General features: G+C 35.7%; 3 protein-coding genes and 1 pseudogene across 3 annotated transcripts; all 4 read left to right on the forward strand.

The window, feature by feature from the left end:
- The first annotated feature begins 22,374 nt into the window (after nt 1-22,374).
- LOC113769148 (cytosolic sulfotransferase 12-like) lies at nt 22,375-23,436 on the forward strand. The gene has a single exon (XM_027313622.1). It carries the CDS (start codon nt 22,375-22,377, stop codon nt 23,434-23,436), a length of 1,062 nt encoding a protein of 353 aa, XP_027169423.1.
- A 6,523-nt stretch (nt 23,437-29,959) lies between these two features.
- LOC113769149 lies at nt 29,960-32,252 on the forward strand (annotated as a pseudogene).
- A 14,693-nt stretch (nt 32,253-46,945) lies between these two features.
- On the forward strand, nt 46,946-48,831 carry LOC113769150. The gene is made up of 2 exons (XM_027313623.1): nt 46,946-48,110; nt 48,206-48,831. The coding sequence occupies exons 1-2, from the start codon at nt 46,946-46,948 to the stop codon at nt 48,829-48,831; spliced, it is 1,791 nt and encodes a 596-aa protein (XP_027169424.1).
- A 4,669-nt stretch (nt 48,832-53,500) lies between these two features.
- Nucleotides 53,501-55,840, forward strand: LOC113769151. The gene is made up of 8 exons (XM_027313624.1): nt 53,501-53,891; nt 53,971-54,233; nt 54,320-54,523; nt 54,838-54,939; nt 55,028-55,105; nt 55,226-55,405; nt 55,493-55,729; nt 55,820-55,840. Exons 1-8 carry the CDS (start codon nt 53,501-53,503, stop codon nt 55,838-55,840), a joined length of 1,476 nt encoding a protein of 491 aa, XP_027169425.1.
- Nucleotides 55,841-60,948: the final 5,108 nt, after the last annotated feature.

Here is a 60,948-nt window from a genome sequence, read left to right on the forward strand (position 1 = left end):
AAACAGATATTCTCCGGAGGTATCCATTGCATTCATGTTCAGGAATATGTTCACAATAGTTCAACACCTCGTTATGATAGCTAAAATTGCGTCTGATCATATGCACAGAGCAAGAAAAAAAGGAAAATTTGAAAGCATGAGGAAGATCAGTTTATGGACCGTTCACTGTACGGAGGCTTCTCCAAACCATTGGAAGGAGAGAACCTCTCTTCTGATGGGACACACAAGCAAAACTGTTGTGCTTTAGTGAGACACTGGGCCTGTCTAATTCATATATGTTGGTACTACTTTCTTCCCCTACTTCTGTTTTTGTTTGCAAAGGATACAAGCTGAGTTTTTTTTATGCAAATTCTAACACTGCCGGCAGTTGGAAATCACCCTATTGTCTGCAGGTTATTGCATTTGGATGAGCAAAAATTATCAGATAATGGCTGTAATTGCTGTCAAATGCAGGATGCGTCAGCCATATACTCCTGCTACAAACGTTGGCATGTAGTAACTTTAGCCTGTTAGTATTGTAATTGTTTGTTGGCAACTTCTCGTCTAAACATTAAGGATCTAAATGTCACACACTAAATCTGTCCGTCTGCTTAACCTCTCGGATACGTGCAATACTAACAGTTGGTCAGGGAGCAATGGTTCACATTAATTGAGCTAGGCTCCTTGCTTTGCGTCTGTACCAAAATAAAGTCCAGCAATGGAATCTGTTAACCAACACGAAGTCTGTATGAGTTGGAGAGATGTGGAAAGACAGAATTTTATGAGAATGCAACTTTACATATTTGCCCTTTCAATTTTTAAATCAAAGTCCAAAGATTAGTTTTCTTGTTCCAATAAATAGAATATTTGAGCAAGACAAATTTCTAAAACGATTGCATATGCATTCCTACAAGGTGAATAATAATAAGTTGCGTTTCCAAATAATAAGTTGCTATTTTTTTCTTGCATCTTGACCTATTTGCCCAATTTTACTCAAAATGTTAACCTTCAGCTCATTGACATTCCACATATATACTTATAAATGTATATTATATGTGCATATATTTATAATATATATGTGTATGTGGTAATAATATATTATATAATTATACTTATATTTGTTATTATAAATATACTAAAAATTATACTACTTAATATATAATATTCTCTATAATTATAAAAAATATTAGTACAATTACATAATGTATTATATAAATATATATTATAATTATTTAAATAAATAAATAAACTAATTCTAAATATTTTGGGATAATTTCATAACACAACAATCCCGGTCACTTTCGTAATGTATCACTTTCCCATAAAAGACCAGCTCTTTATGACCTTCCTCCATTATAAGAACAAAGCACCCCTTTTTCCATTAATAGATTTATTTATCGGATAAAATATATTAAAACTCGTTTTCCAATAAAAACCCAGCTCTTTATGGCTTTTGTCCATTATAAGAACAGAGTACCCTTTTCCATAAAAGAATTTATTTATCGAATAAAAATAAATCAGTTGTCTAATAAAACACCAGCTCTTTATGGCTTTCGTTCATAAATTATCCAGTTTCCCATTTTTCCATACGCTAATTCAGGGGAGGTTTGTGAAATTATCCCGTATAATGTATATGTGTATATAATATTAATAAATTATATAATTTTAATTATATAAAATATTAGTTATGGGTGAAGAACGGAACAAGAGAATTACGGGTGAATTATAGGTGAAGAACGTTAAAATTTTAGTTATTGGTGAATTATGGGTGACGAACGGAACAAAGCCCAGTTTTGTGATTCCTCGACTTGCTCGAATTTGAGAAAGTACATGACACAGTGACAGCGCCACCGAGAAAGCTTTGCAGTGCATTTAGAAATTTATTTTAGGATATAGTGGGAAATTTAGGAAATTTCCGAATTTATTAAAGGCGTTGTGTTATAAAAGTCAACCTCTTTATGCCTTTCTTCCTTCATACAGTCACCTAATTACCCAAGTTCCTCAGCTACAAATTCATTTATCGAAAAGCAAAAAAATAGACCCGTTGTTGATTAAAGAATAGCTCTTTAAGGCTTTCTTCCGTTAAACTGACACAGTCCCCGACGTGCATCAAATACAAATGTATTTATCGGACGAAATTGCTGTTAAACCCGTTGTTGAAAACTCTCGATCAGCTCTTTATGGCTTGCGACCCTGTTACACTGACAGAGTAGTATCCAGGTGCCTTAAACACAAATGTATTTACCGGATGAAATATAGTTAAAGCCGTTGTTGAATAAAGATCAGCTCTTTGTAAAAGAGCAGCTCTTTATGGCTTTCTCCGTACTAGGTTACCATTTTCCGTAAAAAAAAATTCATTTATCGGCTAAATGTAAATTAAACCCCTTTTCCAATAAGCTCTTTAAACAATTTCCTCCGCTATGACAACAGAGTACCAATATCCCATACTTACAATTTTACTTATCGGATAAACTTTAATTCAACACGGTTTGCAATAAAACACCAGCTATGTATGGCCTAATTTATTTGTTCGATAAATCGGATCGATATTATACTTGACTTCCGTTTACCCGTTAGCATAGAATGCAAAGCAAGAAACTAACCTATTGCAGGTTTAAACTCCGTTTTAAGACAAATTGTTTCGGATACGTCAACACACCTAATTCATAAACTCTCGCGAAACATATATTTAAACGCGTTAATTATTAATTACCACAAATCAAATATTTCAATCTTTTTCCATTTCTTTCTAATGAGTGCATACCATGGATCACTGTGCGGTTGTCATAACCAACCACGAATCTTCTCTTAACTCTCCACCACATGAACATTGTGGTACTCGTTATCCCCATTGCAGGGTCTCCCCACACCACCGCCGGCGAGTTTGCTCGGTTGAACTTTGCTTTCCCTTCCTCTAATGAAACTCATACATACACACCAACCGCTTGCCTTACTATGCCAGCTTTTGCACTGTCTCCGTCTTCTACATTTTGGGCTACGACGACGTGCATCCGAGTATGACAGCCCCTATTACATGCCCCTTTCCACAAAATGCCGCTACTTTGTCTCTCTATCTTGCCACCTTCATCCAACCTCAACTTTATTCATCTCCAACCTCCTGTGCATGTTCGCTTTCCGCATAATTTGATGACGGACAACGTTGGCATCATCCAGAACCAAAGACAGTGCTACTTTGCGCCGCTCCTGCTCCGAATTGTACTGCACCGATAAATTTGTTACTATCTCCATCGTTCGCAACCAAAGCAAGCAAACACTACTGTTACACCACAGGGCGCCATTCCTTTTTGCTTACCTCATTCCATTTCCAGCTTCCAATTCCACTTGATAACATATCCATGTACTTCAGCATGAATAACCCACAATCCCACCTGCATTACAAACCATAACCACAAATTTAGACACAACCGTTGCTGAACCATGTCAAAAACTTCCAAACCTATGCACGTGCAACTTACGCATTCCGTTGCTGTGGACATGTGGCTGCAGCTTTTATTTTGTACAGCCAAAGGCATGACGAATACTGCCCCTCCAAACCATAAGTCAGCGCTGCTTCCAACCTTTCAATCTTAGGGCCATACAACAAAAACATATGCGATTTTAAGTATACTGCCACCAATTGTAAAGGTGATGGTCGTGTTCATGAAATGTTTGACAAACCAACTTAGTTTACCATTGTCTCCACGGAGCTGCGCCTATTAATTTCCGTTTGCTCGTGTCCTCTCATTGAATCATAAATTAATACTTCTTCGCTTGCCATGTCCACCACACACATATACCAATGCTCATTGTGCCACATTGGCACGAATATCTGAAGCATAACGGCGGTTAGTTGGTCATCGTCATGGGAATCTGTATCTATTCCATTATGCTACATAACAGGGCAGCTTCTCGTACCTTCTCACACTTTTTTATATTACCTCCTACTTTACATTCCTGTAGATATGTACAGTAGAGCTCGTCTGCTGATTTGTTGAACTCCAAAATCTCTTGCTACAACACGACAGTAAAATATGACATTTTAATATGAATGTACGTACTCACACCCCCCAACTTTGGCCGAACACTTGTACCTGAAACCAAGTTGGCATGAACCACCATCGAATAGACTGATCTACAGCACGCCTTTGCTGCCTTGCTGTTTTCATCGCACAATAGCAATTATTTATCTGCACCAAACTCAAGTCACATCACTTCGTCCTCCATGAAACAGTCCATATAACACCACCCAATTTCAATCCCTCGATTTACTCACATCGCATGCCATGGGTTTTTCAGGAAGCAAGGACCCCATTGCATCCCGGCTTGCTGTCTGCCCCTTAATTGACACCAGTACTTCCCTGTCATTACAACAGGGTACATTAATCTTTTCCCTATGTGTATTATGGTTTCATAATCTACAAACTTGATATCATCATTTTCAATGATGAGAGTTAAAACGGCCAGAGTAGGTTCGCTCTTCCTCACTAATACAACCAGCAATCATGGTTTCAATGACTCAATCAGTCCTTAGGGTCATTGAGTTAGCCTAAGGCGGTTATGTACTAACCATAAGGGTCATTAAGTTATCATTGTAGTTCCATTCTCAAACTTCTTGAATACTCACCTTTTTTTCTATATGCAAGCATGTTACCTACCCTTGCTTTTTATATAAGCAGGCATGATTAACAGCACACAAATTGTAAGTTTTATGCTCACTTGTAAACCAATTTTAACTGCTTCCAACATTTTCGTTGCTATGCCCTCTCCCCTATGGGGATAATTATACTACATATTTAGTCAACCTTATAATTGCAAATACTTTTCTGTCCCCTTTGCCATTGCAATTTCAAATAAAGGATAAAACAAAATAGAACTGTTGATTTAACAAATCCATGATCCAGTACATACGCTTGCGACAGTTGAGTGTCAAACTAGAACTTCAGTATTTTTGCTCGTCCCTCACTCAATTTTTCGCCGATAGATGCCAGCCTCGTTTCCTGCTACCACAAAAATATGTCATCTTTCATTGTCTATATTTTCCCATACTTTAGTAATTCTGGAACGTTGGAATACTCACCTTTGCCAATAAAGCAACCATCTTCGTTTGAGGCTCGTTCATCCCACTGCTATCCATCTGTACATAAAACTACAATTTATACTTTACTTTTCTAATGCTACGAAATACCTTGCCACAAACCGATGCATACCTTTATTCTTTTACCTTGCCTTCTGTTTTGTTTGTCTTCCCACACAGGCTTCTCCGTATTGTCCATCCTTAGTCTCTTTCTACTCCTCCACTTTGTAATTTTTGATGCACTCTTTTCACCCATTACAGTACTATTCGTAGTTACTCTATCATTTTCACTCCTGCTTTTGGACCTAACATCTGGCGTTGTAGGACTAATTTTATGTAACTCACTCCCTCTTTTAACATTACCACGCCAATCGTCCTTCTGCCCACCCTCCACACCAAGTGCCCGATTTGTTTTGCACACCCTTCCACTTTCATACATGCTCCTCAGCCTTTCAAAACGACATTCAATCATTGCTTCCATTCTACCAATACTATCATTCACATCTTTATTACCACATTCAATTTCAATCAGTTTTCTATCAATGTCTTCTCTACAGCTTATGTTATTGTAAAACTGCACATTGCCCTGTCACTACAAGCCTTCAGTTTTGTACTACTAGTAACGTCACAAAATGCAGCTTGCAATTTCAACAACAATTCACACGAAAGGATTTTACATTACCTGTTCTCCCTCAAATGTGTGATTCCTCCTCAATATTCGCACGCTTTCATTAATCTCGTACCTTCCCCAAAACCTTAGCCTCGGCCCTCTCGGCTGGAACTTGCGAAACTCGTCCTCACCCTCGATATAGAATCGTTCCAGATAGTAAATCTGCATGGACAAACACGCCTACCATCATTTACAGGTCCTTTATATCAAACTATAATTTCATTATTCCAGCAATTCCTTTCTCTAATACAAAATGGTGCGTATTTCTTATACCATCAAGAAAAGTGCACATCCCGCTATTCCGTTGCCGTCTCTATCACGGATGCTCTTCACCAAATTGTCTAATATGAATTTCGACCAGTTCAAATTTTCCATATTCTCCTCTGTAGCCACTACAGCCACCAGATCCCGGCTCACTGTGTCATCCAAACTTGGTGCTAACAACCTACCAACAACAAACAGTACGAACTTCACTTTGAATTCTAAGCCTTCGTTATGCAAACTACATATACTGTGCCTCAATTCCTCCACTACAATTTCACCGCTATTTATTCTGATATTCAATTCTCTTTCCAACTCTGTATCCATCTCTTGCCTTCGCTTTTCGCTTTCAATATCTTTCCCACGGCTGCTCAAGCCAAGTACACATTCCACATCCTCGGCTGTCACCTGTAGACAGTACCCATGAACGTTCAGTGTCCTCCGATCTACATCAAAGTTATCCACCAGCCAGTTCAACATCTCTTCGTCAACCTCTACTCCCTTCACATTCAAAATTGGACCGAATCCAAAGTCTCTGACAGCCTGCCGCTGCTCATCCGAGAGCCAATCCACCATATTCTTCACGGAATGAGTTGAGTGGCTTACCATTGTTTCCGCCGTCCGACGAATGCCCTTCCTTTCACTGCTGCAACTTTTATAATTCGAAGGTGTTCCACTCTCATGCATCAGCGATACTACATTTTCGCTTTCTCCTTCGCTATCCCACTGCATATCCGAAGCATCTATTTCGGCCGCCAGCTCCATAACAAATCCCTATCTTCTGCTATTCCTCCTGCTCCGGTTTTGGCGCTTCTTCCTTTCTAATACGCCTGCTCTTGTTAGCTTATCCAGTAAGCTTCGCGCCTTCTTTCCCTCCCGTACTTTCGCGTACAAACCCTCACTTTGCCAGTTGCTTAATTTCGCCCCCTCCACATTTCACGTGCGCACATGGAGTCCCCTTCAACGCCCAATAGCTCTTCCGGTTACAAGTCACAAAAGCCCTTTCCACGTGCCCAGCCAACACACTTCCCCTGCCGTTTGTGGCCACAAATGCTTGAATGTCTTTTCCCTTAACTTTCCACACCTCTGTTTTGACATCTAAACATACTGCCGCAACATCCCAAGTCTGGCTTTTTTTCTTTTTTTCTTTTTTTATAAGCAATGAAATAAGATATAGGATACAATTTCACAATACCTTCTCATGAACTGTGCATACAATCCATTTAAAGTTCACTCGTACAATACTTGTATATTATTGGAAAAAAATTTAATGTATTAGTCACACAGGAGTTTCTGGTTACTTTAGCAATTATTAGATGATAGATGCATATATGAATGTTAACTGTGGTTTTCTAATGTACAGACAAATTATAAATGAGAAAAAAATTTGATTTGTAATGACATGTGTCGAATTTGGTCAATGATAAAAAAACCTACTCGAGAAAATATTAATTGTATGTAGCGGTGAGCAGGGTCGTCTCCATAAGGATTCAGAAAATCTATTTCTTTTAGATCAAGAGTTAATGGAGGGTTTTTGAAAAGTTAAAATAAACAATTAATTCACATATAAGTAATTAAATGGAATTAAACTAAAATTAAATCTATAATAAGCATAGCTCTAGTCAAAGGAGTAACTTTTAGAAATGCTTCACTCAACTGATCCTTGATGCATGAATAAATTCAAACATTCATTGATAAACTAGTTATAGCTATCAACAAGCTCTGACAGTGAACTTTCCTTACTGTATCAGTAATCAAGGTATGATTGTTAACTAATTTCCTAATCAAAAGATAACCCTAGGTATGATCATAGGATTCAATCTTCCAATTGCATTAAAAATTAGAAAAGTCTAGTTCTAACCAACAAAAATATTACGAGAGTTTATTTAGATTATATTGTATGTCTCCTTGATACAAATCTAATAATGCCAGTCATCACAAGGATTAAAATAGTCAAACGATTATGGATTCAACTATTTTAATTGGTAGTAGATTATTAGGTTAATTTAAATATCAGACCCTTGATATTCAAAACAATACAATAATCATAAGGAGTGAAATCAGAAACATACAAGTACAAATGAATTGAAACACACAATTAAAATAAAAGTTCTAGTCAAAGGAGAAACAATTGATGCACGACTAAATTCAATCATTCATTGATAAAATAGGCCCTGACAGCCAAATTTTCCTTACTATATTAGTAGTCAAGGTACAATTGTGAACTACTTCCCTAATCAAAAGATAACCCTAGGTATGACCATAGGATTCAATCTCTCAATTGCATTAAAGATTAAAAAAGCCCAGTTTTAACCAACAAAAATGTTATGAGGGTTTATTTAGATTTGATCGTATGTCTTCCGAACACAGACCTAATCATGCCAGTCATCACAAGGTTTAAAATAGTCAAAAAATTATGGATTCAACTATTTTAATTGGTAGTAGATTATTAGGTTAATTTAAATATCGAGCCCTTGATATTCAAACAATACAATAATGATAAGCAGTGAAGTTAGGAAGCATACAAATACCAATGAATTGGAAGAAACAATTAAAATAAATTCGAGAGATCACGTTTGAAGACAGAGATGCTATTGACAGCCTTCTCCTCACTGTGCGGCGCAAGAAATACCGCAGCTTTCTCAGGGTAGCTACCACGGTTGCCTCCTTAAACCCTATGTTTGGTCTTATTGTGGAGCGTTTCGAGTGAACGTTCGCAGTTACAGCGGTGTGCTTTTAATTTTTTTGGTTGAACATCATATTTGGAGGTTGGGCGGTTTTTTGTAATTGACCTTGCTGTTGTTGGGTGTACCATGCATGGTTTTGATTGTAAGCGTATGAAGGGTAGGGGTTAGGGGATGATAATATGCAAGGCCTGAAAATGTAAGCCGTGCACCCTATTGTCGGATATGTAAGCAGTAAGCGGATGTACTTAAATCCAAATATATAAGTAAGAACTTGTTTTCGTCGTTCAACTCCACAAATTTCGCAGTGGTAAACCTAACAATGCTGTGCCACATCCCAATTGGTTGTACGTAAGCTTCAGCTTGTTCAGTTGGCTGGCTAAGCTGAAGTTCATATTTAACAACGCAGCGGTTGCCATCGCAGTGACTAATGACGTTCATCGATCCATCTACGATCCGTAGTACCTCATCCGCACACACATTTCGGGGGACAAAGGGAACAGGCATTTCGGAAAACCACATCACGCACAATGTAAACAAAAACCAAATACGGAAACCTAGTATGTTATATAACGGATAATCTTAAATTACACAGTAACACACCGCCGGTTGGGCCAACTCAGTCGCATATGCGGCAACCACCGGTTGACAACGGATGGACAAAAGGCAATGCCACAGCAGTAGCAACCACAAAAATACAAGAGGCTGTAAACGAGCCTAAATGCCCATTCTATCCTTATTGAGACCATAGAAACAGTACTGTACGGGGGGGGGAGGTTGGAGGGGATGCAATCAACGGCAACACATTAATTCACGGTTTCAGAACCAGAACAAGGACTACCGCCACCACAGCTACCACAGCAATGTTAAGGATCGTCACGTTCCTTTGCATGCTTCTCAGTTCAGCTATGATGGCAGACACCTCCGCCGCGGGTCTATTGCTGACGGGGGCGGTATTTGACGGGGCGGGATCGGGAACTTCAAACCCCGTTGCTCGAGCAAACTCATCACACCAGCCAATGAACGTTCGACAGGGCCTCTGCAATACAACTACGTTAGCAATCTGAAATATTTGTTCGGAACAGTTCTGCCGTGGAACTTACCAGGGCGTTAGCGCAGCGATAGTAGTGGCGCCCCCTGTTTGCTTCAGACTTCCAGACAACACGAACTGCACAGCTTCGACCACAATTGCAATATAATGTAGGCCAGACCGTGCTATTGGCCGACCCGGCTGAAGACGAAGAAGCCATTCGCAAACGTTAATCTCCTCCGGTACACCGCCTAACTTTATCCCTGCCAAACACAAGGACACGCCGCTCCCACGGTGTCCGCGGACAGCGCCTTTAACAAGAATTTGGGGGTTGGAAGGAAGGAATAGGTTTTACTCTAAAGTAGTCAACACATTTGTTTGCTTGTTTAGTTGACGTTTCGGAACGAATACAATAAATATGAATAATCTCACAAATTTGTCCCTGAGGTTTCTGACACTTTCACTGGCATCCCCCGACCTTCTCAAAATTTCACTGACCTCCCTTAATTTTCAATTTTTTGTAACAATGCAGTCCAAATCTGATTACAATATTATTTTCATCTGTGAGAAGGTATTTTTATATATTTTGTATGCCCTGTTTGGTCCTTGTATTGGTAGAAGATTGAAAGAAGAATAAATTATTGGAATGATTACTAAAGTTGAGGGGTTATAAGTACAATACAAAAAATTGTAAGCACCAGATGTGGCAGGAAAAATGCCGAATTTCATCAATTTTAAGTCAACTTGTAGGTTATCTATTTAACATAAAATAAGTAACTAATTAGACTAATTAAATGGTAGAAACTCGTAATAGTGGAAACCTATACAAAATGGATATATTACTGGGCAATCACTTTTTTTTTTACTTTCACGTATTTAAATCATGTTAAATACAAAATCTATTACTTTTCCTTTCGTAAAAATATTAGTATGCATCTTTTAAATTTTACTTACGCTAAGTAATTGCCAAATGTATATGGTGGTTGGTAATTACATTTAACTAGAATAACAGAAATTTAATATTTCTCACATCGCATGCCATGGGTTTTTCAGGAAGCAAGGACCCCATTGCATCCCGGCTTGTTGTCTGCCCCTTAATTGACACCAGTACTTCCCTGTCATTACAACAGGGTACATTAATCTTTTCCCTATGTGTATTACGGTTTCATAATCTACAAACTTGATATCATCATTTTCAATGATGAGAGTTAAAACGGCCAGATAGGTTCGCTCTTCCTCACTAATACAACCAGCAATCACGGTTTCAATGACTCAATCAGTCCTTAGGGTCATTGAGTTAGCCTAAGGCGGTTATGTACTAACCATAAGGGTCATTGAGTTATCATTGTAGTTCCATTCTCAAACTTCTTGAATACTCACCTTTTTTTCTATATGCAAGCATGTTACCTACCCTTGCTTTTTATATAAGCAGGCATGATTGACAGCACACAAATTGTAAGTTTTATGCTCACTTGTAAACCAATTTTAACTGCTTCCAACATTTTCGTTGCTATGCCCTCTCCCCTATGGGGATAATCATACTACATATTTAGTCAACCTTATAATTGCAAATACTTTTCTGTCCCCTTTGCCATTGCAATTTCAAATAAAGGATAAAACAAAATAGAACTGTTGATTTAACAAATCCATGATCCAGTACATACCCTTGCGACAGCTGAGTGTCAAACAAGAACTTCAGTATTTTTGCTCGTCCCTCACTCAATTTTTCGCCGATAGATGCCAGCCTCGTTTCCTGCTACCACAAAAATATGTCATCTTTCATTGTCTATATTTTCCCATACTTTAGTAATTCTGGAACGTTGGAATACTCACATTTGCCAATAAAGCAACCATCTTCGTTTGAGGCTCGTTCATCCCACTGCTATCCATCTGTACATAAAACTACAATTTATACTTTACTTTTCTAATGCTACGAAATACCTTGCCACAAACCGATGCATACCTTTATTCTTTTACCTTGCCTTCTGTTTTGTTTGTCTTCCCACACAGGCTTCTCCGTATTGTCCATCCTTAGTCTCTTTCTACTCCTCCACTTTGTAATTTTTGATGCACTCTTTTCACCCATTACAGTACTATTCGTAGTTACTCTATCATTTTCACTCCTGCTTTTGGACCTAACATCTGGCGTTGTAGGACTAATTTTATGTAACTCACTCCCTCTTTTAACATTACCACGCCAATCGTCCTTCTGCCCACCCTCCACACCAAGTGCCCGGTTTGTTTTGCACACCCTTCCACTTTCATACATGCTCCTCAGCCTTTCAAAACGACATTCAATCATTGCTTCCATTCTACCAATACTATCCTTCACATCTTTATTACCACATTCAATTTCAATCAGTCTTCTATCAATGTCTTCTCTACAGCTTATGTTATTGTAAAACTGCACATTGCCCTGTCACTACAAGCCTTCAGTTTTGTACTACTAGTAACGTCACAAAATGCAGCTTGCAATTTCAACAACAATTCACACGAAAGGATTTTACATTACCTGTTCCCCCTCAAATATGTGATTCCTCCTCAATATTCGCACGCTTTCATTAATCTCGTACCTTCCCCAAAACCTTAGCCTCGGCCCTCTCGGCTGGAACTTGCGAAACTCGTCCTCACCCTCGATATAGAATCGTTCCAGATAGTAAATCTGCATGGACAAACACGCCTACCATCATTTACAGGTCCTTTATATCAAACTTTAATTTCATTATTCCAGCAATTCCTGTCTCTAATACAAAATGGTGCGTATTTCTTATACCATCAAGAAAAGTGCACATCCCGCTATTCCGTTGCCGTCTCTATCACGGATGCTCTTCACCAAATTGTCTAGTATGAATTTCGACCAGTTCAAATTTTCCATATTCTCCTCTGTAGCCACTACAGCCACCAGATCCCGGCTCACTGTGTCATCCAAACTTGGTGCTAACAACCTACCAACAACAAACAGTACGAACTTCACTTTGAATTCTAAGCCTTCGTTATGCAAACTACATATACTGTGCCTCAATTCCTCCACTACAATTTCACCGCTATTTATTCTGATATTCAATTCTCTTTCCAACTCTGTATCCATCTCTTGCCTTCGCTTTTCGCTTTCAATATCTTTCCCACGGCTGCTCAAGCCAAGTACACATTCCACATCCTCGGCTGTCACCTGTAGACAGTACCCATGAACGTTCAGTGTCCTCCGATCTACATCAAAGTTATCCACCAGCCAGTTCAACATCTCTTCGTCAACCTCTACTCCCTTCACATTCAAAATTGGACCGAATCCAAAGTCTCTGACAGCCTGCCGCTGCTCATCCGAGAGCCAATCCACCATATTCTTCACGGAATGAGTTGAGTGGCTTACCATTGTTTCCGCCGTCCGACGAATGCCCTTCCTTTCACTGCTGCAACTTTTATAATTCGAAGGTGTTCCACTCTCATGCATCAGCGATACTACATTTTCGCTTTCTCCTTCGCTATCCCACTGCATATCCGAAGCATCTATTTCGGCCGCCAGCTCCATAACAAATCCCTATCTTCTGCTATTCCTCCTGCTCCGGTTTTGGCGCTTCTTCCTTTCTAATACGCCTACACTGTTTAGCTTATCCAGTAAGCTTCGCGCCTTCTTTCCCTCCCGTACTTTCGCGTACAAACCCTCACTTGCTTAATTTCGCCCCCTCCACATTTCACATGCGCACATAGAGTCCCCTTCAACACCCAATAGCTCTTCCGGTTACAAGTCACAAAAGCCCTTTCCACGTGCCCAGCCAACACACTTCCCCTACCATTTGTGGCCACAAATGCTTGAATGTCTTTTCCCTTAACTTTCCACACCTCTGTTTTGACATCTAAACATACTGCCGCAACATCCCAAGTCTGGCTTTTTTTCTTTTTTTCTTTTTTTATAAGCAATGAAATAAGATATAGGATACAATTTCACAATACCTTCTCATGAACTGTGCATACAATCCATTTAAAGTTCACTCGTACAATACTTGTATATTATTGGAAAAAAATTTAATGTATTAGTCACACAGGAGTTCCTGGTTACTTTAGCAATTATTAGATGATAGATGCATATATGAATGTTAACTGTGGTTTTCTAATGTATAGACAAATTATAAATGAGAAAAAAATTTGATTTGTAATGACATGTGTCGAATTTGATCAATGATAAAAAAACCTACTCGAGAAAATATTAATTGTATGTAGCGATGAGCAGGGTCGTCTCCATACGGATTCAGAAAATCTATTTCTTTTAGATCATGAGTTAATGGAGGGTTTTTGAAAAGTTAAAATAAACAATTAATTCACATATAAGTAATTAAATGGAATTAAACTAAAATTAAATCTATAATAAGCATAGCTCTAGTCAAAGGAGTAACTTTTAGAAATGCTTCACTCAACTGATCCTTGATGCATGAATAAATTCAAACATTCATTGATAAACTAGTTATAGCTATCAACAAGCTTTGACAGTGACCTTTCCTTACTGTATCAGTAATCAAGGTATGATTGTTAACTAATTTCCTAATCAAAAGATAACCCTAGGTATGATCATAGGATTCAATCTTCCAATTGCATTAAAAATTAGAAAAGTCTAGTTCTAACCAACAAAAATATTACGAGAGTTTATTTAGATTATATTGTATGTCTCCTTGATACAAATCTAATAATGCCAGTCATCACAAGGATTAAAATAGTCAAACGATTATGGATTCAACTATTTTAATTGGTAGTAGATTATTAGGTTAATTTAAATATCAGACCCTTGATATTCAAAACAATACAATAATCATAAGGAGTGAAATCAGAAACATACAAGTACAAATGAATTGAAACACACAATTAAAATAAAAGTTCTAGTCAAAGGAGAAACAATTGATGCACGACTAAATTCAATCATTCATTGATAAAATAGGCCCTGACAGCCAAATTTTCCTTACTATATTAGTAGTCAAGGTACAATTGTGAACTACTTCCCTAATCAAAAGATAACCCTAGGTATGACCATAGGATTCAATCTCTCAATTGCATTAAAGATTAAAAAAAGCCCAGTTTTAACCAACAAAAATGTTATGAGGGTTTATTTAGATTTGATCGTATGTCTTCCGAACACAGACCGAATCATGCCAGTCATCACAAGGTTTAAAATAGTCAAAAAATTATGGATTCAACTATTTTAATTGGTAGTAGATTATTAGGTTAATTTAAATATCGAGCCCTTGATATTCAAACAATACAATAATGATAAGCAGTGAAGTTAGGAAGCATACAAATACCAATGAATTGGAAGAAACAATTAAAATAAATTCGATCTCATAGTTATATGTAAAACCAAATTCTCAAGTTATCCTTTGACTGGAAAAGGGCTCTAATTGCTCCTGATGCAGATGACCCCAGCAAAAAGATGAAAATTGCAAAAGTCACGTTCCGAGAGAGAAACAGAGAGTCGAAGGATAGCTAGAGAAAAAAGAGAATTAGCCAAACCCTACTTCTAATTTGTTCCCTACTTTTATAGCAATAAAAAATAATAGCCAAATTCTGATAGGAAAAGAAATTCTAGAAAAAGGAAAACTAGACTAGTATGTTTCATAATGTGAGTTGGAAGCTCGCGTCTGAAAAGCAATCTCAAATTGTATCCGATGTTTGAGTACTCTAACTCTTCAAAAAAAAAATCACACTTCAAAATCTTGTTAGCATCTCCTTGTTATTCTAACTTGACGAACACCTAACATAAAAACCTATGAATCTGATACTACTTATTGGTATAAAAAAATTTCACACAGCAGAAGCGATTTTTAACACATAAAGAAATATGTGAAAAGAGAAAAATAATTAAATTCAACAAATACTTAAAAATTTTATTAATCAAATCTCAACAATAAGACCAAGCCATAGTTTTTTCTCTAACGCCCGGCAACTAACAAATCTCACTAGGCTCTCAAATTTCTTGGAGCTTCCCCTTCAATCAAACAATGATGCATGCAATGTATAAAGGCATCCTGCAGACTCAAATTATAAAGAAAAGGAAACTCGCTAAACCAATTATCACTAGGACTAGACTTACCAAGACTTGACTGTTCAACCCACTAGGACATATAAAAGAAACCAATAAGTGTAAGGACTCTAATCGACCAAAAAAAAAAGTAAACTCCTTGAAGATTTAGGGTGCATTTGATGATGTTTGAAAATTGAAATCTGAAATATGAATTTGTTAAATTATTAAATTGTTAAGTACTAAATTTGATGTATTTGAGTGTTTATCATATTAAATGATAGGTGAATAGTTTTTCACTTATTTTTCAAAGCAAGTTTTTTTAAAAAAATTTAGTGCCACTTAATTAATTTGAATGTTCTATTTTTTATTATTAAATACATTTGAACATGTTAAGATCTAAACCTATTAATTTTAAGTGTTGAATTGAATTATCAAACAAAGCTTTAATCTAGTAACGCCAAAACAAGAAACTAAAATAATTAGGATATAAAATAGCTTAGTTTGATTTTCATCATGGCCTCTCTATTGTCATTACTTCCAATACTATCAATGATGTATAAATGATGTATCAATGATGAATCTCCATGAATAATTCGATTGATGTATAAATGATGCAAACACTAACTTGCAAATGACTCTAAGTTTCATCTTCACACAAGGTATTGTATGGAACTCGTACTTGTCAAATAATTTCTTGGCATCATCTCCTTTGTTGAAAAACTCAAATATGTTCACGCACTCTTCATCAAATATTCCATAATTTAATTTTTCCATCACCAAAAAAATTTTCTAAAAGCACAAAATCATAATTATTAGCACCAAAATTTCTAGCATAACTATACTTTCGTTTTGATTGGTTCATGCCATCAATCCAACTAATTAAAGTAGAGATACAACTTTCACTTAATCTCACAACTTCATAATTGGTATTAACCAACTTCATTAATTAATTTTTCTCCTTAAATAATTTATCAATAGCAAAAATCAACAATTTCTGTCTCACCAATGTCTTCAATGACCTCTTCAATTCCACCAATGACTTCATTTCATCTTTGTGCGCATCCATAATTTATGCAATTTTTTTTATCTGCCTCATTCAAAAATTCTTGTTAATAATTGCACCAAACAATGCATGCAACCTAGAATCATTAACTAATTCAAAATTTTCATAAATTTCTCTATCTTCTTTTTTATAGTGTAAATTACAGGGTTCGAATTTGGAATCTCTCACTTACAATCCCTCCCCCGAACCACCCAACCCATCCCTCTATTTACTTCCAAATTTCTCCATTATCTGTATACCAGTCTTAATCAAAATCTACTTTCCATGTATTACCAAATTTTGAAACATAACCATAATAAGGATCCATATCTATCACAAAGTCCAAAATATCTTGCTAAAAGATATGAGGCACATGAGAATAACAAATAAGCTTTTTGAAAAGCATCTCAAAAATTGATTTTCTCACAATTTGAAAAAAAAAAAATTCTATCTTCTTTTTCTTTCTTTTTTTGTCATCTAATTTGCACGATATCATAAATAGTCTGTCCTAAATCGCATTAGTAAAGATATCTTTACATTGGTTATCTCCGACATATGTGACCAGAACAATATCTAATATAAGTTGTCATCACACCAAATTTTTCGTCAGTAACCAATCTATACACAATGGATAAATAGGATCAAATGCCAACTAACCTGTTTGACGAAAGTATTCATCAGTAATATATCTCGGTTAATTTTTTGGACTCCACAAATTGCAACAAGTTCAACTTCAACGAGGAACTTAAGTTTGTTTGATTGTTGTTGTCAATTCCAATCACCAAAATTAACAACCCTGGTAGGGTATCCTTTTAAATCTCTACCAAACTACCAATTTTCCATCCTAATTGTCAATAACAAATCTTCTAACTTTGTTCCCTAATTTCGTGAACAAGCTCCATGATCAAAGCGCAGAGCTTTGAAACCACTTATTGGGACAAAAAAAAAGCACACAACGGAAACAATTTTGATACATATAAAAATATATGGGAGAAGTGGAGTTTATTATTAATCACACAAACAACAAGTACACCCGACTTTCATATTAAGGTTGGCATAAATCTAGGCAAAATTGCCTTTACAAACACCTGTCCTCTCATTTTTCTCAACCGATTACAATACTAAAACACCTTGTATGTAGTACATAAGACTTTGGAAATTAAAAAACTACTAAAACACCAAACTACCAAACAGTTACTCTTACGTTAACCAAGTAAACTACTAAAATATCACTAGACTCGAACATCTAATTTAGAAATAGGAAACAATAACTATTAAGAAGACCCTCTTTTGGATGGCTTTATCTACAAACGACCACCATACCAATCTTAACATAACAAAATTCAGGTTTTAGAAATACTGTTCCTTTTCTTCTCCTTCTCTCTTCCTTCTCTTTGAAGAAAACTCTTTAACTAAAACTTCCTTCAACTCTCCCATAGAAAAGATTAGATTTTTCTGATCTTTTCTCATGGGAGGAGCCCTCTCTATAGTTTTTTTTTTTATTTGTGTGAATAAAATTTCTCTTAAGATTTTCTAGTGCTTCCCTCCTTAGGATTGTCTATGCGAGTTTTCTTCTCTCCTAAATTTTGTAGTGAGAGTTTTATTCTCTCTTAGGGATTCTTAGTGAGAGTTTTTGATAATCTTTTCATTTATCTTTTATTAGATTTGAGTTTTTTCAGATTTTGATTATCAGATTTGGAATTTTTTTGATCTATTCAGCAGATCTCACCATAATATCTGGGCTTGAAGCACTTAATCAGCAAATTTGCGCGAGTGGAAGCATGCACAAATGTTCGCGGAGTTACAATTTTTTTATCTTATTTTTTAAATTTGGAGCTTTACAATATAATTTTTATTGTTCTTCAGATTTGGAATATCCTTTCTTCATATATGTCTTTTGATATCTGTAGATGTTTGATGATGTAATTTCTGTCATTAGTGTGGATTTTAATGAAATTATGATATTTTATCAAAAAAAAACCTTAAAGTAGATTCAATTCTTTTGATGTAGATTACAAATCAAAACAATGTGACTTTATCCACCAATATTCCAACTATAAAATAAAGTCGTCCTTCCTTTAATTAGAGCTTGTCTGGATGTCGTTGTTTGTCACCCTCATTTGATTCCACCAACTTGGCCAATGCAATAGACATTACATAAATCATCAACCGCTATTAATTGATAGGCGTATTGCTCTTTCTACCCCTTGGTGGTTTTTGCCAGCCACATGATTCCGCCACATTAGCCCCCAATTTTTTTTTCTTTTTTTCCAAATAATTAGTAGTCAGTGATGTTTAGGGCTGTTCATATACACCTCAGATTAATCTACGTGCTTAATTCATCAAGCCTTGCCATATTGCTATGATCAATTATATAACATGCTTCAATTTAGATTAGCAAAAGGAACTTATCTTTGCATAATATGCATTGCAATCATTCATGACCTGAATGTGAATGATTCGAATTATTCATCCCAAGTCTTTTTTGTGAATCATTTCTAGGGATTGCCAAAAGATATTTGACTAGAAATATTCTTGTCGTTACTTTCACTCATATTCGACAAAAAAGTGGATTCTAGTTCCAAGTAAATTAAGTGTGTGCATTATTTTTTCACTTTACTCCTTGCGAGTTGAGCAATTCCCTAACACAATTAGCCAACAATTTAAAAGGTACATGAAAGAAAATTATTTTCATAGGAGATGGTGGGTGGTGAATCCAATAAAATAAAATTTCTCACTCAACAAAAATACAAATTTATAAATAGCAGTGAGTAAGGTCGTATTTACAGGGACTAGTGAATTTATTTTCTTCACAAAATCAGGAATTAAGAGGGAAGTTTTGAGAAACTACACCACACAATAATATAAAAGAAATTAATAATGAACAATGAAGTAAAACTAAATCAATGAAAACAATCCTTGTAGCCAAAGGAGTAATTTCACCTTTTGATTTAATCAATTGATTGTTGATGCAAAAATCAATTTATATATTCACAAATAAATTGGTTATGATAGTCAATATGGTCTGATTCTTTGCCTTTCTTTACTTTCTCAATAATTAAAACAAACTCTTTAATTACTTCTCTTGCCAACAGACAATTATAAACAAGCTCTTAGGATTTAATCTACCGACAACATTAAGGTTAGAAAAGTCATCGATTCTATCCAACAAACTCATGATTTTGTTCATTTAGATTGGATTGTACATTTTCCCGACACAAAACCAACTATGCCAATTGTCACAAATATTAAAATTATCAAACAATTATGGAATTGACATTTTAATTGGCATTAGATCATCTAGTTAATTAAATATCGAACCATTGATATTAAACAACATAACCATGAGCAGTTAATTTAGGAAATATAAAAATATTCATGAATACACAAAATAGTAAGAATAAATTCTTTCTCACAATTTTTTCTGAACCAAAGCATTAATTATCCTTCAACTAGAAACCAGTCAAGAAAAATAAAAATAGAGCTAGAGTTTTTGTTCTCGAGAGGAGAGAGAAAGTAGATAAGATAGTTGTTGAAGAAGTTTTATCAAAAACATAAGAACATGTTTAAAACTCCTAAACATTATACTTCACATAAACAGAATCAATCGTGGCCTCCATGATTCTTCAAGAGATAACTTCTCATAACCTTGAAATTTCCTTACCAAACGTGCCACGTTCTTTTTCAACAAATCTTCTGAAATTTTCTCTTTTAAACATAGTTTAATCATGAATCCTGAATTCAACACAAAAAAAAAAAAACAAATTATGAGAAGAATCAGTGAATTAGCATCTTGCCAAAATTAAGAACCCTAAATTCAACACAAAAGACAAAGTATGAGAAGGATCAGTGAATTAGCATAATAATTTTCCAAAAAATTAAGAAAAGAAAAGTCCAAATAAAGCACCTATTAAATTCACTGTCAGGAGAAGAGGACAGTCTTCCAGTCGTCTTAAAATTTCCTGAATATTGAAAACAACCACTGAGAATGCAGTAACATTTAGCAGCTGGACGAGCCAGCAGTTTATCTCTAAAGCCAGAAGACATTTGTCATGTGACAGAAGCAAGCATGTGCAATTTATATTCTCTGTTTCTTCAAAGTTCCAAAACTATTAAAATTGTCTCCTACTGATTATATTATCCCTTTGGCCAAACGCCCTTTCATACGCAACACTTGTTTTAGGCATTTCACTGTTCTCAACTTCGTGATTTGACCATCTCTTTTTCATTAGTCTAATTTGTCTCAACTTTTTTGCGCACGTCATGTTGACATCACCTTTCTTCTTACCTATCAACTAGGAGCACTAAATATTTTTCTAGAATGTTAACAAAACATGCTAGAAGGCCAGTCGTCACTATGGTATATTTCTTTTTAGCAAGACTAATAGATTTCATAAGTACACACAAGAGAGGGGGTGTGGGGGTGGGTAAGGGGATTAGAAGGCAATAAGTCAATATCAATAGCTGTAAGGAAGCACCAAAACTGGCCATGAAAACACTCTATATGGTACTGGTTTAAGAAGAGGGCAGAGTGCATTTATAAAGTTGGAGAGGAGAGCCACGAGGGATTTCAGGCACAACCTCAACTTAAATGCTCCCAAAACACAAAAAACCCTATCGGAAAGCATCAATAAGCGCAATGGAAGTATGTTGTATACACTGAACTCTAATCCCTTATGTGCCATCAAGCCATCTTGTTCTTAGCTGGTATAGGTAATAATTAATGTCAGAAACTCAAACTTTGTCCTTGTCTTTTCACCACCTTTATTTCTTGCCTCAAAATAATATGAACCGTGGTCCTGCGTCCATTTTCTTTACTTTTTAGCCTTACATATTCCAGCAAAACTTTCTGAACTTTAGTGCAATCTTTCTTTTGACATACAATAATTAGGCAACCATGTGAAAGTTTTTGGACTCCGTAGCACTGTTTGAGGTCAAGGTTGAAAGGAAAACACTAATGATTGTTTTTGAGCAGTGTTGGGGAGATGTGATGGTCCTGCTTTACTGCAATACCACATTTTGATTTTGGATGGACAAAATTTATGAATATTGGCCGTCATATTTAACATGTGCCCTGGATATCTGTCTATGAAAAATTTGAGCTAAATATTCCCGCTTGTTCTTTTCTCCTAAACAATCCCTACCTATGACTTTTAGCTTGGGATCCAGTGGTCAAGTTCTACAGTGAATTGCGCTGTTTACGATGCCATTGAAATAATTGCCCATGGATGACTCACATCAGCCATGTCTATATTGTTTTCTGCCATTTCAGCTCTCAAGCAGAAATGTTCCTGCTGGCCACGTGATTGCCTTGCTGGCTAGTGCATATTGATAATGTAGATTTGCTGTTCTAGCGATCTATTGGCTCCATCAAATTTTGTTGTTATCTTTACTGAGATTCCATCACACGTTCTTATGCAGGAGAGGGATGCTAGTATTTTCTTCTCTTGTAAGGTCCATTTCTCTGTCGCCCTCTCTTTTATTGCGGTCCTCCTAGTCAAATTCGCAAGAATGATTGAATTTTGAGCCTGCCAGCTTGCACATGTACTAATCCAACTATCTTATTTACAATAATCTCGTATCATAAATATAGTGTCTACCAGCCTCCAGATTTCAAGTCCCAATTCCTCATGGCAATCCCTTCATTGACCCAAAACTCTTCTTCCTACATTGAAGGTGGTGATGAACAAACATTGTTTAACAAAGAAAAAGAAGATGACAGTGATCAAATCCTCTCTGTGCTCCCTAGGGAAAGAGGGTGGTTAAGTGAGCACATTCACTTGTACCAAGGTTTTTGGTGTCCCACCATAGTTCTCAAGGGACTCCTAATTCTCCAGAAACATTTTCGGGCACAACCAAGTGACATTCTCCTGGCCACATTACCAAAATCGGGAACAACCTGGTTAAAGGCACTTCTTTTTACCATAACAAATCGTACATGTATTAGTCATCCCGATCAAAATCCTTTGCTAACGGCAAACCCTCATGAACTGGTTCCCACGCTGGAATCATATGCCGCCGCGAATCCTGTAAACCCAAAGCCACCCAATTCTCTCATGCACACTCACATTCCTTACAACTCTTTACCAGAATCAACAAAATCTTCAGGCTGCCATATTGTTTATGTTTATCGAGACCCGAAGGATGTGTTAGTGTCATGGTGGCACTTTGTCAACAAGCTGAAACCCGAAGCAGAGCCACGAATTTCATTAGCAGAGGCATTTGAAAAGTTCTCTAAAGGTGCTTTACCATTTGGATCATACTGGAATCATGTGTTGGGTTATTGGAAAGCAAGTATAGAATGGCCTGAAAGAGTATTCTTTCTTAGATATGAAGATTTGAAGAAAGAGCCTTGCTTCCATACAAAGAGATTAGCAGAATTCTTGGGGCAGCCTTTCACCACAGACAAAGAAGGTGAAAGCCTGGTGAGTAAAGTGGTAGAGTTCTGTAGTTTTAAGAATCTGAGCAATCTGGATGTGAATAAAACAGGATCACACTCGGTGGTCGGGTTTCGGGTCATGGAAAACAAGACCTTTTTCAGAGAAGGTCAAGTTGGTGATTCCCAAAACTATCTTGAAAGAGAAATGATGGATCATTTGGATCAAGTTACTGAAGAAAGTTTTAAGAAATTTCATTTGAAGGCGTTTTCCTCTGAGGATGATGAGAAGTCAGAGGTGTCTACTGCCATGTGATTTTAGACAAGGAAAATTGTGCATCCGCGTAATTGTCCAGTGCCACTATCTCCTGTTGCAGCAACAGGAACATGAGAATGTCATTGTGGAACATCAGAATGCCATTTCCAATTAGGATAAGAGCAAAGCTGTTGACAAAATAAACCAAGTGTGGAAGAACCTATTTACTTATTTACTAGTTTTATTAGAGGCAGATTTCAACGGTTAAGTTATTTAGGAGTTTGTGTTTTATTTGATAATTTCTTATTTTACAAGTCCGAGAAAGTTATAGATAGAACATTTGTTGAGGTATTTTCTTAAGAAAGTCCAAAAACATCGACAAGATTTTATTATGGTGTGATTTTGTTCCATTATTTGAGATTTCAATAATAGTGTGTGTTATTTATTTTCTTCTCTCTTTCATAAATATTTTGAGTGATTATTTTATCTCTACAGTATACATTAATTATTACTAAAACCCAAAATTTGGATTCTACAATTAGTATCAGAGCCAAACTACAAGATTAGTCCTAAGCGTTTCCAATGTCAAAAAATTAAGGCATAGGGTTTGCTAAAAAATATTTAGTTGATTGAGTTAGGCATGAGGTTGGTCCTGAAATACGTAGTTGGTGAAGAATTCGACCATAAGATTGGTCTAGGAATTGTCAAATTGCTACAGATGTCATGATAGAAATTAGAGAAGAATTGGTTGTCAATTGAAGGATTTGATTGGTTAATCAACTAGAAAAACCAAGAAAACTTGACAAAAGAGACATAAAAATTTTATTTAGGCATATGAATTGTTAAATATAGGCAGAATTTTTTAAAAATTTGGTTGATGATGAAAAGTTTTCTATTTCGACTCCTATAACCACAAATAGATACATATTTTAGTTGAATTTTATAAGTGAAAAAATATCTAGAGTTGATTGATAGTGTGAAGTTCTTTTTACTAATTATGGCGGTGGAATTTTTCAATTATTTGGTGGTGATAATTTTGCTAAGAAAGCAGTCTATGATATTCTATGTTTCAGCACTTATATTGATGGTAAATATGGTGACTCTAAAGATGAATGAATTTATATGACTGAGTATTTTGATCAAGAAAAAATTGCTGAAAAATTATTTGCAAAATACAAAGTTGATAAAATAAACCAAGTCTAGAAGAACCCCTTTATTTATTTACTAGATTTATTGGAGTGAGGTTTTTAGTAGTTATGTTATTTAGGAGTTTGTGTCTTATTTGGTAATTTCTTATGCAAGTGAATTCTTATTTTACAAGTCTCAATAAGTTATAAGTAGGATATTAGTTGAGGTATTTTCTTAAGAGAATCCAAAAGGGTCGATAAGGTTTTATTGTGGTGTGATTTTCTCCCATTGTTTGAGATTTTAATAATAGTGTGTATTATTTATTTTCTTTTCTTCCACCTAAATATTTTGAGTGATTATTTTATCCCTTCAATTCTATAATCCTGAATGCACTAATTATTATTAGAACCTTAAATTTGGATTCTACAAAAGCTATTAGAAAACTATAAAGAGGAGATTTGAAGTGTCAAAAACTTGCTCATGCTGTTCAAGGTGTTAGGTGTTATAGTTTATTTCTAAGAGTGTCAAGGATAGGCCTGTCAACGGGTCGGGTCTAGACCCGGATCCGGACCGGATCCGTGAAATTATCGTGAAATTATTGCGGGTATGGGTAGGGATTTAATTTCGTTTTCCGGATCCGGATTGGCCTGTCAACGGGTCGGGTCTAGACCCGGATCCGGACCGGATCCGTGAAATTATTGCGGGTATGGGTAGGGATTTAATTTTCGTTTTCCGGATCCGGATCCGGATCCGTTTTGTCAAACAAAAAAACGGGTCGGATACGGAATATAGTATTCCGGCCCGTATTAGACCCGGATCCGGATATAAATGAATTAATAATTTAAAAAATATATATTTATCAATATAATTTGATTAGGGTGATGTATTTGAATAAAGTCAATTTGATTTCTTTTCTTATTTGGTTTTTTCTTTGCATTAGTTAGAAATTAGTTTACAAATATATTTTTTTCTCATTTTTATTAGAAATTATAAATTTTGCTAAATTTGTTCGGGTAGACCCGACCCGGATCCGGAACATAGAATAAAAGACCCGTCGGGTAAACGGGCCGGATCCGGGTCCGGTATAGTAATTTGGGTCCGGGTCCGAAATAATGAATTCCGGCCCGGACCCGGCCCGTTGACAGCCCTAGTCAAGGATATTGGTCAATGATTTGAATCATTTTAATGAAGGAGCATTTTAAACCAACATGTGTCAATTTGTATTATCAAGTCATCTCATCTCCCTTTCCCATCGTTATCCTTAATCAAAATAAGAGACTGAAATACTACCATTTTCAACACAGAAATGTTAATTTAATACTTGGATTAATTTCACATACCTCCCTTGAGGTTTTTAACAATTGCAGAAAACTCTTCTCAAGTTCTAAAAATTACACTTACCTCCCCTATTTTCACTATTTAAGTAACATTCTTGAAGCAAATGTGTTTATATAGAGAAGAAATGGTCCAAAAAATGGTCCTCGATCTACTCATTTACAGCTAAACAATCTCCAAATTCGTCCCTCACAAGAAGTGAAATAATGAAGTTGAAACAAAGTTATGCACGTTGAAGCTGCAGAGTTTTACTAGAATCCCTCCAAGCAATCCCTCCAAAAATTGGCTGGATTCCTCCCGTATTTTTCTTCAAATTTTAATTCTTCAATCCAACTCACTGCCTCAAATGTCTCCAATGAATCCCTTCAAAAATTGGTGGAGGGATTCGAGTCGACTGTCGTTTTCAACATTTCTTCATTTTTCTTCTTCTAGTGATTTGAACCACATTTGAAGCTCATCATCCTTGCAAACTTTAGAACTTCAATCATCATAATGTAAGCTTATTTCTTGTCCAAAATGAAGTCCATTTTCAACTTTACAAAAAATATAAAAAAATGTACAAGTAAAAGGGACAAATTCTCAATTAAGTATTAGATTGCATTTAGAACCAATTCCGGCAAATTTTGACCATTTCTTCATATAATATTACAAAAGTGACTAAAAGTAATATAAAATATCATTTAAATATAACACAAAATAGTCACTTATCAATCAACAATAGAAAAATCCCATGAAACTTTAGAGGAAGACGACCAAGACAACGGGCCATAGGTATTTGTAGAATCCAAAGCAAAGGTAATTTTTTTTTTTAACTAGCAAAGAGGTAACACTAATCATTCAAATAATGAGCAACTAAAAAGAATTATTCTATACATAATATTCAATGCCATAATTGAGAAAAATTTAGTCATTATTAATATAAGTGTTGTTCTAGTAATTTAATAGAGATATGCATGCTAAATGGGTAGAAAATAATAGTAAACAAGAGGAGAATCTTATTTTCTAGCTCTAAAGTTGAAGAACATAAATGAATAATTATTTTTTGGGTAAAATACCCAAAAACTCCTTATGGTTTGCTAAACGTTCAATTTAACTCATTCTGATTTGAAAACCTATACTATAACTCCCAGTGGTTTCAATTAAATTGAAAATTGGATCGAAAGCATCCTATCTAATGGTTATAGGTGAAATGTTAATATTGCTCCTATATAAATGAACTCTCTATAGTTTATCGAATATTCAATTTAACTCTCCCTGATTTGAAAAATTACATTATGACGTCCTTATTGTTTCGACTAAATTGAAAATTGAATAGAAAGCATCTCACATAAGGTAGGGGTAATATTGATATTTCACATACAACCGTTAGATTTGATGCTTTCTATCCAATTTTTAATTTAGTCGAAACCACAATGAGTTATAGTGTAGGTTTCCAAACCACAAGAAATTAAATTGAACATTTGTCAAACCACAGGGAGTTTTTTTGATATTTTACCCTTGTTTTTTAGACTAGGTTGTAGCAAATAGCAACAATATGGATTCAAGGATATGTTTACTCAAACTAAAGAAAGGGTGCCATATTCTTATAAAAGAAAAGTTGGTAATTCTTTGGACTTTTGGACAGATTCATTAGTAAGATCAATACAAATGCTCAAAATGTTCACTTGAAAACTCATGAAATCCATTTGTTATACACTAGGATGCTAGTCTTTAATCTCCTATCTTCAGTTGCATGACCAAAGAAAATTTGAATTTATGCAATTGAAACTTTTCCAATAGATATGAGAAAAGAAAAGACAATTTAAAGCAATAGCAAACAAAAACTGCTACTAATTTAATAGAACAATTGTGTATTTAATCCAAAAAGCAAAATGCAGCATTTGAAGCTTGAATGATGTCCAAATGCATCCAGGTCAGACCATCATGTCTTTCTCTGCACTAACTTTTGATAGCATGTAACAGTCAAACATAAGATTGACTAATAGAAGGATTAAAGTAGCACAAAAATAGAGGATGTTTAATTACCAATTATTTGAAAATTTTATTTATATACACTATAACATTTTTTGTAGTGTGCATGATATATTTGAGATAAAATTGTAGTTGAAAAAGATAAAAAAGGGATCGAAAATATGTTTACAATGTAAGTCAAAGAATTTTTTTTCATATAATGAGGTATCTAAATACTTACCAAAATACTGAAATGTTAGGGGGATTACAACATTTAATTCCTCAAGTAACACATAATTAACATATATCTCAAGCATCTTATAATTTTTCTTGACAAAAATCTTTGTATTCCAAATTCATTGATCAAGCACCAATCTCGGTGTTTCCAATTCTAAAATCCAACCCTTGATCTTTCAACTTCTTTGAACTCTCTCATTTATTCAACACTAATAGATAGAATACAAAAATCGAGAAACAAAGAGCCCTGTATGTAGATTTTGTGACCCCTTCATATCATAAGTTTAGGCTTAATGATTTTCGAAGGCTTATGCAAGAAGAATTCGAAATGAGTAAGAACATTATGCAGGAAGGGTTCGAAGGTTTATGCAGGAAGAATGATTATGCATAGTACCTAAGGAGCACCATTAGAAAATTGTATAGTAATTTATAGTTAAACAAGCTTTCAATTATAGAGCATCTCCTAATTTATCTTTTTCTCCTTTGATTTCTTTCAATCACTACATGCCCAATTTTGCAAACGATAGTGCTTGAAAAATTTAAGTTTATGCAAAGATTTTTTCTCCACCTAATTTATAAAGAACTACTTCTAGTGACAGGAATTAGAAAAATTATATAAGGCTTAATAGCCTGGCGCGAGGGTTGTAGGGGCCCTGACTATGGTATTCCTTTAGCCCTCCAAGTACACTACTTTTAGTGGGACATTTCACATTTCTTCAAAAAATTGTTAGGACCTCCCAGAGTTCAACCTAAAATTCACGGTAATCAAACAGTAAAAGCCACTAAATTGAACCCACCAAATCTAATATCAGAAACCTCCCTTGAGGTTTCGCTTAATATCACTTGGTACCTATGAGATTTTAGAAATATAACTTATCTCCACTAGTAATTATAAAATGACTATAATAACCCTCACTTGACACATAATTTACAATATATTGTATAAATGGAACTCAAAAATTTTAAAAAAATGAGAGTCACTTTCTTTTTTTTTCTCCCTTTTCCCCATCATTCTCTCTCACTCATATTTTTTGAATGATTATGCAAATCTTTTATTTCTAGATTATAATAAATTAAATTTTGTTTATCTTTTACTTTTTGTGATTGTGATAAAGTGGGGTATGATTTATTTGCTTATTTTGAGTTGATTTGTATAATGATTGGCATTGTTTAATGGTTTGAGTAAGGGCTGAGAAGATGTTAAAAAAAATATAAATTCATAAGAAATTAGTTTTGAGCATATAGAATTAAATTGATGCAAGTGTGTTTCTTTTCAAATATCTTTTTTATTTTTCAAATTTATATTCTTATGTGGTATAGCATTGTGATGTGGTAGTACTACAAGATATTGTATTTGAGGTGATGGTTTTCTTGAAGTGAACAAAGTGGTTTAGGAATATTTTTTATTTAGCAAGTGAAAGGGTAGTTTAGGTTTTTTAAAAATTTTGTTACACAAATAATAAAAAGTAAGGGAGGTAATTGATATTTTTAAAACCTTAGGAGCGTCAAGTTATATTAAGAGAAACCTCAGAGGTGGTTTATGATATTATCCCATCTTACATATCTTATACACTATCATAATAATTTCCTATATATCATACTAGTTGAGAACAAATTCATATGTCCATGGTAAGGACTCTGGTAACACTAGCTAGTAAAAAAAATGGATTTTCGGTTATACTTGAAATGTGTAACTGATTGAAGACTTGAGCATAAATATGATTTCCAAAAAATGTTCAAGTTTCAAAAAAAACAGGCTAGAAATAAGAATTGGCATATTTATTTAAACTAAAAACTTGCCATTAAATTTGATGACATTACATAACCCTTATCAAAGGTATAGTGTAGGTGTGAGAACCAAACAGGGCCATGCTATCCAAATGCGGCTAAGTCAGACCATCATGTCTTCCTCCGCTTTGCCTTTGCCACACAGATGCTCGTTCACCACCACCACCTCATTCGCCCAATCCAACCGTACATATTCTTCTTCAACACCAGCCTGATCGCCCAAGCCATTGCTTTGTATTCCAAAATGATGAAGAGTTCCAGTCAGCACCAGCCTGATCCTTACACTTACTCATCTGTTCTGAAAGCTTGCGCCAAAACCAGAGGGCTCAGAATAGGTAAAGCAGTTCTTTGTCATATTTTGAGGTCGGGTATATACGCTGGTAGGATTGTCTATAACTCTCTTTTGAATATGTATGCCACTTGCCTGAGCAGTTTTGATGCTTTATATAGCTGTGACTTGGTGAAAAGGGTGTTTAGTACTATGCCTAAAAGAAATGTGGTTGCTTGGAACACCATGATTTCTTGGTATTTGAAAACAGAGAGACCTGTTGAAGGGCTAGTCCATTTTGTGATGATGTTGAAAATGGGTATAAAACCGACTCCTGTTAGTTTTGTTAATGTGTTTCCGGCCACTTCTAGAGTGATGGATGTTCAAATTGCTCATGTTCTTTATGGCATGGTTATTAAATTTGGGGATGAGTATGTTAATGATTTGTTTGTCGTGAGTTCAGCAATATATATGTATGCTGAGCTCGGTTGCCTTGCTGATGCTAGGAGGATTTTTGACCATTGCTTGGAGAGGAATATAGAGATTTGGAACTCTCTCATTGGTGGATGTGTTCAGAATAATTGTGCCATTGAAGCACTTCATCTTTTTCTCGAAGCACTAGAGGCACAAGATGATGTTGGAGTTGATGATGTGACTTTTCTTTCAGCGTTAACTGCAAAATCACAATTGCAGAGTCTATGTTTTGCTCAGCAGCTACACGCATCCTTGATTAAGAATTCATTGGTATCACATGCTATCCTTCAAAATGCCATTGTGTCCACGTATTCGAAGTGCAATAGCATTAGTGAATCATTTCGAGTTTTTAATGGAATGCAAGAAAGAGATATTGTTTCTTGGAATACAATGGTTTCTGCACTAGTACAGAATGGAATGGATGTTGAGGGATTGATGCTTGTGCACGAGATGCAATCTCAAAAATTTATGATTGATGGTGTAACTATCGCTGCTGTACTTTCTGCAGCATCAAATTTAAGAAATCTGGATATTGGAAAACAGACCCATGCTTACTTGATCAGGCATAGAATTCAATTTGAAGGGATGAATACTTATCTAATAGATATGTATGCTAAATCTGGTATGATGAAAGCTGCACAAGCAGTGTTCAATATGAACTGCTCAAAGGATAGAGACCCAGCCATGTGGAATGCTATGATTTCAGCAAATACCCATAATGGGTTAATTGAGAAATCTTTTGCTGTCCTTAGGCAGATGCTTGAGCTGGATCTCACTCCAACTGCTGTCACATTGGCATCAATTCTCCCTGCATGCAGTCAGTCGGGAAGTTTAGCTCTGGGTAAGGCAATTCATGGTTTTGCTATTCGCAACTTTCTGGATGATAATGTCTTTGTGGGCTCTGCCCTGGTGGACATGTACTCAAAATCAGGTGCAATCCACTATGCAGAAAGTGTTTTTGAAAAGTCACCCAATAAAAATTCTATTACTTATACTAACATGATAGTGGGTTATGGCCAACATGGGATGGGTGACAAAGCTATCTTGCTTTTTAATGCCTGGAGGGGAAGTGGATTCCAAGACGGAGTTCCCTTCCTAGCAGCCTTGTCTGCATGCAGTTATTCAGGATTGATTACTGAAGGTCTTCAAATTTTTGAGTCAATGAGAGATCATGAGGTGCAGCCCTCTCTGGAGCACTATGCTTGTGTGTGGACATGTTAGGACGAGTTGGTAGAGTGGTTGAAGCATACATGTTTGCTGATGAAATAGATGAGGAGTGTAATGTTCTGGGAATCTGGGGTTCACTTCTTGCTGCTTGTCGAATACATAAAAATTTTGAATTGGGAAAAGTTGTTGCTGACAAGTTGCTTGCCTTGGCCGGAGGAGATAAGACGACAGGTTACCATGTGCTACTTTCAAATATTTATGCAGCCGAAGGAAACTGGGAATATGTAAATAGGGTGAGAAGAGGAATGAGGGAAAAAGGTCTGACAAAAGAGGTAGGGTGCAGTTGGATTAACATTTCTGGTATAGCACACTGTTTTGCATCTAAAGATGAAGCCCATCCTGTCTGCTGTGAGATACATGAAATGTTAGGGTATTTGAGCACCAATATGAAGGATGCTGGTTATAGTGCTTCTTTGAGATGGCAAGAAGTTTGGATCTCAGAATTTGGGGAGTGAATATTTATACTGTATTCAATGCAACAGGATCGCATAATTGGAAGAAATTCATGTGATTATGTAGTCACCAGTTCGGGTTGGGCAGCATAAGGCATTGCCAAATAAGGTTTTTCAGAATTTGTGGTTTTCTCTGCAGAAAGGTAAGCTGATACTGTTGCACTATCAATTCTCCCTGTTGCACTGAGAATTTGCACTGACCGGGCAGGGAGACCCCCGAACAGCTCAGCGAAGGTCGAAGATCTAATTCAAGGCATCTCAACAAATCTCCACCTTGACTTGAATCTTCCCGAAAAGATGTAACAGACGCACTAATGAAGTGCCAGATGTACTCAGAGAATTATCTCTAAGTACCATCAGAATGCCCATAAGGGCCATCAGAAACTTAGGACATTTAGCAAATCCAAACAATGTTTGAACTTGCTATGAGGAACCGGCTTGGTGAACATATCAGCAGGATTGTCAGCAGTGCCAATTTTCTTCACCTTGATCCTTGTCTCAGATCTCAAGAAGTGATATCGGACATCAATGTGTTTAGTCCTCTCATGATGAACTTGATCCTTGGCTAGACATATTGCACTGAGACTATCACAATATATATTAGCCTGATCCTGATGTAGGCCAAGATCTCCAACCAGCCCCTTTAACCAAATTCCCTCTTTAGCAGCCTCCGTCAGTGCCATATACTCTGCCTCAGTAGTGGACAGAGTCACTGTAGGTTGTAGAGTTGCTTTCCAACTAACTACAGAATGCCCAAGAGTGAAAACATAACCAGTCATCGACCTCCTACTATCAACATCTCCAGCATAATCAGAATCTGAATAGCCTGTAACCAAACACTCTGTATCACCTCCATAGATGAGACCAACATCAGATGTACCCTCAAGTACCGAAAAATTCGCTTCACGGCCAGCCAGTGCTCCTTCCCAGGATTAGCCATAAATCTGCTAACAACACTGACTGCATGTGCCAGATCAGGTCTAGTGCAGACCATGGCATACATCAAACTACCCACTGCACTAGAATAGGGAACCTTAGCCATATACTCTATCTCGGCTTCTGACTGTGGTGCGAGTGTAACTGATAGTTGAGCATTCGCTGCACTCGGAGTATTCAAGGGCTTTGCTGTAGACATGCCAAATCTGGATAGTACCTTCTCAATATAGCTCTTCTGTGATAAGAAAAGCTTCTTCTGACTTCTATCCCTGAAAATCTCCATTCCCAAATTTTCTGTGCTGCACCCAAGTCTTTCATCTCAAACTCTGCACTGAGAAGACTTTTCAACTTCTGTATATCAGCTTTGTTCCTCGCAGCTATGAGCATATCATCTACATACAGAATCAAATAGATCATCGAACCATCTTCAAGTTTGTTGTGATATACACAACAATCATACTGACTTCTGTTGTAGCCTAGCTCAATCATGTAGCCGTCAAATCTTTTTACCACTGCTTGGGGACTGCTTTAATCCATACAAGATTTCTTCAACTTGCATACATAATTTCTTTTCCCGGAACATGGAATCCATCTGGCTGAGTCATATAAATCTCTTCATCTAACTCTCCATGTAGGAAAGCTGTCTTCACGTCTAGCTGCTCAAGTTCTAAGTCCTGATGTGCAACCATTGCTAGTAGCACCCTGATAGAAGTGTGTCTGACCACTGGTGAGAAAATCTCATTGTAGTCTACTCCTTCTCTTTGAGTGAACCCTCTTGCAACAACACGTGCTTTATACTTGATGCCCTCAGCTGGAGAAATTCCTTCCTTCCTTTTAAAGACCCATTTGCAAGTCACAACCTTTCTCTCTGCTGGCCGTTTGACCAATTCCCAAGTGCCGTTCTTGTGTAACGACTCCATTTCATCACCCATTGCAGCAAGCCATTGAGCTGACTCACTGCCTGAAATAGCTTCTCTATAGGTAGAGGGCTCGGAGAATCCACCTCCTCAGCAACCTGAAATGCATAACCTACAAAATCCCGATACCTGCTGGGAGCTTGTACTCCCACTCTCCTCGCACGATCATAAGCAATACCATGCTGCTGAGTTTCTGACGCAGTATGGGATATAGGTGCCAACCTTTCTGCTGATGTAGGTTCTGGAGACTCTACTTCTGCAGGAGGTTCAGTTTCAAAGGATAGCTGTTGATGATCACTAAATTGCTGCTGTGATTCAAAACCATTTTGAATGATTTGTAGCTCCACCTGTTTATCAACACCTGCACTTTCTTCAACAACAGTCTTCACAAGGGGGTTAAGTATAGAGTTTTCATCAAAAATTACACTTCTACTAAGTATAACTTTCTTTTCTGAGGGTGACCAGATTCTATACCCTTTAACCCCATCTCCATATCCCAGAAACACTCCCTTTTTAGCCCTTGGTTCTAGTTTGCCCTCACTGACATGATAATACGCAGTACAACCAAAAGCCTTCAAATTTGAGTAAGTAGGGGACATACCAGACCACACTTCATAAGGTATCTTGCAGTCTATACCTGTATGAGGTGCACGATTGATCAAGAAGCAGGCCGTGCTCACTGCTTCCGCCCAGAACCTCCTTGGCAACCAGCATTGAAGAGCATACACCGTGCTCTCTCTAGAAGTGTCTGATTCATGCGTTCTGCTACACCTTTTGTTGTGGTGTGTGTCGAACTGTGTGATGCCGCAATTCCTTCATCTTTGCAGAACTCATCGAACTCCTTTGAACAGAATTCCAGACCATTATCAGTTCTCAGCCTTTTGATCTTCTTTCCAGTTTGATTCTCCACTAAGGCCTTCCACTGCTTGAAGTTCTTGAAAGCTTCACCTTTTTCCTTCATAACGATTACCCAAGTCATCCTTGAATAATCATCAATCATGGATAAAAAATACCGACAGCCTCCCAAAGACTCAACTCGTGAAGGACCCCAACAGTCAGAATGGATGTAATCAGTGTGCCTTTTGTCCTGTGAATTGCCTTCCCAAACTTTCTGCGATGTAGTTTACCGAAAGTACAATGTTCACAGAATCCAAGATCGGTGACCTTGTGGCCTTCTAGAAGATCACGTTTAGACAGAATCTGCATCCCCTTTCGCTCATATGACCAAGCCTAATGTGCCACAGCTTGGTCATATCAGACCTGCGATCTTCAGAAGATGCAACAGCAGCAGCGGCAGAACCTGTTAGCGTAGAACCTTGTAAGATGTACAGGGTGCCATGCTTAACTCCTTTGAGAACCACTAATGAACCTTTACTGATGCACAACTCTCCACTTCCTCCGCTGAACCTGAAACCCTTACTGTCAAGAGTACTAAGTGATATCAGATTCTTCGTCATTTTGGGACGTGCCTGACTTCGTTCAGTGTGGCAATTTTTCCAGTATGTGTCCTGATCTTAATCGAACCGATTCCAACAGCCTTGCAGACAGCGCTATTAGCCATCACGACATTTCCGCCATCTATCTGCTCATATGTTGTAAACCATTCCCTATTTGGACATATGTGATAGGACGCCCCAGAATCAAGAACCCACACATCAGAGTGATGTGTTGGTTCGTTTGCAATTAGGGCCAGGTCTTCTTCTGAATTTTCGCTTCCTTTTCTGCAACTGAAGCTGAAGCGTGTTGTTTTTCCTGCTGTTTCTTCTTCTTGGGACAATCAGATTTCCAATGACCCTTTTCCTTGCAATAGTTACAGACATCATCCGGCTTGGGACCTTTAGAGAACTGCTTCTTGTTTCCGGACTTCTTTTTCCCAATTTTCCTTTACCACTGCTGACAACTAGCCCAGCAGCCTGATTATCTGTAACATTACCAGCCGCCTTATGGCGCAACTCTCTACTATGCAGTGCTGATCTTACTTCTTCTAAAGTCACTGTATCTTTACCGCCAATAAAAGACTGAACAAAATTCTCATACGATAACGGTAGAGACACTAACAGAATCAACGCGGCATCCTCATCCTCAATTTTAACATCAATATTACGCAATTCAAGAAGAATTGTATTTAATTGATCTAAATGTTCTCGAAGAGGAGTACCTTCCTGCATACGCAGACCGAACAGACGTTGCTTTAGGAGCAACTTGTTGGTTAAAGACTTCGTCATATAGAGACTTTCAAGTTTAACCCACAAACCCGCAGCAGTTTCTTCACCGGCGACCTCAGTGATGACATCATCTGCCAGGCACAGCATGATTGTCGAGTGAGCCTTTTCCTCCAGACTCATCGACTCTTCATCAACGGAATCCGATTTCTTCTTCGTCAGCGGACTCCACAGACCCTGTTGCTTTAACAGAGCCCGCATCTTGATCTGCCATAAACTGAAACTATTTCTCCCGGTGAACTTGTCGATCTTGATGTTCAAAGCAGACATGTTGTTGCGTGATCCGAGCCCTAGGACAAACCTAGAGCTCTGATACCAGTTTGTTATAACAGATGCAGCGGAACAGAAGAACAAACAAGAACAGACAAGAACAACTTGGGGAAATCAGATTTTATTAGGGTTGTAATCGGAATAGTTTACAAACTAAAATAAGGTGTATATATATACAACCAAACAGACTGGACCCAAAAATAGGCCCAAAACAAGACCCAAAATAAAACAGACACGGTAACTAATATATACCGTACAGCTCAGCGAAGGTTGAATATCTAATTCAAGGCATCTCAACATAATCGTCCTCCATTTGCATGTGATTCTCACGTGTTTGTTGGTTAACAATTAACAATTGGAAGAAAGAGTTCTGAGGGCGATTTTTTAATGCGGGGCTCGATGGACATCGGCAGCTTACCCACTTCGCTAGGCAACTTCGCACATTTCTACCCACTCCCTCAGTGCTTTTCCGTTTTTCATTTTTTCATTCATCTCCTCTCCTCTTCATCCTTTTCTTCCTCTTTTATTTTGTTTTTTAAATTTTTTTGGTCAAAATTGCCTTCTTTCGTTTACCCTTTCTGCTGTATGTAGAAGTATGTGATAAACGAGGACAAAGCTGAGATTCTTCTAAGCTTTTAGGTGGTATTCTTCTCTCTCCTCCAAACCCCAAAGTTCCGCCATCCGTTTCTTGCTTGGTATCAGGAACAATGGTTCAATGTATATCAAAAGTAGACCTTGTTCTACCCGCTCCCTCTCTTTGGTTTGTCTCTTGGATATCTCCTTCGTTGTCGACCAGGTGTTCTTGATTTCCCAAGGGAAGAGAGTCAAATGCAAATTTCTAGATCTCCTGCCAATCAAATGTGCAAATGGTCCTTCCTGAATAGAAGTGTAAGTTTACAATTATCAATTAAATAGTATCCTCAACTTTGAAAGAACAATTTTGTTCCGAAGATTCTGCCTTCCCGCTTGGACTTTCAATTGGATATGAGAATGTAGTAACTCTGTATTGCATGTTGTCTAAACAAGCTTGTTTTCCAGAATATACAAGGTTTTTCTTCTAGGTTTCCGGTGTTTACTTGTTGAGCAGGCCAAATTATTGAAGAACTTGAGCATAGGATTGTAATGATGGAAACTTCATTAAGCAGGTTTGGAATGATCTTGGATTCTGTTCAGCGTGACATCAACCAAGTCGATAAAGAAAAAAAGAATTAGTGTTTGAGGATAAGTATTCAATTCTACTACTGCCATTTTTTTTTCTGTATTTTGTGCGGACCACATCCATCGAGCTTTGCATGTCCGTTAACTTTCATTTTTTTATGACTTTTATTACCTGTTGATGACTATAAACATTCAGAAGCCCAAACTTCTTCACTCTTCAGGCACTTAATTCAATCAATTACCGGAAAAAAAGGAATGCTACATAATTTTCTTGAAGGCAGTAAAGAGTTCAGAGCTTCATAGTCACGGTGGTAAGTCTGGCACTCTCGCTTTTGTGCTATACAAAAGTTTTTCCTTTTGAAAATTTCTACATTTCTGAGATTGCTATATGCTGTTTAATTGCAAATTGCTTTAGTTTACCGAGTACCCTTTTGAGTTTTGTATACAATTCCGCCAAAGCAGTTCAGTTTATACAGAAATTGTCTGTACATTGTTCTGGATACCAGCATAATTGCATACTATTTTTCATCAATTTTTTGGCATTTTGTTCAATTATTTAGGCAATTGTTCAATTAGTGCATTTTAATTTTATATAGTTGGTAATCTTCTGCAGTATCAGATGAATTTCAAGTCTTGGGCTCTTTAATTTGCTCAAGGACAGTTTGCCTAACGCAGATTTTTTCCCTTGCAGTTGGGTCCTTTTTTTACCATAGGTAATGTTTTATATGCATTGTTACAAAGTTTTAGCATGGGTAATAGATTCTGTTTTCTTCTTCTTATTCTTCTTCACATATCTGCTCCCATTGTCAACAAAAAGAAATACAAAATGAAACTTCTTTCCCATCTTTAGATTATCTCTTCATAGCTGTTATGCTAGTTGTGCCTGATTTGATAGCTACCAGATGTCCTACTCATTTCTTTCTTGAAGTTTAGACCATAATTATCGAACTTGATTAATAAGAAAACAAAAGAAAACCTATTCTGGTCACGTGTTGTCAATTTGTATGCTGCAAATTGCTATAAATCTGAACATTTGAAGAGACCAGAAAATTGTATCATGGGTGAGCATTTTTTTGTTTCTGTTCCTTTTTCCATTTATAGGTAATATTCTCTTATGGTCTGATATTTGATCTGTTCTGTTGGTATTTGGGCAGTTGAAAATGTTGGGCCTGCAATGAAAATGTTCTTTCTATTGCCATACTTTTCTTCTATCTGCTGACAATCTATTGTCAAATGGAAATGGTGTGTGCGTATGTATGCAAGTTTTCTGCAGCAGGCATTAGGTGTGATGTCAAAAGCTGTGAATCCACTTGAAATTGATCAAAGCATGCTTCAGAGATAATGAGAAAGCATATTTTCAGGCTCCTTTTCCATCATTTATATCGTCACTGGTCTTAATTCTCCATCTTTTGTACTTCTCTGGTCAGGTTTTAATAAACTCTACTTGAGTCAGTCAGCCTGCTAAATATTGCAAAATGACTGCTGTGCTACTTCATTTTTCGAGTTCTTAGTTGTATCTATGTGTATTCAATAGTGGACTTCTTCTCACATTCTTTTGTCGCGTCTAAAATTTGTTGGAAACCAAAAAAAAGATTGTTCTTTTTGGAAAAGGAATCGTATGCTAAATGGAATTCATTTCGTTGTCTTTTAGCTACTTGATTGATTTTAATGATGACTTTCAGAATTACTGGACAATTTAAGACCACCAGTTTTCGAATAATAATAGAAGTATAGTGCCACAAAAATTCAAGACATTTATTAGAAGATTTTAGAATCAAAACAGGGAGGAATAAGGAACATCATAGGTTTTTTGCAATATGACATTACAATTTTAGTTTATTTAGCTGTATTTCAGGCTTTAAGTTGATTGCCATATATTGGTGAGGCAACCCTGATGGCATTTGAGGTTCATTTTTCCCCTTCAAATGCAACTGGATCTGCAGCCATGGCAGTACCCTCATCTCTGCCTGACTTTTGATAACAGACCTGAGCCTTACTTTAAACTTTCATTATCACTGCTCCACATGCGTCTGAGGCCAATAATGCGTACAAAAAATTTTTGGTCTTTTATTTTTGTTATTTGTATTTTCAGTTGTTAAAGTTGAGGGTTGTGGCTGGTTTTGTTCACTCTGAATTAGGGGTTCTTGCATGTGAAAAAGCCTAGGAATTTTATGTTTTAGAATCCTGATCATCAGGTGAGTCAATAGAGTTCTGGGTTTTCATTTTGTATTTTGTCTTTTTTTTTCCATTTTACAAATTTTACTCAAAGTTAAAATTTGATTGTTGTGAGGTATAGCATGTTGATGTTTCTTACATTGTGTAATAATCTTTGCTGAGGGAAAGAAATATATACATATATATATACATACATACACGTACACATATATGTATATATATGTATGCATGCATGCATATGCATGTATGTATTTATTTTAGTCTTGGACTAAAATGTTCACAGTTTGATGAACTCTAGGTTTTTCAGATTATGCTGCATAGTGGACGTGATGATTAATCAATTGAGTGAGGAGAATGGTCAGGGGGTTATGTGCTATTCACAATTTGCATTTTAATCTGCTGCTGTATTAATTTTGTCGAAGTATGTGGCATTGGATATTACTGTGAATTTAAGAAAATAGACATTATTGCTTGGTCTTGGTTCATATTTTAAGTTTGTGGGTGAATTTGTTGTAGCTTTTACAAGTGCAGTTGACGTTAGATGTATTTAGAAAATATATATATATATATATATATGTATATATATAGAGTTGTATTTGTGCTTCTCTAGATTGGCTCAACTTATAAAAATCACTCTTGAATTCTCTATAAAACTATTTCATCTTAATGTTTGGTAATGTAAGTTTTGCTCATTAGTTCATTGAGAAAACCGTGTTTGAAAGTCCTCATTCTCAAGTTGTTGGTGCAGAAGTTTTGTCTCCTATTTCACGGATCCGGACCGTTGACAGGCCTACCCGCCCCATTGCCACCCCTAGGCATGCGCGGTTTTCACCTCATAGTATATGTGTATATAGGGAATCCAAGGGCTCAAATGAGTGGTTGTCTTGGTGATGTGGCCAATTGTGATTGGCTGGTGGGCGGTCGTCCAAAATTTTGCCACTTTGTGATTGGTTCAAATGTCGTCCTCCTCCGCACGTGAACTAAGGTGGCATTTGGTTCGTACTTTGAAATCGAATTTGGAATTGGGATCACATATCTTGGATTTGGAATTGAGTCAGTCATTTCAATGCATCTGTTTGGTTCAGTACCAAAAATATATATTATTACTATAATTGATGTTTGGTTCGTTGGCTCTTTCGAAATGAGATATAAGAAATTTTCACTAATTAAATGTATTAGCAAATTTAGTATAATTATCAATTATACTATATATACTAATATACATTATATAATACATATAGCTAATAATATCATTATTATAAGTTTGTAACTAATTAAATTAAATATTATGGATAATTATGTATCATATATAATTAAATATAATTATAGAAATATTATATTATATATATATTAATTACACTACTATATTATAATTATAATTATACTGTATATTATATATTAAATATAATAATAATTATTATATTTATAATAATAAATATAAATATATAATATATTATTATTATTATATAGACATATATATAATAACTATATGTACATATAATATAAATTTATAAATATATTTATAAATACTACAAATGTATTATCATATAATATTAATAAATTTATAATATATATTATATAATTATAATTATATTTAATTAAATAATTATAATATATGTATTTATATAATATATTATATATGTGTATATAATAATGATAATAATAATGATTATTATTATTATGAATATATTATAATAGTTATAAATATATTATATAATTACACTAATATTATAATAAAATATATAATTGTAATATATATATTATATATAATTATATATGTATATAATTATATATTAATTTTTTTAACAGGTGACGGGATGAGCTCCGTTTCTAAAGGGGAATCAGACTTGGGTTTCGTTCAAAACCTTCCAGGTTACTAGGGAATTGGAGAATTCCAAATTTTTAGATATAGTTCCAAAATTTCAATTAGGATAGTAGTAATTCAAACAAAAATTATGTAGTTTATTTCAATTCTCCGTTCCGAAATTCTCTTACCAAACGTCTCGTTACTTTTTCTCCCCTATATTCCCTTTGGGAATGCAAGGGCGGTTATTTGGGTGATGTGGCCAATTGTGATTGGCTGGTGAGTGGTCCCAAAATTTTGCCACTTTGTGATTGGTTCAAATGTCGTCGTCCTTCTTGCACTTTGTTCCCCCTATTTTCCTTTCTTTTCATTCTTAGCTTTAGCGGGAAGCAATGGGCTTGAGGTGACCGCTCCAAGTCACATCCATTCTTTGTTCCTCGTGAAACATGAAACATAAGATGCAACATTCACGAAATACAAGTCTTTTTTTTTTTTTTTTATAAGCAATGAAATAAGATATAGGATACAATTTCACAATACCTTTCTCATGAACTGTGCATACAATCCATTTAAAGTTCACTCGTACAATACTTGTATATTATTGGAAAAAAATTTAATGTATTAGTCACAGAGGAGTTTCCGGTTACTTTAGCAATTATTAGATGATAGATGCATATATAGGGCTGCAAACGAATCGAGCCGCTCGCGAGTCAAGCTCGAGTTGAGCTCGATATTAATCAAGCTTGAGTCGAGCTCGAGCCGGCTCGAGTCAAACTCGAGCTCGAACTCGAACTCAGAATATTAAACTCGTTAGCTCGCGAGCTTGAGTATATATATTTATATATATATATATATATTTATTTATTTTTATTTAATAATAAAATTATGTATATTATATATATTTTTTATTTTTTATTTTCATAGTAAAATTACGTATATATCCTTAATATTTTATTATTTATTAAAAAAAATATTATTTTATTTATTTTTTTAAAAATAAAATAATTATTTTTTATTTTTTCGAGCTCGAGCTCGGCTCGACTTGATTCGAGTCGAGCTCAAGCTCGAAAATTGCCGGCTCGTCGAGTTTGCTAAAGTTTAGTCGAGACTCGGCTCGATTAGCTTAAAACTCGACTCGACTCGGCTCGTTTGCAGCCCTATGCATATATGAATGTTAACTGTGGTTTTCTAATGTATAAACAAATTATAAATGAGAACAAAATTTGATTTGTAATGACATGTGTCGAATTTGGTCAATGATAAAAAAACCTACTCGAGAAAATATTAATTGTATGTAGCAGTGAGTAGGGTCGTCTCCATAAGGATTTAGAAAATCTATTTCTTTTAGATCAAGAGTTAATGGAGGGTTTTTGAAAAGTTAAAATAAACAATTAATTCACATATAAGTAATTAAATGGAATTAAACTAAAATTAAATCTATAATAAGCATAGCTCTAGTCAAAGGAGTAACTTTTAGAAATGCTTCACTCAACTGATCCTTGATGCATGAATAAATTCAAACATTCATTGATAAACTAGTTATAGCTATCAACAAGCTCTGACAGTGAACTTTCCTTACTGTATCAGTAATCAAGGTATGATTGTTAACTAATTTCCTAATCAAAAGATAACCCTAGGTATGATCATAGGATTCAATCTTCCAATTGCATTAAAAATTAGAAAAGTCTAGTTCTAACCAACAAAAATATTACGAGAGTTTATTTAGATTATATTGTATGTCTCCTTGATACAAATCTAATAATGCCAGTCATCACAAGGATTAAAATAGTCAAACGGTTATGGAATCAACTATTTTAATTGGTAGTAGATTATTAGGTTAATTTAAATATCAGACCCTTGATATTCAAAACCATACAATAATCATAAGGAGTGAAATTAGAAACATACAAATACAAATGAATTGAAACACACAATTAAAATAAAAGTTCTAGTCAAAGGAGAAACAATTGATGCAAGACTAAATTCAATCATTCATTGATAAAATAGGCCTTCACAGCCAACTTTTCCTTACTATATTAGTAGTCAATGTACAATTGTTAACTACTTCCCTAATCAAAAGATAACCCTAAGTATGACCATAGGATTCAATCTCTCAATTGCATTAAAAATTAAAAAAGTCCAGTTTTAACCAACAAAAATGTTATGAGGGTTTATTTAGATTTGATCGTATGTCTTCCTGACACAGACTTAATCATGCCACTCATCACAAGGTTTAAAATAGTCAAAAAATTATGGATTCAACTATTTTAATTGGTAGTAGATTATTAGGTTAATTTAAATATCGAGCCCTTGATATTCAAACAATACAATAATGATAAGCAGTGAAATTAGGAAGCATACAAATACCAATGAATTGGAAGAAACAATTAAAATAAATTTGATCTCATAGTTGTCTGTAAAACCAAATTCTCAAGTTATCCTTTGACTGGAAAAGGGCTCTAATTGCTCCTGATGCAGATAACCCCAGCAAAAAGATGAAAATTGCAAAAGTCACGTTCCGAGAGAGAAACGGAGAGTCGAAGGATAGCTAGAGAAAAAAGAGAATTAGCCAAACCCTACTTCTAATTTGTTCCCTACTTTTATAGCAATAAAAAATAATAGCCAAATTCTGATAGGAAAAGAAATTCTAGAAAAAGGAAAACTAGACTAATAAGTTTCGTAATGTGAGTTGGAAGCTCGCGTCTGAAAAGCAATCTCAAATTGTATCCGATGTTTGAGTACTCTAACTCTTAAAAAAAAAAATTCACACTTCAAAATCCTGTTAGCATCTCCTTGTTATTCTAACTTGACGAACACCTAACATAAAAACCTATGAATCTGATACTACTTATTGGAATAAAAAAATTTCACACAGCAGAAGCGATTTTTAACACATAAAGAAATATGTGAAAAGAGAAAAATAATTAAATTCAACAAATACTTAAAAATTTTATTAATCAAATCTCAACAATAAGACCAAGCCATAGTTTTTTCTCTAACTCGCGGCAACTAACAAATCTCACTAGGCTCTCAAATTTCCTGGAGCTTCCCCTTCAATCAAACAATGATGCATGCAATGTATAAAGGCATCCTACAGATCACTACAACAAAAATGATCTTTCCTGACATGCCTATAAGGACACTTGCTGGTTTGTGCCACTATAGTAAACATATCATGACACTTATTAATAAATTCAATAATATGTACTATAATTTTTTTATTTTATCATGATATACAAATAATAATGTGCCTTTAGGCTACCTATGACGACACTCTGGAAACTGTGAGATGAACCAAAAAAAAAATCGAAAAAACACAGAAAACGACATCGTTTTATTTTGGCTCCAAAACACTTGCTGAAGTACTGTGAAGTTTCATTTTGCCGGCAAAAGGACTTGGTGAAAATTTTCTTCTTCTCATCTCTCTCACCTCTCAGCATACAAGCTATCTCGGCCAGTCCAGAATGTTGGTAGCAATCGAAGCTATCTCCGCAAACAACCATCTTCATCTTTTCTAACCTCAACTTTAAATCCCTCGGCTAAGACATCTGGAAGGGCAGGCAGGAAGTAAAAGCTGAAGAACGGAGCTCTACATTGGGAAAGCGGGAAGATACTTCAGGTGCGCTTATCTTGTTCCAAAATTGAAGTGGTAAACACAATGAAGCTGTTGCCCATAACCTGTTCGATAAAATGTCAATTCCCCCCTGTTTTTCATTTTTTTCTGTGAATCTCTTTTAATGTTAATATATGAAACTTAGTTGTAATTGAAGCTCTGTTTAGGTTATGAATAGAAATCGACTTGGAAGCTCTTTGATGAAGATCAAAATAGCAATGGGGTGACTGGAATGACCTTTTTGCAAGACAAGTGCAAAAGTTTAAGAAATATGTTGATGAAAATTAATATTTAAGGACTTAATTAATGGACTTCTTGTTGAACTGCACATTGGTCATAGATGACATAGCACCCTTACTAATTTGGCCAAAATGTGGTATACCCAGCTAGCAAAACTAAAGTTTGAAAGATGGATTGAAGGAAATACTCGAAAGATTGAATCAAGAAGAAACTTTTGGAGAAGAATGAAACTTTGGATGCTTTGGAAAGGTAGGGAAAGAGAGGGATTTACAGGGGAAAAGGAGGTGAAGGAGTGCAACTACCCCAACGAACTTTTAATTGTGATGGGGCGTAGGCATTGAATTTGCCAGACAAGAAAATAGCAGGATTTCGTGTAAAACTGTATTGTATTTTTTAGTCTTTTTTTCTTTTTTTTTCTTCCCCTATCCATTTTCTTGTCGAACTTCCACCCCTCCCAGTTCAGGATGACATAGCACCCTTACGGGTTCTGTTTTTTTTCTCAATTTAGTCCTGTTTCTAGATCAATTAGCTGAACAGTCATAGCAACTTAAAAGAATCCTGGGACCAAAAAAAGATTATGAGTATAAAATAAAAAGCTAGATAGATTCTCTTCTTTCTTTCACATTTCACTGTCTCTCTGTGGTGAATGCTTTTTCTTCATAAATATCTGCTGGTCTAACCGTGTCATAAACCTGTGCTTTTTCTATCAATCATTTTTTCCAATTACCTATGCCGTAAGTTGCATGCCTTTCTAAAGAGAGAACTTATAAAATTAATCACTACACACCAGAGATGTATCTATACTTTGATGGAAATTTAGTAAGATTCTTGAATTTCACCTTTAGTCTTCATGCTCATGTGTTTGTTTAACCTTTGACATTTCAGATTGAAGTTAGGAATTTTCCGAAGACGCGAGTGCAGGAGTTGGTACGAAGGGCTTTGTTCTGGTATTAGGTAAATAAAATTTCTATCCGCTTGCTTGCAAATTCTGTTTTTACAGATTGTTGAGAAATTTTGCATTTTGTTGATTTCCTTTATTTGCTGGGCTGCTTTATTTAGTAGACTGTAAATTCTTGAACTTGAAATTAGGGACTTGTAAGCCATGGCTTGAGTTTAAAAAATCAGGGCGCTTCTTATTCTCAATGATTTTATGGGATTTGTCTAGTTTTCTAAGTACTAATGTGTAGTTGTTGTTTTCATGCTCTTGGAAGCTTGTTGGAGGACATTTATTTATATTCAAAGTATGGATAAAAGTTGGATGGATTTTCCAAGAACAAGTGAAAAGTATGAGGCAGGACTTCAAATGTTTCTAAACTTTGCATTTTCTAGATCAAGTTGTGACGGACTGATTTTGTGTCCTTGCAAAGATTGCGGCATGGGTGTTTGTGTGACTAAAATGGAAGCATATGATCATTTGAAAGTGGTAGGCTTTATCAAGGGTTATAATAATTGGATAGCACATGGAGAGCTTTCTAACTACTATGAAGCCACATCTAATTCTGAAAATACATCAATTGGGGTTTCAAATGGGACTAATGACATGCAAGACTTGGTCCATGATGTATTTGGGATACCACATGGAACAAATGAATTGAATAGAGAAGGGGACTTTCCTGTTTCAGAGGCTGAAAAATTTTACAAATTGATTGATGATTCTCAACAGGATTTGTACAGTGGTTGCAAAAATTTCTCGAAGTTGTCTTTCATTATTCGTTTGCTTCACCTAAAATGCCTTGGTAAGATGAGTAACAAGATTTTTAATATGCTTGTTGAGTTGTTGAGAGAAGCATTTTCGGAGGCCATGACTAATTTGCCTTCTTCTTACTATGAGGCTGAGAAATTGATGAATACATTGGGGCTGGGTTATGAAAAGATCGATGCATGTCCTAATGATTGTTCTCTTTATTGGGGTAGTGCTGAAAAAAGAACTTCATGCGAAACATGTAACGAGCTTAGGTGGGTTGCTTCAGAAAATGATCCAACTAGTGAAAAAAGAAAAATCCCTCAAAAAGTATTGTGGCATTTTCCTTTAAAATCTAGATTACAAAGACTATTTATGTCTTCTAAAATTGCATCTCAAATGAGATGGCATGAGGAAAAACGTACAAAAGATGGTTGTATGAGACATCCAGCTGATTCTCCAGCTTGGCAAACTTTTGACCATCTACATCCAGAATTTGCTAAGGATTGTCGAAATGTTAGATTGGGGTTGGCATCTGACGGGTTTAATCCATTCAACAACATGAGTTCTACACACAGTACTTGGCCTGTAGTTTTAATACCATATAACTTACCTCCGTGGATGTGTATGAAGCAACCGTACTTCATGTTGTCCTTGTTAATACCCGGACCATCCTCTCCTGGGAATAATATTGATGTTTATCTACAGCCTCTAGTTAAAGAATTGACCGAATTGTGGGATTTTGGCATTCAAACTTATGATGCATCCCAAAAAGAAAATTTTCAATTGCATGCAGCTCTGTTGTGGACCATTAGTGATTTCCCTGGATATGCAATGTTATCTGGCTGGAGCACTAAAGGTGAATATGCTTGTCCTGTTTGTCACAAGTTCACTCATGCACGACGGTTGACTCATAGTTTCAAATATTGCTATATGGTCATCGGAGATTCTTAGATAGTAAGCATAAATTTAGAAAGCAAGCCCAATTCTTTGATGGCACCGAAGAACATGGAAAGCGACCACCATTGCAAACCGGGGATATGATTGTGAGTGAATTGGGAGACTTGCAAATTAAATTTGGAAAACTTGTGAAAGGTAATCCGAAGCTGCCTTTCAATTGGAAAAAGAGGAGTATTTTCTTTGACTTGCCATATTGGAAAGATAATGTCTTAAGACACAATCTTGACTTCATGCACATTGAGAAGAATGTTTGTGAAAATATTTGGGGGACATTGCTGGATATTGAGGATAAAGCAAAGGACCATTATAATTCCCGCCGTGATTTGAGAGAAATGGGAATAAGAAAAGAGCTGCATCCCATTGAGACAGAACCTGGAAAGGTTTACTTACCTCCATCTTCCTTTGCAATGGATAAAAAACAGAAAACTATGTTTTGCAATGTGCTAAAAAAAGTGAAAGTTCCAGATGGTTATGCAGCTAACATCTCAAGATGCGTTCGAGTAAAGCCACCAAGAATTTCGGGGCTTAAAAGTCATGATAATCATATTCTAATGCAGCAATTGATGCCTATAGCTTTGAGAAAGACTTTGCCAAAATCAGTGCGCTATCCTTTGATTTGATTGAGTAGATACTTCAGGCAGCTTTGTTCTAAAGTTATTTGTCCTCAAGATGTGGTTCGTTTGGAAAGTGAAATTGCCGTTATACTCTGCGATCTTGAGAAATGCTTTCCACCAACATTCTTCGATGTCATGGTGCATTTAACTATTCATTTGGCAACTGAAGTGAAATTAGGTGGCCTGGTGTATTATCGTTGGATGTATCCTGTAGAGAGGTACTGCTTGTAATTCTAATTATGCCTTAAATGTTTATTACTTTTTTTCTTTCTTTGATTTGTGGAACTAAACAGAGAGTTTGGAATGATGATACTTTAGGTACCTAGGAACATTAAAATCTTATGTTCGAAATAAAAGTAGGCCTGAAGGTTCGATTGCTCAAGGCTACTTGGCAGAAGAATGCATAAACTTTTGCTTGTTGTATCTTGCGGACTATGTTGAGACAAAATTCAATCGTCCAAGCAGAAATGAAGAAGTACATAAGGAAATTGAAGAGGGTTTAGATATATTCTCTAAATCAGGACATCCTTTGGGGAGGGGCAAGGCAACAGTTTTTGATGCTCATATCTTGAGTAAAGCACATCAGTATATTTTATTTAACTGTGATGCTGTCACACCTTACATAGAGTAAGTTCAACTACAACTTGATGCATTAAAATTTTATTGTAGAATTCAATGTATGATTACAATTTTGACTCATGTACTTCTAGGCAGCATCGTAGATTGATAGAAGAATGGCATCCTCAAGTTCCACAGCATCTAAAAGAGCGCTTGCACAGCGAAAATTTTGCTTGTTGGTTTGCTGAACATGTACGTAAAATTCTGAATATTAAGTACAATTTGAATTGTAGGACTTCAAATATAGTTTTATCATCTTTTTTTTTTTTTACAGATTGACAAGTTAGAACTTCCTCAAAATGTTTCGGTGTTGAGAGACTTGAGGTTCCTTGCTAAAGGTCCAGATGTTGTTGGAATCCAACATGACAAGTATGTTGTTAATGGATTTCGGTTTCACACCAATGAAGTTGAGAAGAAAAGAAAAACGCAGAATAGTGGTGTTACAGTCAATGCAACAACATCCAGTTTTGCAAGTATAAGGGATCAAAATCCAGTTTTGAGTGAACTAGTCTACTTCGGCGTCTTGAAAAATGTTGTTGAATTAATTTATGGAGGTCATCGGGTGGTGTTATTCAAATGTGATTGGATATCAAATGGTTCGAGAATGAAACAAGATGCTGATGGGTTTACTGTAGTCAATTTTGCAAATGTGAGGCCTCATGTTGAGCCATTTATACTCGCTTCACAAGCATCACAGGTTTTTTATGTGGAAGATCCAACTGATAAGGATTGGCAAGTTGTTATCTCTACCACTGCAAGAGGTGGATATAACATGGGCACAACCATGGATGTTGAGACATATTTGCAAAGTGATGTTGGCAATCCTGTTGTTGAGAATGAAAATGAGGAAATTAGTTGGGTTCGTGAGGATGGACTTGGGATTGAAGTTGATTTGTCCCAATATAATCTGATTTAGTATCTTTTATAGTTGCTAAGCTTGTTGGCCCAGAATTATTTGTTATATGTTTCAATTGCTAAGGCTCTACTACTGGCTGCAATTACTTGTCTACATTTCGTTGGTCTAAAATTACTTGAAGGTTGTGAGTTTTGGTTCGTTTGATTATTGTATACATCAAACTAAATTTGAAGGGACAAATATGGTTTCAAATTTGCGGAATTGCAGATCATGGTGTTTATTCAAGCACCTGCCCGTACACCATACATGGTCTCAATTGAAATGTTCTGTGCAATCTCTAAATGCCTTTGTGTTATGGGAAATTGCTATCCATCAAATTCACTTTCAAGTTTGATTATGATTCGTTAAATGTTTTAACAAAATTGTTATTATTATTTTTGATAATTACAATAATCATTTCTTTGTTTTGTTTTTTAAACTTTTGAGTGTAAGATATAATGCAATTTTTGCAAATCAATTCAGACCAAACATCCAATTTTTGATTTCCAATCACCCCTCTCTAATTTTTGATCAATAGAAATAATTTGAAACTTTAATCGCTAAATTTCTTAAATAATTTTTTAATACAATGGAAAAATTATTTTTTAAATAAATAACAATTCAAAAAGTGAAATTCTCTAAATTTCCGGTCGAACTGATGTTTGATCGAATTTAATCGGTTTAGTCAAAATTTTGGATTAACCATTAAAGTGACTGGAGACACGATCGAACCGGTCAAGCACGATCGAATAGATCAAACCGATCATACTGATCAAACATTGTTATTGCATATTCTGTATATATACTCCATAACTAATCTTTGATTGAAGGTTGTTCGGTTTAATTGAATTTTTGGATTAACCATTGAACAAGACTGGAGACACAATTGAACCGGTCGAATCGACCGAACCGATCATTCCGGACTTGGATTGTTATTGCATATATGTCCACTCCATAACTGATCTTTGGGAGAGTTTAATCGATTTTGTCGAAATTTTGGATTGACCATCAAACTTTCCACTAATTTAACGTTTATTAGTGGAAAGTTCAAATTTAAGATCTTGTAAGTGTTTAATAGCTTCTAATTAACACAAAGTTGAACGGCAATTGCTTTGGAATTGAAAACATTGAATATTCTAAGTGTTTAATTGCTTCTAATTAATGCAAAGTTACACGGCAATTGCTTTGGAATTGAAAACATTGAATATTCTAAGTGAATATAAATAATTATATATATGAATATTCTAAGTGTAAGCCTAAGGTTTATCAGTGAAAGTTCAAATTTAAGATCTTCTAAGTGTTTAATAGCTTATAATAAACACAAAGTTGAACGACAATTGCTTTGGAATTGAAAATATTGAATATATATATGTTCAATCAATTCTAATCCTAACATTTATCAGTGGAAAGTTCATGTATTCACAAGTTTATTTTTATGTTCCATAAACTAATTCGATCCTTCTAACGGCTTGTTAGACTACAAGCCGTACATAATTGCTAGTAGCATAAAATAAATTGGGTACCGAAAACATTTTGATTAAATTCATGTTTTTTGTTAGCTTCACAAAATTTTTAATTTAAGATATTTTTAGTTGTTACACTATATTGTGTATAGCTTTAACAAAATTTTTACTTGTTATATAGCTTTAACAAAATTTTAAGTTGTTATTTTTGTAGTTGTTATATTATATTGTATATAGCTGTAATAACATTTTTAGTTGTTATGTAGCTTTAACAAAATCTTGCCCAAACACATAAAAATTAGCGCGGCAAATTGAAAAATTCAAGAGGCTTGACTAATTTACTTTGGCGTCATTAGTACCGCCTTTATTTCAGACATCTTCTCCCTCTCTCGTTGTCCCTTCCCTTTGCCCTCTCTCTCTGTTTCAAGCTCGCACCACCAATTTGGATAAACCCGTCCATGAACTCGAACCCATTTAGGTAACTTTGTTGAGCTTGCACCATGAAAATCCCTAATTCGGCTGTTGCATTGGCTTGGTGGCAAGGAATGAGAAATTAGGGCTTCAAAGCTTGGGTGAAAGCTGAAGTTCAGATCTTTAAGCTTGGGGAAACTAAGAAGTTAGGGATTCAAGCCATAGTTTGAGGTAATTTCAGTATTTTGTGTCTAATTTTGCATTGCATGGTAGACATCTGTCTAATTTAGGTTGTTCGATTCCCATTTCTGACAACCTCCTTCTTCGTTTCTGAGAAGCACATTTCTAGTTGCATAGGTCGAAAGCCTGGTAGAAATGCTATCTGTTCTTCTTTCTTGTCAGATTAGGACAATGTGGCTTGTGAGAGCTGTCGAATGCGACATAGTGTTGTGTATTGTCAGTTGCTTTCTGTTACAACTTTAAAGAGTAAATTTCCAAAGTTTTTTTCCTCATGAATCCTGGACTTCTAAATTGTTGGTGCTGATTGTTTATGAGGAAATTTGTAGTCACAAATGAAAATGATAGCTTTGGATTCTAGTATGATTGTTGAAAATTGTAAGTGTCTTTGCTAGTACTTGGTAGATATTGGGTTCTAAAATGCCTATTATGTTAGTTTTGTTTTTCACCAGCAAATGATTGTGTGCTGGACTGCTTGATTTGAGCAAGTAGGGGGTTTCCCCATGAATGATGGACTTCTTTTGGTTCTGCTCTGTTTTTACTTTCCATGGGAACTTTTTAGTAACCTCTCAAATGGAACTACATGACCTGAGCAGACCTTGTGACGTGAGAACATTTTGTTGATAGAGATGATAGTATTAGGATTTTGAGAATTGATTTGTGGGTTTCGTCAAATTTACCCAACTGTAATCTTCAAGTTCTTAAAGCTGTTTTCAAGTTCTGATTTATAAGCAAAAAGGTTTTTCAAATATAATTAGAAGCAAACTGCCCGAGTTTGATATACAATAGATTCAATAATATTCGTTGCAACTCAAAATTAGTTCAATAAAAGTATGCTTGAGCTCGGCTTGCAGTGTACGCTGTAGTCAAGATAACTTGTTCATTAATTTTAGTTTGTATACTTTATCCATTATCCCAGATTGATGCACTGCTATAGGTAGAGTGTCTGCTTCAATAAAGGCTACACATTTACATTTGTCCCTTTCTTCCCCCAAAAAAATATATATATGGTGGTGGACCTGGTATCAAATAAATGGTGAATTATGCAGGTATGGCCCGTGGAGGTCGAAAATGTAAGCGCACTGCCAATGGATTGAGAGATGAACCAATTGAGCAACCTCCCTCATGTCATGAAACAAGGCAGCAGCCTCCACTTGGAACAAGCCATGAAAATGTAATTGAACAAGTTCAAGGAGAAGCTGCTCGGGCACCTCAATCTCCAATCCAGAATTCTACATTGGGAATAATGCATGAATCAGGTGACCAAGTTACTCAACAAGCTGATGGAGGTTCACAGTCGCATGAGCAGTGCCAGAACTCTCCAATTCAACAATCTCCACTTGGAACAAGGCACGTACCAACTGAAAAAAATCCAAATCAGGATTCTCAAGGTCAACATTCCAATGACACCACCTTCATGTCATGCAACTCGGACGATGCAGGTATTACTAACTGTTTGAACCAATTCCAGAAGTGCATTTTTTATGTTCATAACTTGCACATTTTTCTTATTTAATACAGGAAAAGAAACTACAAATGATTCAAGTGAAGTACATCAGAAAACCCGAGGCCCTACATTTATGAAAGAAATTTGGGGTCGGCCTAAGGACCTTCCACGGATTGAGATTAAACTCGATGACAATGGGATCCCAATAAGTGAGAAAACCTCTTTCTCTAAATTCTTGGGCAGTTTGGCTAGGAATGGTATGTATTGTCCAATAGATGTTGAAAGTTGGCTTAAGATGCCAAGGAAACTTAAAATGGACATGTTAGAAGTGATAAAGGTAATGGTAGCTTTTGTATTATGTATGCTTTCTACAAAAATTACTGTGAAGTTATGTTGATTTCCTTGTTCCTAACTACGTTTCAGGAAAGGTTTGCTTTGCCTATGGGACTAGAAGCTTGGACCTTAAGATCTATTGGCAAAAAATGGAGAAGCTGGAAGGCAGATTTAAAGGCTACATATTTTGATCCTGCCGTGCCAAATGCTGAAGCTCGGTTTCAAAAGGACATAAGGGTACGGGAAGAGCAATGGATCAAACTTTGGGCTTATTGGAAAAGTAAAGAAGCAAAGGTACAAATCAGCTACAACATTCTTCATAAAGTTGTGTTTATTCAATGCTGTAATCTTGGTTTTGATTTTGAAATTTAGAAACTAAGTGAGAGGAACAAGAAAGCTAGAGGGGAGAAGAAGATGAACCACACAACTGGAAAAAAGTCATTTGCCCATCTTCGGAACCACTTGGTGATATCTCATCCTTTTTTTAGTTGCTAATTTTTTTTACTCATACATGTTTCATTATGTTAGCTTGTTTTTTAATTATATGCTAAATACTAATTATATGCTAAATGCTAAAACTATAATTTAAAAAATTCAATTTCTTATAGGCCAAACAGTTGGGAAGACCTCCTACTAGAGTAGAAATGTTCAATAAGTTTTATACCCATGCCGATGGAACTCCATCAAGTACCATAGTTGCTGAGAATTTGGTAAGGATCTGAGAACACAAGCCTATAAATTCTACCATTGTTTTCAGACAGGCTTTTGCAATAACAAGTGTTTTCCTTTATTATGTAGGAAAAAATGAATGAGCTGAAAAATCAGCTTCCATCGGAGTCGCAAGATCCAGTTGGTCGTAATGACATATTTGCCCAGGTGGTTGGGCAAGACAAACATGGTCATGTTCGCTTGTTTAGTGACGGTGTGAATCCAACGGACTTATGGGAAGACATTCCTAGTCGTAACACATGTTACCGTATAAGTGTTCAACAATAGTCAACATTGGTCCATTTGGAGGAAAGGCTTCAGCGACAAGATGATGAAATAGCCAGCTTGAAGAAAATGGTTTTAGTTCAACATGGAAGGGGCTCTCCAATTGACAGCCCGAGACATCCTTCATCATCATCTAACAATGTGTCAAGCCAAACTCCATCGCGAGCCACGCGACCTATTCGAGTAAGTATTTACAACTTTTAAACTTTCACATTTGTAATCTGGAATTTGGCATGAGTTTGATTCTTGTACTTGTTGGATCTTTACTAGGTAGGGAATATGGTTTCACTAAAAAGTTTGTTTGACCCAACAAAAATCGTGGCAAAGGGATATTTACGGAGTCTGAATCCATTGGATGAGGTCGGGGGACAAGCTCTTGGGCCAAACTGGTGTGAAATACAGATACAAGTTGCAATGAGTCCACATGAGCAATTGATTAGACCGTATGATTTGCAGCAAACAATTCAAGATGCACTTGGTGCACCAGTTGCTTGGCCTTGTCATTTGGTGAGATATGCACTTAAATACATTGCAGATTTTCTGGAATTTTAGTTCTAGCTATGATGATCTAATGATCCCCTTGGTCTTTGTGCACAGGTGGAAACAGCTGAAGAATGATGGGGACTTCATGGTTATGACTGAGGACTCTCAATAAAATGGAAAGTTTGGAAGCTACTTCTACTTCTTTCAACTTGTTAGGGATGAGAGTCTTTAATTAGCACTTGTTTGCGATTTTAGTACTTGTTATCCACTTTTAATTTAATGAAATATATTTGAGTATTGACTTCTTCTTTTAAATTGCTATATGCATTCTGCTCTTTGGGATAATTTTACAAGTCCCTTGGGATTCTGGTTGATGGAATGTACAGCAGGGAGGACTAATTGCAGGTTGCTTCCATATAAAAAAAAACAGGGAAAAAACTCCTGGCAATTAAAAGTGTCAGCATAGCTTAGGTCGAAAAACACTAATGACAAATGGCCATGTCGTCCAAAGCAGTGTAAATTCACATGGCTGCGTGTCCTTAAAGCCAAATATTAAGACTTCAAAAGTTGGATATCCTACTGATGTTCTAAAGCTATACGGACACTTTCGATTATCACAAAAATTGTTTTTGTTGGCAGAAGGAATGCTATAGCAGCATTGTTTTCCTGACACATTTGAATGCTACTAAAGATTTGAGGCTATCCCCACATTGGAAGGGACAACACTCGCCCTAACTTGAGGATAGATAAAGTGTCAGGTTAGATTATTTATACTGACACCGTTAAATGCCGCTAAATGCCATTTTTGTTGTAGTGTTTATTATCAACACAGGTTAATAAAATACAATTAACTTCAAATTCATCATCATCTTCACAAATTCATCGTTCAAACCTGAAAAGTCACAAGTTCACTGTCATGAGATAAGTCCACTCACATCTAACTCCAAAAATTAAAAAAAATAGAAATATCAACCAACTTAATATAAGATTTCAAGCAACTTTACAAGAAAAAAAGGCAATAAAATGTAAACCAAACACTTAAAAGTTAAAAAGTATGCTAAAAAAGTTACTGACAAAATTGGGACTAACTAGCTAGGCAACAAAAGATTGAAGCATTATATAATTAATAAAATTTAATTTGAGCACGATTTTATTGGGCTAATGCTGGTAAATGAACTGAGATGTATACTTCATGATACGGAACATTGCTTGTTTAAATAATAGTAGTGGTATGAATTGAACTCCAGCAGACAATCATAAGGCTAAAGAAAAGAAAAAAGAAAGGATGTTAACATTGATAGATAATAAAATATTATTGCCTGGGAACATCTATTATATGTTAACAAAAGCTGTGACATTAGTGGATTGGGTACTATTTGACTTTATCAATTTCTATCCCCTGGTTGAGTTGAAGAAAAAAAAAAGAACAAACATGTTGATATTTAATTGCCGTTAAGACCAGGAGGTGAAGTTTGTTCATGGAAAAATAAAGGTCGAACTTTACATTAAAGAAAATGATCAAAACTACTGCACAGAAAAGTAAATCAAAATTAATTAGCACTAAAGAACAAAAAAAATACAGATGAAAATCTTCAAAGGGAAAAGTTTAAATGTTGAACGCACCTAAGATCCTGGATTTGGCAAAAGAAAATGGAATCTTCACCAACTTGTTCACTTGCCGAAATTGCAAATGGAGAGAATTTGTAGATCTATGGAGTTGTAGATGAAGCATGAAAGAAGGAACAAAATCTATGAAGGTCTTGAAGCCAAAGGAAGAAAAAGGACCAAGGGTTGGAGGAAAGCGGCACTATTAGTAAGCGCTACGGTTTTTATCTTTTAGTGTAGTGTAGGTTGTGTTTAACTTAATTTTTTAGTAAATTCAAAAACCGCCGGTTCTCAGTTCGTCCAGTTTTTATCGGTTCAAAAGGTTTGACCGGTTCTTAATGGTTTTATGTTATTTTTTGGGTTTAGTAATCAATCGGACCAGAGCTAAGGCCAGTTCGCGGTCCAATTGGTTGAACCGGCTGGTCCGATCCGGTTCTGAAAACACTGCAAATTATCCCATGCAAACAAATTAACACTTGAAACACATACATAACCATGATCATCCCTTGTTTATAAACATAGCAGTCATAGTTTCCGAAGAACAATTTCAGTTTTAACACACATAAGACATTTAGACATGAACAACTTTTAGATCAACCATATTACAGTAGCAAGCCAAAATGTGTCTTAAGTAATCAATATACGTTGCCAAACATTCACAATTACATGCAAGCACAGTGAACGTGCAACATGATATACTAAGTTTAGAGTAACAACCAAATCTATTAGTATACTACTTTAATCTTAGCATAGCAAGCCATTAGAAATTCTTCACTTTCTTGACATGAATAAAAATCTAACGGAAGTGATTCTTACCTTCGGATCCGAATTCACCCGTATCGGTAAAAAGCAACATACTTTTCAAACCTGTTTGGCAAACTAATTTTTTGCCAAAATTTTCTCATACAAGTTTTTAAACAATTTTAACTACAATAATTTCAAAAAATATTTCAAAAATTTTAAAATACAAATTTCAAAATACTCAAAAACATACAAAAAATTTCCCTTTTTTCCTTTCTTCTTCTTCCTTCCCCCACCTCAAACCCACCACCATCTCCATTGTCAGCCAACACCAGTCGACAACTCTTCCGGCATGGGAGCCGGCCACATATTTTTTTCTTTCTTTCTTTCTCTTCTCCCTTTCCCTCTCCTCTTTTCTCCTCCCTCCCTCTCCTTCTCCATTCCCCTCTCCCTCCTCCTCCCTTTTCCCTCGCCAGCTCCTCCCCCCGCCATGGTAGCGCCACTAGATCGCATGAGGGAGGAGAGGTCCTCCCCTTTCTCCCTCCCCCGGCCATGATAGCATGACAAGATCGCACAAGGGGAGGAGGGGAGAGTGGCAGGGGAAAGGGAGAGGGAAGGGGAAAGGACAAGGAGAGGGAGGGAGGAGAAAGGAGTAGAAGCAGGGGAGAGGAGAGGAGAGGAGGGCGGAAGAAGGAGAAGTGGGGGAGAGAGAAAAAAAATTGCTATCTCCTATGGAGGTTCCTACGCCTACAGCGGTGCAGTAATGAGGAAGAAGAAGAGGAGAGGGAAGAAAAGGAAAAAGAAAGAAAGAAAAAGAAAAAAAAGTTTTATGACTTAAATTTTTTTTTTTACAAATTCAACAATAAGTTACAGTAAATTTTTAAGCAAACACTCAAAAACTCATTTGTCAAACAGATCTTTTAACTTGCTATCTCTCCTAAGCATTAATTAGTTCTAACACACCCTATATATAATACTATCCACCTAAATGTCTTTAGTAAGGAACTTGTAACTTCCCTCATCTACTCACAATCTTAACTTAAAGCTTCTCAACTGCACTTACAATCATTAGCTCATGAGTTACAAAAATTCCTTAACCTTATACACATTTTCCTTCTTAGTCTGCTACTTAAGTCTTCTAAATATTATTACTACTTTTCATTTAATTTAGAACTTCCTTAATGTTTTCACTTAAAAGTACCAATTGCAAAAATTGATCATTGCCTATGTTATTCACATAAGTAGTTGTAATAGATACCCCTATTTAACATCTATCTAATGATTAGTTCTTAATGAAGTCTTAGTATTTTATCCAACTTCTTGTAAGAAATCATAGAGACAAGCATAGTGAAAAAATTAAAATTTTTTTATTCCTTTAGTAGATCAATTAAATCCATGAGACCAAGAGTCTATTCAAGAACGTTACCTCAACTCATAAAGATCTTCTTGAACTGATGGAGATCTGATGAAGAGGATGGTAAAGTGATCCACGTAGCCGCACACGTGTTTGGCCTCTAATTGTGATCCATAAGATTCTCTTTGGCTAGAACCTCCAAGATTCAATTAGTTTAAGTTAGATTAGTGCTAACTATTCTCAAAACACTTCACACAAATTGGTTGAGAAAAACCTAGTTTTCTACCATAAAAAACCCACTCAAATGACATAAATAAGAGATATGATTTTTTCCTTATTTTCTTGGATGAATTTTGAGTATTTCCCTCTTAAGATTTTTCTCAAAAATCTCACAAGACAATTTGTGTGTCAATTAGTTTTGCTAGTATTATTTATAGACAAATAAATTATTCATATCCTTATGTAAACCTGAAACTAGTTTTCATTAGGATTTACCTTCTCTATTCTAATATAACTCTTGTATTTGACAAATTTAAACTTACTTGCACTATAAGTGCCTCAAGATTAACTATAAGTTATGAAAACTTATCTTTCAAGTCCCTACTTGAAATTCTTTTAATGTAGTTGAAGATGTTCTTAATGTCTGTGACCGATTAGATTCCCATATACGTTAGCAATAAGCATGAGTTATAATTCTTAATAAATAAGAACTAGGTAAATTAAAACTCCTTCTAATTTATCGTTGATTCCACTAATGAATCAACTCATTCTTATAAATCAAGGTTGACATCTAACAATGCATCATGACCACCCAAGTAATGAGAAAAGTTAAGTGGATGACTTCACCTTTTAGTAAATGTTTACTGTGTAATTAATATCCTTTTATCACACTTGTCTCATATTAATCTTAGAATAAATTGTGCCTATTCTATTATGTGATTAATGTTCATTTCTTGTACTAAAATATAACTCCACTGAAAAAAAATACTTAGAAACACTTTCTAAGACTCTTTCACTTAGTGCTAAGAATTTTGAATTGTACTTGTATAAATGGCCGGATATGAGATAGCTCCTCTTTCATAAGAGGTGATAAATTCTTATATGTTATTCACCATCTTTCCCTACCTCAAATATATACCCATTTGATATTAATATGAGCATCCCTTGGTACAGGAGCAATCATATAGCAAATAAAATATAACCACCCACACTCAAAATATTATGTTAATCTTAAGTCTAAAGATCACTTACACAAACATCACTTAGAGATTAATCCTTTGGCATTTAAAGGATATCTCTATGCGGATCAATCTAGTGAACTTGACTATCTTACCATGCACCCATATACTAATTCAGGTATCTCACACACCATAATAGATGAGATCTACTCCTTTTCATATAGAAGTGACACACTATATGTTAGTCTAACCATATTAACAATGCCTTTCCTATTAATACTTTGACTAGAGACATTTAAGAATAAATCTTATCTATAATTCAATGAACCTCACAATCATAACTCTTATGATTTCATCGATTAAGT

The sequence above is a fragment of the Coffea eugenioides genome, chromosome 4 (assembly GCF_003713205.1).
Source record: "Coffea eugenioides isolate CCC68of chromosome 4, Ceug_1.0, whole genome shotgun sequence".
NCBI lineage: Eukaryota > Viridiplantae > Streptophyta > Magnoliopsida > Gentianales > Rubiaceae > Coffea > Coffea eugenioides.

Excerpts from the sequence above, each read along its gene's own strand:
- LOC113769148 (XM_027313622.1), top strand. The coding sequence starts at position 22,375 with ATGGCAATCCCTTCATTGACCCAAAACTCTTCTTCCTACATTGAAGGT.
- LOC113769150 (XM_027313623.1), top strand. The coding sequence starts at position 46,946 with ATGGGTGTTTGTGTGACTAAAATGGAAGCATATGATCATTTGAAAGTG. Across the intron at positions 48,111-48,205 it reads ATCTGGCTGGAGCACTAAAG|ATAGTAAGCATAAATTTAGA; the intron begins GTGAATATGCTT and ends GGAGATTCTTAG.
- LOC113769151 (XM_027313624.1), top strand. The coding sequence starts at position 53,501 with ATGGCCCGTGGAGGTCGAAAATGTAAGCGCACTGCCAATGGATTGAGA. Across the intron at positions 54,524-54,837 it reads GGAAAAGTAAAGAAGCAAAG|GCCAAACAGTTGGGAAGACC; the intron begins GTACAAATCAGC and ends AATTTCTTATAG. Across the intron at positions 55,406-55,492 it reads GAGCCACGCGACCTATTCGA|GTAGGGAATATGGTTTCACT; the intron begins GTAAGTATTTAC and ends GATCTTTACTAG.